The following is a 71274-nucleotide window of genomic DNA, read 5'->3' as shown; positions in this document are numbered from 1 at the left end:
CCTGTCCCCGAGCACTATAATCCACTGCTCACCTGATCACTGTCTCCAGGGTTTCCTGATCTCGTTTACACAGGTTTTACAACACACTAACTCCATTGGCATAACTACCAAAACACTCTGGTCATGGGTGGCACGTGACCCGCAGGCTGGGGGAGGCTAAGCTCCCCAACTCCGAAGTGCCAGGAGGGCGGGCGGTGCGGCCCCAGCCTGAGCCGGGGACACTGCACAGGGGGTGTTAAGACTGATTCCCCATTCTGGCACTTCAAGTGCAGGTGGTGGGGGCCCACGAGGATTTTAAAAATTAATACTGGCCACTCCAGGCTTGTATTAAACTCCCAAGGTCACAGCTTCACTCTGACCTTGGATGTGTAGATGCTGCCACAACCCAAATGCAAAACCCCTTGGAACCCAGGAAGGCACACTTGGAAATTCCTTCCTGTGGGAGTGCCCTCAAGTCCTTTCACCCCCTGCCCACTCCAGGGAAGAGCTGAGAAAGGAAAACAAAGAAATCAGCTGTTATCACCAGCTAATTAAAAAACATGGCACAAACCTCTTAAGACACAAACATTCAAATCCTGCTCTTAAAAAAAAAGTAAATTTTATTAAAAACAAAAAGAAAGAAAATGCATCTGAAAACTCAGGCTATTGCTAGATTTCTTTAAAAGAGTAATTCCAAAAATTAAGCACCCAAAATAGTTTTCAGGGGGTTCAGCTTAAAGGTTACAAGCAACAAAAGCCTCTGGGGTTAAGCACAGAGGGGTCCACAAGCCAATAAGAAATAAACAGAAATAAACCTAATGCATCTTTCTAAACATTCCTGATCTACTTACATATCTGGGTTGTTAAATAAGTAGTTCTAGATATGATCTGAGGATTTTCCTATCTGGCCTTCAGCTTCTTACAGCTTAACTGCTGCCCTGTTCCCCCCTTTCCCAGAGGACAACAACAGCACACAAAGGGAAAGCTCCCCCCCCCCCCGCCCCCCAGTTTTAAAAAGTTCTAGCCTTTCCATTGGCTTTTTTGGTCAGGTGCCCACACCCTTTCTTTACCTGTGGACTTTTTTAACCCTTTACAGGTAAAGCAAGCATAGAACAGCCACCAGGAAGGACTTTACAGCTAACTGGTTGTCTGGGTGTCCATAAAAGGGAGCTACCCCCCACCCCTTCATTTATCACAGGGGGACTGGAGCTGCGCACTGGAAGGAGGGAGGCTGGGGGCGGAGCCTGGGTGGGGCCATGCCAAGCTATCTGGGGAGGTACAGCCTCCCCCAGCCTACGGTACCCGCCGCCCATGTCACTGGTGTACACAAGCTCAGACTCACTGATTAATGGTGGCTGTTGGGAAGGCATTAAAGCTGGTTGGGAAATGAAATCACACACCAAAAAAGTCAAAATGACATTGCATCTTCAGTTTCTGGTGCAGAGTGTTTAGTGTGTGACACTAAACTGGGAGGAGTGGTAGATATGCTGGAGGGTAGGGATAGGATACAGAGGGACCTAGACAAATTGGAGGATTGTGCCAAAAGAAATCTGATGAGGTTCAACAAGGACAAGTGCAGAGTCCTGCACTTAGGACGGAAGAATCCAATGCACCGCTACAGACTAGGGACTGAATGGCTCGGCAGCAGTTCTGCAGGAAAGGACCTAGGGGTGACAGTGGACGAGAAGCTGGATATGAGTCAACAGTGTGCCCTTGTTGCCAAGAAGGCCAATGGCATTTTGGGATGTATAAGTAGGGGCATTGCCAGCAGATCGAGGGACGTGATCGTACCCCTCTATTTGACATTGGTGAGGCCTCATCTGGAGTACTGTGTCCAGTTTTGGGCCCCATACTACAAGAAGGATGTGGAAAAATTGGAAAGAGTCCAGCGGAGGGCAACAAAAATGATTAGGGGACTGGAACACATGACTTATGAGGAGAGGCTGAGGGAACTGGGGATGTTTAGTCTTCAGAAGAGAAGAATGAGGGGGGATTTGATAGCTGCTTTCAACTACCTGAAAGGGGGTTCCAAAGAGGATGGCTCTAGACTGTTCTCAGTGGTAGCAGATGACAGAACAAGGAGTAATGGTCTCAAGTTGCAGTGGGGGAGATTTAGGTTGGATATTAGGAAAAGCTTTTTCACTAGGAGGGTGGTGAAACACTGGAATGCGTTACCTAGGGAGGTGGTGGAATCTCCTTCCCTGGAAGTTTTTAAGGTCAGGCTTGACAAAGCCCTGGCTGGGATGATTTAGTTGGTGTTGGTCCTGCTTTGAGCAGGGGGTTGGACTAGATGACCTCCTGAGGTCCCTTCCAACCCTGATATTCTATGATTCAAATGGCAAAGTCCACATTCTCCCTTTTGCTGGGATTGCAGGACATAACTGGACACCTAAACTTACTTTTGATGTTATTTTTGTATTTTGAGGATTTCCTGATGATTTATTGGTGTGACCTCTAGCTGAATTCTAAGATATTGACCTTCAGGGGGACTAATCAAATCTTTAAAGTTAAGTACACGCTTAACTGTCCTGTTGAATCACAGCCCAGAGATGAAAGAAACCACAAACTCTTCCACTGCTATTCCACTGTTGTGTAGCAGGTGGCAGCACCTTCTCCACTGTACGGCAACATGGTCAATTCTCAACTGAGACACACGTACACCTCCAGATGAGCATACTGTGATTGCTTCATTGCTCTTTCCAATTATATACCCAGTTTCGTTCCTTATATGGTTTTCTTTGTTAAGGACGGAGCTTGCTTTTCTACTGCTTACAGGTGAGGTAAGAGTAGAGTTGTTTACCCTTATCATGGAAAGAGGTCTTCCATATTTCGAAAATCAACATCTTACTATGCTGGAGACTGCTATTATAGTTAATGTTGAAATGTCATTACTCTGGAAGTAGTTTCCTGGTTAACTACCATGTAAGTAGATCTCCAGTTGTATCACTGTGTTCATACACTATCTGGTACAAAACACTTATGACCTGGTTCTCCTTTACACTTAAGGCATGTCAACACTGCAGTCAGGTGGCATGAACGAAAAAGTTTGGGGACCACTGTCTTAAAGAGAGATCTCCTTATTAGGCACATGGGTTACACAGACAGCTCAGTAGGTGAATGCTACCTTAGTGTGCGTGCAGCTCAGGCATGAAAATTTCAACAGGAGCCCATGACCCAGGCAGACCAAGACATAAAGTTTAGGTGTAGAATCACCATGGCCAGAATGAAAAACATGTCCCCGCCCACTGACAGCAATTCACATTGCAATATCCATTCCTGATCATAACCATTCCATAGAAAACCAGACATGCCACATGGAAGTTATATTATCAGTAATCCCCTCCATCTCAGAGCAGCTTTGCCAGCAAGATTTTAAAACAGAGATCCTTGTAACTTTTGGTTTATTTAGTGGGTCTCTAGCTGTCTTTAGGTATCTTGTCATGTTATTTATCAACCCCCTTTTGCTAAATGTGTTACTGTTCTCTCTGATTAAACGTATGCTGTCTACGTCATGGGTTGTATTTGGCTCTGAATTCTCTCTTTTCCTATTGTACCTTGGGAAATGTTTCAGGAAATGACGTAATGAGCTCTCTGGGCCTGATTCTCCTCTCACTTTCACCAATGTCAATCAGAAATAATTCTGCAAATCAATGGAATTATACCTCCGTGAAACTGGTGTAATGGGCATCAGAGTTGGCCTTGTAGGAATTGAATTTCTAGAACCTTTTTTAGTTGTCTTTGATCAGTTTAGACAGTCATCCCCTAACGAGGAATGTGAGTCAGAAAAATTGTCAAAATCCATTTCACTCTATGTAATCAGCAGTGAGTATTTACTGTTGCTTGTGTGCAGCAAAGTATTCTGACTGTGTTCTCGGTGTGTTCTGTGTGGCAAAGTCTGTGCTCTTTATACATAAAATGTACCACAATTCCCTGTGCTTTGATGTTTGTCTAAAGCTCTAAACTTTCTTCTGTACCTCCAGTAGAATGCACGAAGAATGAATGTGTTGTCACTGAGTTTGGAACATTTCACATGAGCACAAGAATCTCTCATTCCCAGATTATGTAACCATGCGTGAGTTGTCTACATAGCGTTCAGATCAATCTGCTCATTAGAGATTATGAAGTAACAAGCCAAGATTTCAATCCTGTTCAGAGAACATGACATGAGTCAGATCCTAGGCTCCAGTGCAAATTGGTGTTGCTCCAGTGAAGTCAGTTGAGGCACACTGATTCCAGCCAAGGATCTTGCTCATTGTATTTAATCGAAGTTTTAAGACTTACAAAGAGTCTAGTCTCTTTAGGTTTGTATGCTACATCCATCAGGATGGTAGGAGAGTGCCTGAGGCCCACTGTTATATGAGTTAAAAGTTGACTGCAACTAGGGTTATTCTGAAAATAAATTGGAAATAGAATATCAAAGATGGAAGGGACCTCAGGAGGTCACCTAGTCCAACCCGCTGCTCAAAGCACCGATCCCCAATTTTTGCCCTAGATCCCTAAATGGCCCCCCTCAAGGTTTGAACTCACAACCCTGGGTTTAGTAGGCCAATACTCAAACCACTGAGCTATCCTTCCCTGCAAAAGCTTGTGTCCAAATATGATTGGTTGGTTATGTCACTTGGAAATCCTGTGCGCACTGATTCAGAATCTCAAGTCAGATCAAAGGAAGAGCTCCAGGGTGTGGGAGTAACTTTATTTTGTGCTTGAACGGATAAAAACAAATTGGCAGCACCACAGAGAGCTGAAGTGGCTTGAGATTAAGTTGATAAGAACTAACTTGAGCAGCAGAGAAATACATCAAATCATATAGAACCTAGGAGATGGTTTAAGTAGGTGAAGAATATTTTTCAAGAAGGAAGAAGGGATACTTGACTCAGAAGGAAGATCTCCTTAAAGTCTGGAATATGAAGCACGTCATTACTAGCTGTCTTCTGGACTACATTTATGGTGCATAAGAACATATGAACATAACGGCCATACTGGGTCAGACCAAAAGTCCATCTAGCCCAGTATCCTGTCTTCCGAGAGTGGCCAATGCCAGGTGCCCCCAAGGGAATGAACAGAACAGGTCATCGTCAAGTGATCCATCCCCTGTTGCCCATTCCCAGCACCCTCCAGCCCCACCCCCAGCTGCAGCTCCAGTCCCAGCCTCGACTCTGGCTCCAGCCCCCGGCTCCAGCAGGGGCCTAGACTGGTAGTCTCTCTACTTTTTGACACGCTGGGATGAGCAGTAAAATAATGAACAATGCTAGTATTTCAAGTTTCACAGGTGGTGTCTGCGTAAGCACCTGTTGTAATTAACAAGGCCGTTCACACCTCTGAGTTGTTGTTTCAGGCTCTCTGCAAATATAAATTGGCATCACAACATCGGTTAAAACTCAGGGCTTGTCTTCACATACAGTGCTGCCCCAGGTCCAGCTGTGCCGCTGTAACTCTTTAGTGACGACGCTACTAAGCCAAGGGGAGGGCTTTGCCTATTGGTGTCATTAATCCACCTCCCCAAGGGCTGGCAGCTGTGTCAATGAGAGAAGCTCTCCCGCCAGCCTAGTGCTGCCCATGCTGGGGGTGAGGTCAGTCTAACTACATCACTCCAAGGGTGGATTTTTCACATCCCAGAGCAACGTATTTATACCTATGCCTGGCCTCCGATATGTTTTTAAAGCAAACCTTGAAAACTTTTTATTTTAAATGAAACCACACACTTTGGAGAAAAATTCAGAGGCTGGTGTGCATCCTTGCCCCCAGTTCCCTCCACTCTGGGCAATCATCCATGCCTCTCCTCACGACATAGGGACCATTGCAGAATTAACTTGAGTTATCTACATGCAAGAAAAGGAGGACTTTTGGCACCTTAGAGACTAACAAATTTATTTGAGCATAAGCTTTTGTGAGCTTATGCTCAAATAAATTTGTTAGTCTCTAAGGCGCCACAAGTCCTCCTTTTCTTTTTGCGGATACAGACTAACATGGCTGCTACTCTGAAATCTACATTCAAGTTCCTCCTCTCTCATTAGCCTCGTTGGGGGTGAGAGCAGCTACGCTGTGAAATACGACTCAAGCTGCTGTATCCACATGGATGTTGCACTCTTTTGTGTGTGGCACTATCCTTTTGCCCCTGGAAATCTTAAACTACATTTTTAGAGCAGCGCAGTTTCCTGAATGGAGATCTTGCAATATTCTTCTGTCTGTTTCTCCTCATTATTATACTAATGCCATCCCCGTCGTGTGTTCACAGAGATCATTTCCCCCACATCCAACTCTGGTACGATGCACCCACCTGTTCTCTTCTCCCTCCAGCAGCGTCTTGTATATGGCGATCTTAATATCCAGGGCCAGCTGGACATGCCGCAGCTCCTGGTAATCACGCAGCATACTTGCCAGCTCATCCTTGGCCTGCTGTAGGGCATGCTGCAGTTCAACATATTTCTCCTGGCCATCTTTAAGGGCACAGTCACCCTGTTGCTCAGCATCACAAATGGCTGATTGCAGACTGGCAACCTGTCACGGGAGAAAACCGAATGCGTCACTTTCTTTTTCTCTGTACCTTTATCTAGCTTCTTAGCAATAAGAAATAAAAAATTCTCCGAAAGCCCCAAACTAAGAAATATGGACTCAGCCTAAACAAAAACAAAACAAAACCCATGTCTCCTCCCAGGTCATTAACTAACTCTCTGGTATTATGGGGATGGTGGTTGCCCTTCCATAGTTTAAGGCGGAGATTAGGGTTTTTTTTCCCCCCGCAAAGAGGCTTCAGGCCTTGTCTACATGTACAGCACTGAAGCGGCACAACTGCCCTGAGAGAGCTTCTCCAGTCGGCGTGTCTACACCTAGGGTTAGGTCAGTATTACTCACATCTGTGTAACTAACTACAGCACTCCGGGGTGGGGTTTTCCACAACCCTGCGTGATGTCGGTAGACTGATGTAAGTTTGTAATGTACACAGGGGTGAAAGTAAGGCAGTCTACAGTCAACTGGTAAAAAGTGGCCCCCAGTACCGGACTGTACCCAGGTGACTTTAAAGCACCGCCGCGGCAAAGAACCCTGCTTAAAGCACTGCCATGGCAACACTTTAACGTCGTTGCCCCTTCCTCCCCACTGCCGAAGTGGAGGGCAAAAGGAGCAGCTGCCCCGGGGCTGGCAATTTAAAAGGGCCCAGGGCAGCACGGGCTAGGCAGCGTGGTAAGGTTGGCTGGGGGACGCTGACCCCCCCAGGCCCGCCCCTTCCACCTGTGGCCCTGCCCCCTTCTGGGGGTCGGAGCTGGCCCCCATACCGGTAAGTCTTTGGCGTTACTTTCATCCCTGAGCGTACACCTGGCCATAGCCTCCTGGTGATTATAGGTGGTGTTGGTAGCAACACCTAGGGTTAAGCTTGCTTAACACTTCGCCTTATAAGAAAAATGAAGGATTCAGGGAGTCCTCCCAAATCACTTAGGGTTTGTCTACACAGCAACACAGTCTGGACTAAGGGGATGCAAGTTGTAGAGCACTCTAATGAGTTGCACAGTGAGTTGCTCTGTGTAGATCCGGCTAAGGAGCTGTGCAGACAAGTTCTTACTCTATGAAAGCAGAATTATAAATGGATCATAGTTCTGGGATACTGTGTGTTTAACTTTTCTCAAAAGCTTAATGTGTTATTCACTGCCAGAGGTTTGTTGGACCAGTTATTTCATCTCCTATGGTTAATCCAATGGCCTGATGTCCATTGGCCACTGTCGGAAGACAGGATACTGGGATAGACGGACCTTGGGTCTGACCCAGTGTGGCTGTTCATATGCTAGGCTGCCGATAACTCTTCAAAGAATGTTAGCAGGATTTTTTTTTTTTTTGGTCCCTTAGGCAATTAACTTTGAAAAGGAAAACTATCTGGTCAGATTTAGTGAAGCCACAGATATGGAACCACCGTGACATTCAAAAGAAGAGAGCATGGTTCAGTCATATCGCTTCTGATTTCAATGCTATATACACAAAATAAATCCAGTCACTGGGGGTGGGGAGGAGGGAGGCGCCAAATGGTCTGTCGTACCGGTTTCTTCACATTTTCAGAGTCACTTTGCAATCTCTGGATCAGCCGTCTCAGCTCTGCAATCTCATGCCGGTTGCATTTTAGATCATTACCCTTGGCCTCCTGAAGTTCCTGGAACTGATAGCAAGAAAAGAAAAGAAAAGAAAAGAAAAGAAAAGAAAAGAACAACCTTGAAAAGTTAATATCAAGTAGGATATTCAAAAGTCCCGAAGTGATTTAGGAGCCTAAGTCCCATTTTCAAAGGGCCATATTTTTTGTAGTTAATTAAGTGCCTAAACATGCAGATAGGCACCTAGTGGGATTTTTCAAAAGCACCTAGGTACCCAGTATCAATGGAAATCCCAAAATGAGATGCTTAAACGGGATCTTATTTTCAAAGTATGGGTGTACAGAACTGTGTGAAAATCAGGGACCTATAAGTTTTCTCCAACTGGGCACTCAAAACCCAAAATCACTAGTCTTTGAATATCTTAGCCAAGTCAGATTTTCTGAGTCCTTAAGGATGCTCAACTGGTATGGACTTTAACTGGGGTTGTTACTGTCCAGCACTTCTAAAACCCATTCCCAAAGGGACTGATGCTCCAGTCCCTTGCACTATTTTTAACCTAGTGTTGCACCATTGGCTTTGATGGAGTTTTATATTGCCATGGAACCAGTGTAACAGAGGGCAGAATTAAGCCCACATTGTTCTCACTGATATACTGTGTATCACTGAAAAGGCATTGTATTCTGTGCTTATGTTTTCGTGCAAGCATTACAGATACATCTCCATACACAATAGCTGTGTGATTACTCACTCTAGCAAGGTGCAAAGCCTCATCTTCTGCTTTGCTTCCTTGAGCAATCTCCTCATACCAGCATCCAACACTTTTGATGATACCACTGATGTCCAGATCTCGGCGGTTGTCCATTTTCACAACTATGGCGGTCTCACAGAGTTTTCCTTCTATCTGAGCAATTTCCTACATGCAACATAAAGTCTTATTCAGCTGCCAGGTGCTTTCCTCTCCAGATTCCTTCTTTCATACTCCAGGATATGCTGTCTCTCTAGAAACACATTGCTAATTGCTTTGATCAAACTATGAGCTTGGAAGTAAATCCCATATCAAAAGGAGCTTTGCCTTGGGCAATATGGGGCTTAAAGGTTCTTGGAAAACACATATTTCTCTTCCTTAACTGAGAAAAGAAAAACATGGGCACATGATCTACATTTAGCTACTGCAGAATAATGAGAGAAGGTCAAATTGGGGCCTGCTCTTCCTCTCTTGACTCAGATGTCTATTGAATCAACAATTCAAAACCAAATGAAAAATAGTCATTTACTTTTTGGAAACAGCAACGTTTTGATTTTCCATTTCGGTTTGGATATTTGGGGGAGGGCTTACTCCCCTTTTTCTCAGTCCCCACCCCCAAAAGAACTTTAAAAAAAAGTCAGACAAACTGTATGTGTTGGGGGAGGGGAGCTTTTTCACAGTTTTGAAAATGTTTTTTTCCCAAATTTGCAAAGAGTTTTGGCACCCCAAAAAATGCATTTTTCGACAAATTTCTACTCGCCATAAAAATGTGACCCGCCTTGAGATGCAGATACTCATTGCAGTGTAGACGTAACCATAGGAAGAAATTTGAACTGGTTTCCATCCTGCCAGTTGTTCTGCACTGGTGGACCCCACGTACCCTCATGGACTTGGAATGGGTTGCAGGATTGGGACATAAGATGCTTCTAGGAGAAGTTAGTGTTATTTCCTAGAGGACTAGACTGAAAAAAAAAAAAAAAAAAAAAAAAGATTCTTACCCCAGCGTACACACACCTCAGGAATTCTGTCTCCTGCTTCAGTCTTTCCACCTTTGCTTCCAGTTCCATCTTGGCCATATAGACACAATCCACATCCTGAAAAAAGGTCACAGATACTCTGGAATGATTTATATTCCAACTCTGAGTAAATGGTGACTGTGGGGAAAACCTACAATCAGCTTCAGTCTGGTTTTTTTTGGAGCAGAATCTCTCGGATTACGAGGTTTTGTTGAGAAGTTCAGATACCACCCAGAGCAAAACTGTATAATCCTCCAATTATAGGACAAGGTATGTTAAATATATATACACACAATATTGGCCATCCTTAGCATTAAAAAATTTGGAGTCATTCCCAAAAATCATGAGACCGGTTTTAAAATCATAAATTTTTTAAAGAGTAATAAATGCTGGGTTTTTGTTTCTGGGCCTAGGTCACATTTTCAAGCTTTTCTCCACTGCCACACTGGCTAGAAACTTATTCTCACATAATCTGCAACTGACACCAAGGTAGGAGGGGTTGCAATCACTTGGGAGGGCCAGATTAGAATTCAAAACAATCTTAACAAGTTGGAGAATTGGTTTCAGTAAAAACAAGTACTTCACATAGGAAGGAAAAAAAAAATCAAATCACAACTGCAAAATGGGTAGGCCGTAGTACTGCTGAAAAGGACCTGGGGTTATAGAGGATGAAAAATTGAATGAGAATCAACAATTCTCACCAGCAGTGGTGAAAAAGGCTAATATCATTCTGGGGTGTATTAACAGGAGTGTCATATGGAAACCACGGGAGGGAGTGGTCCCACTCTGCTCAGCACTGGTGAGGCCTCAGCTGGAGACTGTCTCTAATTCTGGGCACCACACTTTAGGCAAGATGTGGACAAATCAGAGAGTCCAGAGATGAGCAACAAAAAATGATCAAAAGTTTAGACACCCTGGCCTGTGAGGAAAGGTTAAAAACACGGGGCATGTTTAAGTCTTGAGAAAAGAAGACTGAGGGGGGACAGCATAACAGTCTTCAAATACGTTAAGGACTGGTATTAAAAAAGAGCACAGGGATCAATTGTTCTGCATGTCCACTGATGGAAGGACAAGAAGTAATGGGCTTAATCTGCAGCAAAGGAGATTTAGGTTGGATATTGGGGGGTGGCGGGGGGATGGACATTCTAACTATAAGGGTAGTTAGCCTGTTCCAGAGCTTTTCTATAGAGGTCATGGAATCTTTGTCTGTGGCTCACACTTGGCTCTAATGACAGGTTTCAGAGTAGCAGCCGTGTTAGTCTGTATCCGCAAAAAGAAAAGGAGGACTTGTGGCACCTTAGAGACTAGCAAATTTATTTGAGCATAATGAAAGCTTATGCTCAAATAAATTTGTTAGTCTCTAAAGTGCCACAAGTCCTCCTTTTCTTTTTACTTGGCTCTAAGGGGTTAATAGAGCCCTAGGGGAGACTGCGCAGGAGACAGCCAATCAGAGAAGGGCTGAAGGGAGCAGCCAATCAGGACCAGGCAGGCCCATATAGAAAAGGAAGTGGCATGGCAGAGGAGGGCAGTTTTCTGCTGGGAGCCCAGGGAAGTAGAACTATCGCGGGAGTGCTGAGAGAACCGCCAGCACCCTGGACAGAGCTGTCTACTAGCAGGGACCGGGGGGGATCGAGAGACAACCTCTTTGGATATTTGGAACTTTGGAAAAATCAGATACAATCCTCTTTGGAACCCCCCCCCGCTTCAGATAGTTGAAGGCTGCTATCAAATCCCCCCTCACTCTTCTCGTCTACAGACTAAATAAGCCCAGTTCGCTCAGCCTCTCTTCGTACGTCATGTGCCCCAGCCCCCTAATCATTTTTGTTGCCAGGCTAAAGCTATGTCTGCAGCGCACTTGGAGGTGTGACCACAGCCCGAGCTGGGTAGGCAGGCCGGAGACTCTGGCTGTGCGCGTGCATGGCTAGCCTGTGCCCTTGCTATTTGGAGCTGGTGTGAGCCTGCCAGCCCATACTGCAGTCCCACAGCCGGCTGCGGTGGAGACATACCCTAAGAGGGACGATGATCAATCACAAACCCTCCACCCACTCTCGGGCTCACCAGGACACAGAGTAAGTGTGTGGTGTGAGCTGAGAATCAGCGAGTCAGAAGAGCTTCTGCACGGTGCTAATGAGGTGCTTGGCTCCGTTTTCTCCTCTGTGGACTCATCCCTGCCACGATGCAAGAGTAACTTGGTGGCTGTGCAGCCCCCGTCTCATTAATGCAGGTCACTCTCCCAGTCAAGTGCGTCTATTTTTTTTAAATCTTGCACAGTGCAGTGATGCTAAGACTGTGGCTGTAAATGCGTCTCCTGCAGCACACGACATTGAACCATTGATTTAATTAACAACCAATCAGGAGGATTTTATTAGATTATTAACCAATTAAGTTATCAATTTCCACTAAGTTCATAGACTCTCAGGGTTGGAAGGGACCTCAGGAGGTCATCTAGTCCAACCCCCTGCTCAAAGCAGGACCCATCCCCAACTAAATCATCCCAGCCAGGGCTTTGTCAAGCCTGACCTTAAAAACCTCTAAGGAAAGAGAGACAAGTTCACTTGTTTGCTGTGAGGAGATAGATATATCTCAACATTTTCCCTGTCATACTGTTTAAATATGGCTAGTACTATAGTAAATGAAACAAAGAATTCACATGACTGTGGTTCTTTTGGGTAAGGTTGATCGCTAGTTTGGCTCCTGAACCACAGAGGTCTGAGTATCTTCGTGCAAAAAGATCAGGTCTGCATAGGGTCAAACATGGCTAATCCCTATATTCTTTTCAGACACTAGTAAAAACGCAAAGCCTTGGACAACCAGTGACTAGGACACTGGACTAAAAATCAGGACTTCTGTGGTGAAATCCCAGCTCCATGGAAATCAGTGGAAGTTTTGCAACTGATTTCAATGGGGCACAAGTTCCCCCGGGGATTCTATTCCTAGCTGTGCCACTGGTTTTCTGTGAGACTACATTGATGCTCTGCGCCTCAGTTTCCCCATCTGTCAAATTGAGGTAATAATGCATCCCCTTCCTTTGTAAAGCCCATCGAGAACTGTAGAAGAAAAATGTTAAACACCAAGGACCGAATATTATTGTTAAATCTGGATGGTTAAATTATATATTCAGTCCAAATTGTGTGTGTTTCAAAAAGACAACAATAAAGGAGACAAAAAATACAGAGTGTATCGTCTGACTATGGTTCCGATTTTCAAAGGCAAAAAGAGCAACTAAGCACCCAATGCACACTGCAAGCTAATTGCCTCTGGTGGCTCCCTTAAACAGCCAAAAAAAAAAATTGTCAATTTCTGAAATTTGAAAAAGTCAAGAAAAATGTCAGTGCAATTTCTACCTCTAGAATTTTGGCATTTAAAATGTTCAGAAAAGGAGGGAAATTTGATTAAATGTTTGAGAGATTCTCCCCCCACCCTTTTTTTAAAAAAAAAAAACAGCTCTAGCAAAAAAGATAATATCAACCACAATGCTGTAAAGCAATATACCTGTCTTGTCTGCTATCTGGTCTCTAATAGCGATCAATGCCAAACATTTCAGAAGATATGTAACCCCCTAAAGACCTCTCAATAAGCCAATCCTCTCCAGTGGGAACATTACTTCCAAAAAACAACAAAAAACTAATTTACAGGGTGAAGAAGGAAGATCAAGGATTAGCGTAATTGCAGGTTCCTGACAGCGCTACCAGTCATGCCCACACGGAGCAGAAGCAGGAGCGAATGAATTCCTAGCTGTTTTAGGGCCCTGCTTGGACTCAGCCATAACTAATGCAGTTCCAAACCTGAACAACTAGAACAACTGGATTGGATTCTGGCATGGGGGACAATCCCCCTGCAGCGAGTCTGGAGCGAGGTGTTTTCTTTCTCATATAACTTAACATGGGTGTGGACAGAAGGAGCAAACATCTCTTCTCTCTCCAATGATGCAACAGACACAGAGATTGGCATTTTTGACATATCACGTTAATATGAAAACATTCTATGGGGATCTCTCTAAAAACTTGCATGGGAAGAATCCATGGCTCTGTGCCCAAAAAGTAGAAGACAACTGGACTGCAATGCAAAGCTGCTTGAACATGCTGTGTGTTGGGTTGAGAAAAAGAGCTATATTCTGATCTCAGTTGTCTTTGTCAATCCAGAGTAACGTCAGAGATTTCTGTAGGCTTCAGCCTTGCCAATTCTTGTGGTTTTTAACTGTGAGTCTTGAGAGCGGATGTTTTTCCTAAAGCCCCAGCTCCTGGTGTCATGTGAGTCTGTGTTTCTCATATTATATATATATATATATATAATATATATATTATATTTTTGTACATTTCTAGCCTTTGTAATTGTAGAGTAAACCTTGAAAACATCACACACACACCCCCTAAATGCTCACAGTCCAGAAGATAAATAAAGGTTTATTCCCCACCTCAAATGAGCTGAGTGTTCCTTAGCCTCGGCTAACAACCGGTGCCAGTTCTTCAACGACACTAGGACATCCTTGTCCTGAAGCCAGCAGATCCAGATCCTTGTGTGGAGCAATCCCAGCAAGTCCTAACTCACATCCACCCTGGCTGCCAGATCAGGGGGCATGGCTGGGGAAAATTACACTCAGTTACAGTGGTGAAGGAGGCCATGAAAGAAAGGTGTGGCCAGGCAATTTCTATGCCTCGATTCACACCAGCTGCCCAAATGGCTCCTTGGAGCCACAAGCTGACAATACAACCCTCAGGCAGCTCTTAATTGTTCTGTGGTAGGTGTGGGCGCCCGGCTTGGCACAGTTGAGTCCATAGATTAGGGGATCATGAAGGATGATCCGTTCTGGCCTTAAATGCTATGGCATCTTGGCATGACTTCCCCCTCCTAAGAGCTGTCCAGATTCTTTTCATGTGTTGTTTAATATTGGGGATGGTTTCACTAGCATTAAAATATCTATTTGGATTCAGATGATGGAGTGTTTTGTTTACATGCCTGAGCAAGCTCTCCTTTTTTTATTATTATTTATTGTTCTGGCTGCAAAGATAATCTCTGCTAAATTCTTCCCTGTCAGGAGTTTTGGAAAGAGGCCCAGGAGAAAGGGGGAGGGCACGCAAGGGAATCATTTTCATCTGTGTTCCTTTGGAAGGTGAAGAGCACTCAAGCATCTCCAGATCTTGGGAGCACTCGTGACCAGAGATGAAATCAGTTCCGTTTTTGCCACTACTGCACAAGTTCCTTTCTTCCACCAGGTGGTGCTCGCTGATGCACCTCTGAATCTTTTAGTAGGGATGGGAATCCACTTTGTTTGTGTTGTCATCAATTTGCTAGCAACAAAACCAGTCGTCTCCAGTTAGTGGTGCGCTTGCATGCAGTTAGTGGTGCCTCCAGCACTTGTGAGGATGGGTGCTCCTGGGCTGACACCCTGCCTCTGAGTGCAATTTCACTGCATGGAACGGCATATCTTACTCAACTCTAAGTAACCCAGTGAACCAGCCACAGTCCATTCAGCAAGAGCCAGCTCAAAGCACTAGATGGCGAAGTTTATTTAGAGGCAGTGGAACAAAACAAATGAATCATTGAAGCTAACAAAGCAAATCCTCAAGCAAAGAACACAGGAGAGCGCTTGGCTCCTCAACCCTGGTTAGACCTGGTCGCCCCATCTCTAAAAGGACATATTGGAATCGGAAAAGGTTCGGAAAAGGGCAACAAACTTATTAGAGGTATGGAACGGTTGCTGTATGAGGAGAGATGAATAAGACTGGGATTCACGTGTGGGAGTGGGGCGGCCCCTGGCCCTACCCTGGAGGCTGGGTGGTTTCCAACCATGGCTTCCAAGGGCCAGTCCTGAGCATTAGCCCTCCTTACCCCCTAGGTTCTTGTATGAGACTGAACACACATCAGGGCCACGACCCCACTGCAGTCCCAGCCCTGCAAGCCTTGGGAAGGGGTGGAATTTGCCTCACACACATGGCTTCATTGGCCTGGCTGGAGGGTCACTGCCCACCCCAAATATGGAAGTCAAACTACACCTATGCCTGAAAGCCTCCTTCTGCTACAGGCTAATACTCTAACCACAAGAGCACCCTTCTTTCTTGTAAAAGCAGGAGAGTATAGCTTTGGCACGGCTATTTGAGGTTGATGTGTGGTATTGGAGTAGAAGGCTATGCAGGGACAATATCATTCCTTTTGTACCTATTCTATAATAAAGCTGCTCCCTCTGACCCGGAAACACCAAGGGAACAGAGTGGCTGTGAACCCCACCTACCTGCAGTGCGCCTATGACAGCTTCACGCTCGGCAAGCAGCGGGCACTAATGTCATATCCACCATCCCCATAGAGGAAGCCAGCGATAGGACACTTGTTCTTCAAATCCAACCATTGCACAGGCTTCAAATAGCTGAGCCTAGCATTTAGCCTCTCTGTGGGAAGAGCCACTAGATGGCGCCATGACTCACTCCACCGCTTCTACCCACATTATTAAATGCAGTATTGCAGCAATGGTACCACTCAGAGCAGCACCCCAGTGTGCTAGGTGCTGTACAAATACAAAGCAAAAAGACAAATAGGGGTCTTAAACAGTAGGAGTAGAGTGTATTCGGCACTGGTTGCGATCACTGCAAAATTACTGGGTCCAGTTCCGGTTCCCACAGCTCAAGGAGGATGGTGATAAAGTGGAGGGGGTTCAGAGAAGAGCTGGAAGAATGATTAAACAGTTGGAACACGTGCCTTACGATGATAGGCTCAAGGGAGTCAAATTTATTTAGCTTAACAAGGAGAAGGTTAAGGTGTGACTTGATCACAGTTTATCAGTGAGCTTGGCAGAATTCGATTGTTATCATTGTGACGGATAGTACCCATGTTTAGTTTTAAGCATTTAAAATGATATCTATTTACATTTTCCCAGTTGTGGAAAATTATGAGGGGGAGGGGTTCAGAGAATGGTAAGGGGGTCAGCCACTAATTTAATGATGGTAGATGTTGAGATTGAAGAAGTTAAAGCTTAAGGTTAAGATTCTTTTGCCCTGAACCTCATGTGTTTATTTACACAGTGCATGGGTGCTGGAACAATTCTATAGTGGGGGTGCTGCAAGCCATTGAACCAAACTGTAAACCCTGGATATGATGGAAACCACTTCAAGCCAGGGGTGCAGCAGCACCCCCATCACCCACAGTTCCAGCACCTATGCACCAGTGTACAGCGTGTTGAAGACACTCCCAAATAAGGGAGGGAAGATTTCACACCAAGTTTGCATTTAATTTTCACCGGCATAAGTGACTACACAAGATGTAAGCTAACAGAGAACCGGACTGTAATGGTCATAATGTGATTTGCGCCCATGTCAAACTGGAGTCAATCCACCAAGCTAAGTGGAGTCACTGTCAATGATGCCCCTGAGATCTAAACTGCAGCAATGCTGGTGGTGTTGCAATTTCTCCTCCTCCCAGCCCCGCATCGATAACCAGTTCCCAGTCTCACCCTGTCCGTGAAGGAGGCAAATTTGTTGGAGCAGATCAAGACCCTCAACCTCTCCTGCACTTGCATTCCCTGGACCTCTGTGTCCATCGCCACATTTCATAGGGCAAGGAAGTTCTTCCGGATGGTTGCTTTATGGATACCACCAAGACTGCCGTCTGGAACTCGACCACCAAACCCTCCAACACCCCAGCCACTGGTGCCAAAACTTAAACCATCACCGGCGGCGCTGCCCAGAGTGGCACTACGGCCAACACCTCCAGCAAAGTTGCCGATCGCTGCACCGTAGCTGACGCCCCCACCACTCCCAACGCTTCCGCTACCACAATCTCCACCACGACGTTACCTAGGCCGGCAGAGTAAGGGGTTTCTGCTGTCCTAGTTATAAAGACTGTTGCTGCCCAAGGGCAGCAGAACCCAAACTGCTGGCCCGTCTTAATTCCCCCTCCCCCACCAGCAGTAGGGTAACCAGAGATACCCCTTCTCCTACCCACTGACACGGATCTGAAACTCAATGGCCAGATCATTGTGGCTTCTTGGAGAAAGAAAGGTTAAACAACAACAGTTGCAGGAGATCAGAGGGGACCAACAGCCCCCTGTGGTGGGAGAGCAGGAGATGCTCCCGATATGAATTTGAGGAGCAAAGGCCTTGGTTGCTATGAAAGTGAGAACATTACTACAGAAGATTTGTGAGTGGAGCTTACCTGGGAGTAACGAGTTCTCTTGTAGTTATTCAGCACTTTCAATCTATCAGGCCACTTTGAAGGGTCAAAACTGCTTGGCTTGCAGCCTTCACCCGCCGGGTGCTGTTTTATGGAACATGCTGTGTTTTGCACAGCGGGGCTGGGTTACAGGATCCAAAGCAGCTGTTCCGCGGTACAAGCAGGGAGCTGCTTTCCTGTCTTTCCCATCAGTATATTTTTTAAAGCATTGTGCTAGGGCACATCAACTGTAGCCCCATTTCTTCCACAAAGTCAGGACACTCTGAGACCTTTCTTGCTTGTGAACACCAGCATGTAGTTAATTTACAGTGTCTCAGTCCCGCCACTAATGCATTTTGGTGCTTCCCCACCTTTGCGCTGTTTTCCAGCTTTCTGGCCCCTTCTCCAAAGAGGGGGTGGGGAGTGAGTGGGCCCTACTCAGAGGGCTCCCCTAGCTGGCTTTCCCCTCCTTCTGTCTTTCTCCCCCTTTCTTTTCAAAGACTGCCTTCCTGTGCACTTTTTAAGCCCCTTGACTGGTAATGGGCTAATTAGCTCATTTGCTTCCTAACCCAGGTGTGGCCTGGTAACCATGCACACTCCTGATCAACTAGGCCTTCTTCCAGGAAATCTAATTAGTGCTAATGGAGATGAGACTGCTGACTCAAGCTCCATCTCTAAGAACTCCGTCACAAGGGTCTAAATCAGGGGTGGGCAAACTTTTTGGCCCGAGGGTCACATCGGGGTTCTGAAACTGTATGGAGGGCCGGGTAGGGAAGGCTGGGCCTCCCAAAATAGCCTGGCCCTGCCCCCTATCCGCCCCCTCCCACTTCCCACTCCCTGACTGCCCCCCTCAGAACTCCCCACCCATCCAACGCCCCCACTCTTTGTTCCCTGACCGCCCCTCCCCGGGACCCCCGACCCCTAACCGCCCCCCGGGACCCCACCCCCTATCCAACCCCCCCTGCTCCCTGTCCCCTGACTGCCCTGAGCCTTATCCACATCCCCGTCCCCTGACAGGCCCCCCGGGACTCCCACGCCTATCCAACCGCCCCGTTCCCCGTCCCCTGACTGCCCCGACCCCTATCCACACGCCCACCCCCAACCACGCCCCGGGACCCCACCACTTATCCAACCCCCCCCACATTCCCTGTCCCCTGACTTCCCCCTGGAACCCTCTGCCCCTTATCCAACCCCCCCCCCCCACTCCCCACCCCCTTACCATCCTGCTCAGAGCCCCAGGACTGGCAGCCGTGCCACCCGACCAGAGCCAGCCATGCCACCGCACAGGGGCAGGCCCGCGGCTCTCGCAGCCGCATTGCCAGTCAGGAGCTCACAGCCCCGCCGCCCAGAGCGCTGGTGGCACGGCGAGCTGAGGATGCAGGGGAGGAGGGACAGCAAGGGAGGGGCCGGGGGTGAGCCTCCCCGGCCAGGAGCTCAGGGGCTGGGCAGGACGGTCCCGCAGGCCAGATGTGGCCCGTGGGCCATAGTTTGCCCACCTCTGGTCTAAATGCAATGCCCTCTAGCAGGAGATGCTTTGCACAGCTGAGCTGACAAAGCAGAAATTTGGACTAGTTCCTCTATAGCAGAGGTCCCCAAACCGTGGAGCATGCCCCCCCCCCCGGAGGGCACAGAGGAACGTTCAGCGGGGCGCAGCTGGAGCCTGGGCCAGACCCCATGGGGGGTGGGGAGGAAGCACCACCTAGCTCCTCTCCTGCCCCTGGGCTCTTCTCCCTGCCCCGCACCTGAACCCCGGGGGTGGGGGAGGGGCAGGGGTACAGGGATAAGGGGGGCCATGACCCTGAAAAGTTTGGGGACCACAGCTCTACAGGCAGAAGGGTGGGTTTCCTGACACAAGTTTTCACAGCTGAGAGGCATAAAGAAGATGAGCATGTCAGGGTTCAAATGGAGAGTCAAACAGCCACCTGAATCACCAGCCATTGCTCAGGCTGGCTCCATGGTGTTGATAATGTCTTCTATTGAAAATCAATGGGAGTTCAGCACCGAACTCACTTAATCACTGTAGTAAATCCCGCTAGAGGCCTGGCTGCCCCTTAAGGCACCTAACTACCTTTGGGAATCTGCTCTTCAGGAGCTTAAGTCTCATGGAAAGTCAGTGGGATGGAGGTGCCTACGTTACTTTTGAACTTAAGCTTTTTGAACTTAAGCTACAAAGTTCACCCAGGTGCTTTTGAGCCCCGTGTCTATTGGATGCCGCGTTTCGAAGAGTCAAAGAACTGCACAAGAGCCAGGTATTAAGCATGGTCACAATCCCCCGCCCCTGTTAATGCTGCCGGCTGCCAGTTTTGTGGCATGCCTCTGCCCAAAGCACCGGCCCCAATTTGACCCAGAGTGGGGGATCCGTTCTAAAGATTAACTTGTAGGAGTTTTGCAGTTACCAGGGCCGATCTTGCAGGGGTCTATAAAGCACAGAAGCAGAAGCATTGTGGATTTGGTACCCTCCCCCAACACACACACACACAACAGTGCAAGGAGTCCATGTGAAACTTCAGCTTGTACAGAATTCCCACTCACTGCAAGCATACCTGATCCCCAGGGAGGGGCAGCAGATTTGTATAATTTTTGGTGGTGCCCAGAACGGGTTCAAGTCCCCACCCCCACACCTGCCCTAAGGCTCTGGGAGCAGGTTTGGGTGTGGGAGGGGTGTGGGCTATGGGAGTGAGTTTGGGTGCTGGGTGCGGGCTCTGGGCTGGGGTGCAGGAAGGGGGTGTGGGCTCTGGGAGGGGCTTTGGGGTGCAGGATCTGGGATGGAGTTTGGGGGCAGGAGGGGGGCGTTGGCTCTGGGAGGCAGTTTGGGTGTGGGGTGCAGGCTCTGGGCAGGGGGTTGGGGTGTAGGAGCGAGTTTGGGGTGCAGACTCTGGGAGGAAGTTTGGATGCGGAAGGGGGTTTGGGGTGCAGACTGTTGGCGGGAGTTTAGGTGCAGGAGGGGGTGAGGGGTGCAGGCTCTGGGAGGGAGTTTGAGTGTGAGGTTTGGGCTCTGGGCTGGGGCAGAGGGCTGGAGTGCGGGGGGAGGGGGTTCAGCACTTACCTCGGGCGGCTCTTGAAAGTGACCAGCACCCCCCTCTGGCAGCGGCTCCAAGGCAGGGGGCCGGGGGTCTCCACGCGCCACCACCCACAGGCACCGCCCCCGCAGCTCCCATTGGCTGCAGTTCCAAAGGCAGGGTCGGCGCTTCGGGCTGGGGCAGCATGTGGAGACATACCTCCCAGGGGCCGCAGGGACATGCCGGCCGCTTCTGGGAGTGGCGTGCTGCGCCGAGCGACGGTGGGCAGGAAGCCACTTTAGCCTCACTGCACTGACGGTAGTGGTGGCGGGGGCCACTGGGTCCTTTTAAAGCCTACACCCCTCACCCCCTCCTGCACCTAAACTCCCTCCAACAGTCTGCACCCCAAACCCCCTTCCGCACCCAAACTTCCCCCCAGAGTCTGAACCCCAAACCCGCTCCTACACCCCAACCCCCTGCCCAGAGCCTGCACCCCAAACCCTCTTCTGCACCCAAACTTCCTCCCAGAGTCTGAACCCCAAACCCGCTCCTACACCCCAACCCCCTGCCCAGAGCCTGCACCCCAAACCCCCTTCCGCACCCAAACTTCCTCCCAGAGTCTGAACCCCAAACCCGCTCCTACACCCCAACCCCCTGCCCAGAGCCTGCACCCCAAACCCTCTTCCGCACCCAAACTTCCTCCCAGAGTCTGAACCCCAAACCCGCTCCTACACCCCAACCCCCTGCCCAGAGCCTGCACCCCAAACCCCCTTCTGCACCCAAACTTCCTCCCAGAGTCTGAACCCCAAACCCACTCCTACACCCCAACCCCCCACCCAGAGCCTGCACCCCGCACCCAAACTCCCTCCCAGAGCCCGCACCCCCTCCTGCACCCCAACCCCCAGCCCAGAGCCCATACCCAGCGACGTGTGGAGACCCCCGGCCCCCTGCCTAGGAGCCACTGCCAGAGGGGGGTGCGAGACACTCTGTGGGAGGTGTTTAGGGGCTGCAGATGGGGCCACGGGAGAGACCTGGCCCCTAACATTGGTGGAGCCGGGGCCCTGTGCTCTGAATATTCCTGGAGCACGGGCACCACGGGCCCATACAACTTGCTGCTCCTGTCCCCAGGAATCCCATAGAGAGACATGGGGTAGAAAAGATGGTTTTGACCACGGACAATTTCTATTATTCCATGTCCCAAAGCCATCTCTTATGCAGCATCAATTTTGCTACTTTGTCTCCTGCACGCTAGCACAAATAAGTGTGGATACGCATCTGGGGCAGCAGATTCTTAACGGGTATAAATCAGCGTAGCGCCATTAATGCCAGAGAAGCTATGCTGATTTATGCCAGCTGACGATCTCTAGCCCATAGCTGTTCACTTGGCAGGAAGTCTGGGGTTCTGAGGCTTAAGAGATGAGCTGTGCAAATAACGGACTTTTATCGGGCAGTTCCGTAAAAAAATATTAAAATTGCTTTGGCTGGAACCAAGAATGATCATTTTTTGGGACATTTTTGGCAAATTAAACCCTGGGGGGAAGCAAATCATTTCAAAACCAAAACATTTTAGCTCTATATGTTTCATTTCCGTTTTGACCCTTTGTAAACATTTTTGATTTTTAGCCAATAAACTTTTGAAGTGACAAGCCATTTGGGACCAAAAACATCAGCAGGTTTTGTTTCCAAAATGGCAAAAGGAAACATTTTTATTTTTACCAAAACAATTTGGTGAAACCAACACAAATTTGCAAAATGTTTCAGTGTCACCAAATCGTCATTTTTCACCGGGAAAAAAATATAGGACAATTTTTTCCCAGCTGTAGTTAACAATCTATTAACAATTTTTCGATGCAACAAATCCTGCATCTTGGCAGGGCGTTAGACGAGATGACCCTGGCGAGCCCTTCTGATCCTATGATTCTTTATTGTCATCTATCTTCATATGTTTTTAGTGGATATGGAAGCCAAAAATAATACCTGCAAAGTCCAATGGAAGTTCGGCAAAGACTGAGTAACCTAGTACATCAAGGGTGTGAGCCTAATTCTCAGTTACCGCAGTCCCGCAACAAAAGACGAACCCAACCAGGAGTTTAAGGCAAGAGCCTAGTTTAAAAACTCAGCCATGTGACGTTAATGACACAATGCAGTTTATTGGTGATGCACAGAGTGAAAAGCAGCCGGTCCTTTAACAAGAATGAGGCATTTTATGAACATCACACAGGAGTGGGCCCGCGGAAAGGAAATAGGAGGGACACGTTGACTCAGGGCCTCTATTAACGTTCACGATGCTAAATGGGTGGGATTCATGCCCTCTGCGGAAAGCCAGGACAATTCACCGTATTCCTTGTCCTGACCAAGCCCTGAAACACATATGAGCTGATGCAGTGAAATTCAGGAGAAAGTGGCGGAGTGGAAAAACCCAGGGTTACTTCATGAGTGTGGAAATAACCTTGGACATCCACAGCAACCAGAACGCTGAAAACGTAGGGCCTGATTCTGATTTCACTTACACTGGCGTAAGTCAGGAGTTCGTCAACGGGCCTGATTCTCTGCTATCCTGCGCAGTTATTTATGGGGAGTCTCACACACACATTGCACCACGGCAGGGCAACGGAGAATCGGACTTGATGGAATTACACCAGTGCAGGACAAACATAAGGGAGAGGAGAATCAGGCCCCTGGGCACTACACTGGACTAAAATTGGTGCAATTGACTACAGAGACAAGTCCTGAATGAGGCAAAGCTATAGGAAAGTATATCCGCGCTGCTACAGTTCTCTCAGTTTCCCAATGAGCAATGGGTCAGATGCCATCTCTACTCTCTCAGTTACTCCCATTCAGACCTATTGACTTCAGTGCAACTGAGGGCAAAATTTTGTCCCAAGATGAGGGGTTTTTTCCCCATGAATGTTGAAAGGTGGGGTGGGAGTTCCCATCGCCAAGCAGCAAAAACCGGGGTTAATTCAAAGGTCCCTGAGTTGAGTTTTTACGCTCTATCTAGTTAATTTTTTGCTTGATGAAGAGGATGTCGAGATATATTTTACGCTAGAGCTGCTTCCCCCTCCCGAAGTGACCCCCCCTCCATAGCCAAAACCGCTTCCTCCTAAACCAATCCCACTTCCGCCAACACTGATCCCACTTTTGCCACCAATTCCAAAACCACTCCCACTGCCAATTCCAAGGCCGAAACTGCCTCCTCCACCACCAAGACTGAGGCCACTTCCACGACCTCCACCTCCTCCACCAAGGACATATCTGCTTCCAACTCCGCCACCGCTGCCAGCTACGCTCGTGGTGCTGTTGACCACAGCTGCAAGAAAAAGATCCCTCTGGTTATTCAGAAAGCAGCTTGTGATTTCCAAAGAGAGACAAATTCTGGTGTTACATCTAACTAAGCTGGCTGGAAATTTTCTACCACTGTTTTATGAAGGAAATTTGGGGTTTTGACCAAATGAAATTTTTCCTTGGAAAATTGCAATTTTTCTTTGAAAAACCAAATGCCTGAAAACCTAAGTATTTCAATTCAGAAATGCTAATGAAGTGCCTCATGGGAGTTGTAATTCGGACATGTGCCTCATGTCCCCATTCCCCTCTATGGGCCAAGCTCCACAGCTGGGCAACCGTTCCCATAATGCATCATGGCCAAGGACATAATGCACAGCCTCTGTTCATCAAGAGGGGAGACCATGGTGCATCATGGGAAATGTAGTCTGACTAGGGACCCCCGCCTATACAAGAGAGTGGATGTATGAGACACCCAAACTACAACTCCCCGAGGCACTGTGGTGGCATTTCTGAATTGAATTTCTTCAGGTTTTGGCTGAAATATTTTGGTTTTTGCTATTTTGGCCAAATATCAAAAATACGCACACTGCTTCATTTTCAGACCAGCTCTAATTCTGACAAATGAAAGTGAATCCTTGAGATACTTACAGATGCTCACAGGATCAGCATATTCTCCAGACATCCTGTCGGGGAAAGAAAAGTAATTAATGTAAATCACCCCATAAATCACTATAATACAATTACTAAACTTTGAAATATAGAGGGCGTAAATGCTTCCCAAAAGGACAAGGGGTCTGATTCTCATTCACACTAATTATGACAAAATTTGCAAAAGATCTCAGGGGCAGATTTTCAAGGGCTCTGCACCCAAAATTTTCATACGAACCCAACATCTCATGATCAGTGGAACTAGAATCAAAGGGCCAACGTTCCCCGCCTGGACTTTTATTGGGAAGACACCAGGGGAACAGAGAATGTGGGGAGTTAGTCTGGAAGCAACCCAGCCTCATGGGCAGAAACTTTGTTGATTTATTCCAGCTGAGGATCCGGCCCCATAATTACCACACACTATTTGTGTATTGCATCTACCTGCATTCTTCTCCCTCCAGCAGTTTCCTGTAGGTGGCAATCTCAATATCCAGGGCCAGCTTGACGTTCATCAGCTCCTGATAATCATGCAGCAAACGAGCCAGTTCATCCTTGGTGGTCTGAAGGGCGTTCTGAAGATCAGCAAGCTTACCCCGGGCATCTTTGAGGGCCAGCTCCCCACGTTGCTCAGCATCGGCAATGGCCGTTTGCAGCCCTGCAATCTGTAAGGGACAAATCATGAGATTCTAGTACTGGGAATTGTGATAAGGCTCATTCATGTCTGCGGAATGAGTCTGGAGATGATACTTATGCTGACTCACTCTACCCTTTGTTTGGATTTGAGTTGTTTCTTTTATAAGCTTGCTTAAGTGATATTTTGAAGGTTGCTCTGTGGGTGATGTTTTGACCATAGGATGTGCCTAAACTGGGCCACAATGGCTATAAAATATGTGCTGCCAAGGGGCAGTCAGAGAAAAACAGGAGAAAGTCCATGGTATTGAGTAAAGAGGATAGTAACCTGTGTACGTGTGCATGATCAGCGTGCGATCAGTGGTAACGAACCACCTGGAAAAGAGCAATAATCAAATGAAAACAGTGTGGGCGGCAAAAGTCCTGCAAACAGAAGCTTGCACAGGCATCCTGCATGTGTTGCATAAAACATGTAATACTGTACTGGATGGTGATGGAAAGAGAACTGATGGATTTGTAATTTGGATGTGTCTAAAATGTGGTAGACTGTAAGGGGTAGTCGGAGGTACATAGAAGAAATCCAGCAGGACCCCCTACGCCACAAGAGAAGGCAACTGGCCATTGTCTTTTTCCTGTATATCTGTCATTCGTCGCTTTAGTAGTAATTGAAATCACAAGGCATGCTTTTGGGTCAAGTCAAGGTTTGAATTAATAAACCTAAGGGTATGTGCCGCTGTAGCACTTCAGAGCCGAAGCAACCTATGCTACCGGGAGGGGTTCTCCTGTCGCTGTAGTTAATCCGCCTCTCTGAGAGGCGGTAACTAGGGCGATGAAAGAATTCTTCCGTCAATCCAGTGCTGTCTACACTAGTGGTTAGGTCAGAATAGCTATGTCTCTCAAAGGGTTGGATTTTTCACACCTCCGGAGAGATGTAATTATACCGATGTAAAATCCTAGTGTAGATCAGGCCTGAGTGTCCAGTAGCCAGTGTCACCCAAAGGGCAAGCTATGTAGTTCGTGGATTTCTAGCCCCTTAGATTTCTTTCTCTCTTTGCAAGATAGAAGGAAGAACATGGGCACTCAACTCTTAAACCATTTTCGTCCCTGATTTCTCAGCCTTCTATGAAATATCTCTAAGGTCCTGACAGAGAAACACCTGCAAACAGAAGGCTTACGACTGGGAGTAGTTCCATTGAAATTCTTAGGGCAGGTCTACACTATGGAGTTAAGTCGACCTAAGTTACGCAACTCCAGCTATGTGAATAATTGTGGTGTCTATATCGCGGTGTCTACATCGCGTTGGGTCGACGGGAGAAACTCTCCCGTCAACTTACTTTACACTTCCTGTTTCAGTGGAGTACTGGAGTCGATGGGAGAGCAATCTGTGGTCAATTTCGCAGGTCTTCACTAGACCTGCTAAATCGACCCCCAGTGGATTGATTGCCGCAGCGTTGATCCATGGTAAGTGTAGACATACCCTTAGGGTAGAAAGTACTATGGATAAAATTCTCAAAAGTATCTGATTTAGTAGCCTAAGTCCCATTTTCAAAAGGAATGTAGGCCCAGATCCAAAAAGGTACATACACTCCTAACTTCCAGTTTCAATAAGGGTTAGGCGCCTGGGCTCATTTGATAATGCCTCTTTAAGTGCCTAAGCCACTTTTGAAAATGAGATTTAAATTTCTAACTTACTTAGACACTTTGGAAATTTTTGCCTTTAGGTGCTTTTGACAGGTTTACCCTACATTCCTTACTGTTGTAAGGGTCAGATCCTGCATATATAACTGACTGAATTAAGCAGTTTCCAGGAGTTCTGATATTTATTATTGGTTTTAATGGTGACATACCAATCCGGGTCATGGAGGAGAGCGTGTTTTATTCCATACCAAATGACATTCCTTTCAGAATGCCAGACAGCACTGTTTGAGATACCTGTGACTATTCCAAGATGCCTTGAAATGTCAGAATAGTTTTGCACTTAAATATAATTGGCCATATCCTCAGCTGGTATAAATCACTGCAGCTCGATTGATTTCAATGAGTCAAAAAAATCACAGAAATATAGGGCTGTAAGAAACCTTAAGAGGTCATCTAGTCCAGCCCTCTGCACTGAGGCAGGACCCAAGTATACCTAGCTACGTGAGGATTTGGCCTAGAGAGCTTAAACAGAATCCTTTGACTTACATACCAGCTCCTTACATATCAGAAATCCAGTATTTCTAACCCCAACCATTCAAAAATCCACAAAATCATAAGACTGGCTTTAAAATCATACGTTTTTGTGTGTGTCCAGGTTTTTGAACCTTTATGACACGATGGAGACTCATTTCCAAGCTTTACTCTGCAACCATGAGAGCTAGAAACTTAATTAAAAAACAAAATAAGTAAATAAATAAATATAAGTTGAGATTCTCAACAAATAATTAGACTTAAAGAGCCGGGGCTTTAAGAAAAACACCAGCTATCACAAGAGTTGGCAACACAGAGAGTAGGTATCTCTCACAAGGTCACAGAGCTCATTAAAATAGTATGTAATAAACACCATAAATCATGTCAATTCCATATTAAGATCTTTCCCACCTGTTTTTTCACACTATCTAATTCAGCTTTCAGCCTCTGGATCATCCGGCTCACTTCAGAGATCTCATTCCTGGTGACCTTCAGGTCTTCACCATGTGTCGTGGCTGTGACCTGAAGCTCTTGATACTGAAAGACACAAGCCATAAGGTCATTAGAAAAGATTTTCATAACTGGAGTTGAAGACATGTTTCAAATTTCCAATTTCCCAATTTCAAATTGGGAAAAAATTGAATGCAATTTTCCCTCCTTTTTTCTACCACTTGGATGATTTTTTTTTACGCTGTTGAAAATTATCCTAATTTTAACATTTTTCAAAAAAAATTCATATTTAAAATAAATAAATAAATAAATTGGAGGAGGAACTAGATCGGGAGATGGAAAAAACTGCTGTCCAACCAGCTATCAGCATAATATCAAAGGAAATGTTTACCAATGCATGTGAGATATTCAGATCATAGAGTCATAGATTCTACAGCCAGTAGGGACCACTGTGATCATCTAGTCTGACCTCTTCTATAGCACAGGTCACAGAACTTCCCCCAAATAATTCCTAGAGCAGATCTTTCAGAAAAACATGCAATCTTGATTTTAAAATGGTCAGTGATGGAGAATCCACCACGACTCTGGGTAAATTGTATCAATAGTTAATTACACTCACCATTAAAAATTTACACCTTTACATTTACACATTTACATTTAGCCACATTAAAACACATGTGTTTGCTTGCGCTCAGTTTACCAAGCCATCTGAATCAGTGACCTCTCCTCTTCATTATTTACCACTCTGCCAGTTTGTGTCATCTGCAAACTTTATCAGTGATCATTGAAAGTTTTAAAAATTTTATCCTCTGTCTTTATTACCATTGGGCAGTGGATGGAAGCTTCATTTCATGAAAGAATTGAGGTTTCAAAATTTGTAATTCTCCGTGAAGGCAAATTCAAAAAAAATATTGTTTGGGGATGATTGAAACATTTGTTTTTGAACAATCCAAACATTTCATTTTGATTTCCAACTGTTTCTTTTGTAATATATTATCTCATTTTAAAAATTGAAATGAAAAGCCCTTTCTCCAGGAAAAAATAATTGAAATGTTTCATTCTGAACATACTCAAACTTTTTTCCCCTCGGTTTTCTTACGAAACGAAATTCGGGTGAACTTGACCTGATTTTGTGAAGTGTTTTGATTTTGGCTGGATGGCTTAGTCCAAAGGACTATGGCTCCATCAGAATTTCTCCAGCCAGTCTTTAAGTTTGTTTCATAATGCATTGAGCACACTTTTAGGCCCACGTGAACAAATACTTTAATAACAGTTACTAAGCAGTGATATAACTGACATTAGAAAATCCATATGGGTCCCCTCACTTATCCATAGGTATCATGTAAGGATATTCCAAGGGAATCATATTTTGACCCCAGAAAATGAGAGCACAACTGTGGAAGTTGAGGCTGATGGGATTAGGATGGCTTGATATGCCGAGGAGCACCATGGGTAACCTCCCCTGGAAAACCTGACTTGTGGTCACAGTGTACTAGACTGACAGAGCTATTGTCATTGAGAACATAAGAGACTGGCTGAGAACTTGGTTCTCTGAAGTGGTGATAAGAAGCCGGCATTCTTTTGCCAAGTGCTTTGAGTGCTATGGCTTCAAAGCACTAGGTCACAGCGACCTCTGAGGAGAATTCTCAGTCTACTCTTATACGCTCCTTAGCGGCATGATGACTCACCCTACTTTGGTACCAAGCCTCCGCCTCAGCCCGGCTCCTGTTAGCAATGTCTTCATACTGAGCTTTGACCTCAGCAATGATGCTGTTCAGGTCCAAATCTCGGTTGTTGTCCATTTGCAGGATGACGCTGGTGTCTCTGATCTGTCCTTGCACCTGAGCTAGTTCCTGTAGGTAACACAACACTGGACATAGTATTCCCCTCATGACCTGAATCATTCCAGGAGTTGCATCATGCAGAGAAAAATGTGACAGGTCTTTCGATTACAACATTGTCATTGGGGACAGAGCAATGTGGTCCCATGGGAAGGAGCCTCTGAATAGGAGCCTTACCGCTTCATAGACAGCTCGCAGGAAGTTTATCTCATCAATGAGGGAATCCACCTTTGCTTGAAGCTCCACTTTTTTCGTGTAGGCAGCATCCACTTCCTAAAAAAACACGCCAAATGTTGGGACAATGCTACCAAGGACAAGAGCTATTGGGTATGATTCTGATCCTGTTTATACTCAGGGTTTGTCTTCACTGCAAAAGTTATCGCGAGTTACTCCACTCGAATTACAAGCTCCAGCCACACTGGAAACAACACTGAACCAACCCAGAGCTGTAGCCTGTAGCTGAGCCCCCTGCATTACTAGCTTGAGCATCGACAACACTTTAGCCTCAAACCCCTCCTCCCACTGACGGGCCACATAGGTCACGTTGAAAACGCTGCTCAACTTGAGCGAGAGATTTGTGTGTGTGGACAGGAATTGGGTTGGGGCCACACTCAAGACATACCTAGGGCTAACACTGCAGTGAAGGCATAACCTAAAGCTGCTTTACATCAGTCTGGCCCGCCAAAGCAGTCTGGCCCGCCAAAGCAGTGTAAAGGGGCCTTTGTGCAAATGGCCCAGGCGTGGGAGTTATATTACCTTCGAGTTTGGTACCAAAACACCTTGGAGGATCTGGGTCTTAGTTACTGCAGATTCAAGCTGATGTAACTGAGAGCTGAATTTGGCCTTTTAAATGTTTTGGCTGCATTTTCTAAGGTTCTGTTTATAAATGGTTAACGGGTGTTATAAGCGTATTACAGACATGTATTGGTGGCAGTTATCACCAGTTTGGTTGATGGTGTTATAAGCAACCTACTGGTCTGTTGGACTCCATAACAAATGACAATAATCTATTTTTTTAAAACTATTAACTAATACATGTTTTAAAAGAGACCTTAATATAAAGCATGGCCAATTTTTCTTTGTCATTTCTTTCAAGAAAAATACACCTGTCCCCCCAGAAATGACAATGCAATAAGTAAGACACTTAATGCAACAACTGTGACTCTCAATACAGGATGGATTTGTCCTGGATTTTAACAGAAATTATAATACATAGGAATTTTTCTTTGCAGTATTATCGTTTTGTTTCTTGTTCAGTGTCTACAGTTCTAGACTTCTGCAACAGCCTGCTGCCTTATCCTCAGATAGCTACAGAGTAATGAGAGAGAGAGAGCGCGCGCGATGCATTGCCCACCTTTTTGAGCACCACAAATTCATTTTCTGCAGATGTGCGCCTGTGGATTTCCTCTTCAAATCTGTTGGGTAAAGAGATATGTTTGAAATCTAGCTTCTCAACTACGAGGCAAAAGTAGTAAGCAGTAGTGCAAGGCATGTGTCTGCCAGGTTCTCACATACAATGCTAATCTCTGGCAACTTCATTTGGATGATGACTGCTAACTTTGCAGCCTCCAAAGTAACACTTTGTTGCAGTGGATCAGAGACATTATTCAACACATTACACTCTTCATTCAGTACACCAGTACACCAGTAGTTTGGACCTGGAGCGTTGCTGTGTTTTTCTGAACAGTATAATAGTTTTGTTGTTATATCATGAGTGTGTCCCCTTTATCATCTTTGAGACAAGATTATGTTTATCTTGGTGTTTATGGCTGAGATTTCCAAGAGAGTTTACATGGAGTTAAGCACCCAAATTGTACGAAAAGATACTACAGTGATGAGCATGTTAGACGGATAAGATAAGATAAGATGATATAAAATAAATATGTCATTGGTTAGATTAGATAGATAGATAGATAGATAGATAGATAGATAGATAGATAGATAGATAGATAGATAGATCAAGGGGGTGCATGGGGATAGATAGATAGATAAATAGATAGATAGATAATTTCATATGCTATAAAAATATTTTTTTCTGAGATTGATGAGCATACCATAAAATCTGTATACAGTTCAAGGCAAACAGATTGCTTATTATGTTAGTTATGGCTCTGAGAATTGTCCTGAAAGCAGAGCAGATTTGATTATCCTGTAACTACACGATTTAAAAGCTCTTGTTATTTTAATAGGAACAAAAATAGCTCCTGCATGAACCACAACCAGAAATCCATGCCAAGGAAAGGCAACAAAACCATTACATTTCCCAGGTTGGTCTTTCTGACTTACTTCTTTCTAAAATCTTCCACAGGATCCTGCACGACCCTCAGCTCTCCATCTAGCCGACCTCTGTCAGTTACTAGGCTATCTAGGTGCCGCCTCAGGCTGTTGATATATGCCTCAAAAAGGGGGTCGATAGGGATCTTAGTGATTGTGGTGTCCTGCTGCTGCAAGAGGTCCCATTTGGTCTCCAGCACCTTATTCTGCTGCTCCAGGAATCGAACCTGAAACCCAACAGGCAAGAGGATATAATTGCTGGACAATATCCCCATGGCATTGGGCCAGACTCTGCTGTCAGTTACACAGGTGTAAATCAGGCTCAGCTTCATTGAAGTTGATGGAATTACTCCCACTAAGAGAGATGAAGCAGAAATTCTTCTTGGTTCTTCTTTTAGAATCAAGACGAGAGGGGAAGCTATCACATCAGAACATTGATGGACCAGCTCCTCAGCTGGTGTGAATCCACTTAGCTCCGTTGAAGGCTTTGGAGATATACTGATTAATGCCAGCTGAAGCTTTGGCCCTATTGATGGGAGCCAGTTTACAATAGCTGCTGATTTATGACAGTTAAGAATCTGGCCCTATATAAGTGCTAAGCAGAGAGGCAGAATATTCCACTGTGACATTTTCAAGGAAAAATTAAGATAAGGCATAATAAAAGGAAGTTGGTTATCCCCAAACAGCTGCATAAAAAATAAAAAATATTAATAATAAGTAATAATAATAATAATTAGATAGATAGAGGGGGTGGATGGAGATAGATAGATAGAGGGGGTGGATGGAGATAGATAGATAGATAGATAGATAGATAGATAGATAGATAGATAGATAGATAGATAGATAGATAGATAACTTTATTAAACCATATAGTAAGTACATTGAAGTCACTTTGGACCGGATTCACTCATGTGAGAAGTCCCATTGAAATCCACGGGCTGACTCACACGCTTGATGCATCATAGTGCAATTGCGCCCATATTTAAGTATCTTGTCAAATCCAGTCTGTTACAGCTGAGATTCAAATCAGCTGCTGTGTTGCGGAGGCACAAATGTGTGACATACAGCCATGGAGACAGAGGGAGACACATGGGTGGGGGCATGGAGAGGAGAAAGAGAGAGATTACGTTTCATTTGTACCATTATAAACACCTGAAAAAAATGTGCTTGGCAATAGCATTGCCAATAACGCCTCGTTACTGCATGTCGTTTTGCGCATTCATGTCCAACCCGAACCCAGGGCCCTGACTTGACTTTTCAGTCAGTCCTTACTTGATACCAATAATAGGTTGCATGAGTAAGGAATGAATAAAAATGGAATAAGAACCTAACTCCTAACCAGGATGCTGCCTCGAGATGTGGTCTTCAAGGCCAACATCCAAAAGGGCTATTAACTCCTTCTTCTTCTGCGGGACACGGATGTCTCCCGTGCTGTTGGATTCCTCGTGCCTGGGATGCTGAATTGTTGGTCTCACCTTGTCGATGAACGATGCAAATTCGTTGTTGAGGGTCTTGATCTGCTCCCTTTCCTGCACTTTCACTTTCTGGACCTCCGGGTCAATTTCGATGTTGAGGGGCGCCAGGAGGTTGGGGTTGACGGTGACTTGCTGGATGCCGCCAGGAGACAAAACAGGGCCTCCTCTGCCTCCACCACTGAGCCCGCTGCCACCGTATCCCCCACCAACCCCGTATCCTCCACTGACATACCCACTAGAGACAAATCCACTACTGCCACCAAATCCACCACGACCACCACAACCAGCACCACCGAATCCAAGCCCCACGCTCCGGAAGCCTCCACCCCCTATGCGGATGGAAGTGCTTTTGTTTCCGCCCAGGCTATGGAGGCTTCTGCTGCCAAAACCACCACCGTACCCTCCGCTTCTTCTCCCAACGCGAGACAAAGAAGCCGAACTGAAACCCGCTCTGTTGCCACTGGAAATGATGGTGGTGGTCGCAGCGTGTCCACTGAAACCCCTAGCCCCGCTCCCAGACTTAGAACTGAGCTTCCTGTTCATGGTGACCTGTCGGAGAGAAGAAACCAAAGAGTGTGACTCAGGATGAGAGCAGAGAGAGAGAGAGAGAGAAAACGAGACTGAGCCCCCTCTGAGATGGAAGCTGTGGCTTCTCCTTATATACTGTTGAAGGGCTGGGCTTGGTTGGAGCTAGTTAATTCATTAAGATTGTTTTCGGGCTTGGTTTTGCCTTGCAGCAACTCACCCTTTTCAACCCCCTTATACATTCACCTTTGAAGTGGATAAAAACACAGAAATCGCTTGTCGGCGTTCATGGCATGAAATTATGTATGTTACACAATGATTGTCTCACCTTGCTTGTCTTTTTTTCCCCGCACAGAACACGTTAATGCAAAATAATTAAAAGGAATCTACAAGGTTTTTAATTATTAGTGTGAATGCTCTGCAACATTTTACTTCAAAGCTGCATGCTTGGGACATCTCCTTCTCTCCGTTAGCAACTAGAAGTTTTATGGCCACATTCAGCTCCCACTTAAATTGGTTTTATATTACAACTTTAAGGGGCTTAGGCCCGGATTCCCGAAGGTGTTTAGGGTACAATGTAAAGAAGGCGATTAGTAATATCTATCTATCTATTCTAAGTGACATAGGCACTTAGGAGCCTAAGTGTCATTGAAAATCAGTGGATCTTAAATCATGTAGGTGCTCTTGAAAATTTCACCCAGCTCCTCAAATAGTGGATATCGGTGCAGCTGCTGGATCTGGCTCTATGAATTCCTTGAAGTTCACTCTCACTTTACTCAGATTTCATCCCCGCCAGAGGCTGCTGTCGTATTGTGACCAGTGCCTATCGCCAAGATTGTCTCACTGTTTCCTTACACTCCCCCATCTGTCCGTACCCATCTGTTGTCTCTCGTCTTATACTTCAATTGTAAGTTCCGTGGGGCAGGGACTGTCTTTTTGTTAAGTGCTTGTACAGCACCTAACACAATAGGGTTCTGTTCCGTGACTGGGGCTCGTACGCATTACACTAAGACAAATAAATAATAATACACTGGCCAACCAACCTGCACTGCTAGTTACCCATTTTCTACCAGCTCTGGACCTATCCCAGCACTCCTGACTGATAGGTAAAGTCCAATTTCTGTTCACTGGGAATGTTGCCTGTGCTACCAGTGAACCACTGAGCCTCTCTTCTGCAAAGAGCAGGGTCTACTGAGCATCCACAGCTCCAGCCAAAAGCAACGGGAGCTCCAATTGCTCAGCATTTCCGAAAGCTACGTCAATATGGTACATTTCACAAGCACTGTGTTTTCCTGCTATAAATAAAGACGGCCCCCTTCTGGTGTTTTGTCAGGAGCCTTATACTTAGGAAACTAATAATGAGCTTTGGCCTCCGTGAAGCATTTTCTTCCTTGCAAGAGCGCGTGTCATGGCAAGAGGGTATTAAGGCTCTTGAGTATGACTGAACGATATTGATGTTTATTTATAATACATCGCACAGCTAATATTACATTTCCTCTTCCCCCAGAGCACAAACGTTTGTTGGGTCAGATCCCCCACTGATGTAAATCAACATCGCTTCACTGATGTAAATGGAGACACGCTCATTTACACCAGCTGAGGCGCTGTTTGAAAGTGAGGCTGGAACAAGGGCCTGATTCTGATCTCAATTACCCCACAGCAAATCTGCAGTAACCCAAGTGAATTCATTTAAGCCTAATTGTCCAGTGCCTTGCACGCTGCATCGTCAGTTTCACCTGTGCACACTAAGTGAGCATAAAGTCCGTGTCAGATCTCTCCCGTTTTGATATAGTGCATGTGAAAATGACTGCACAAGGGGCAAAGGTGGTGGGGAATCCGACACTGTTACTTTACAGAGCCCACACATTTCCACGTACGAAAGGCCAAAGGCATGACTGTTCTCCCATGTAAACTGACGTGAGTTTCACCAATGACTCCAGTGGATGCATGTTTGGCTGCCAAGCCCTGAGTGAAGCCACCGGGAGTTTTGCCAGTGGTTAAATGAGAGCTGGGATTTGGCACAAACCCTGGGAATGGCGAGGAAAGTGCAAGGGGCTGACCTAACTTGCGCTTTCATGCAAGAGCTTGGTTCAAAACTCAAGAGAGCAATAGGAATTGCAACAATGCTGTTTCCCAGCAACAGGCAGCGTCGAGCTGTTTGCAAAAACAGGTAGCATGGTTATTTTATATGCACATCAGAACAGCATTTTTGGAGCCTAGCCAACCAGTCACAGGTGTTGCATTTAGTGCTGGACATCTTCCTGGCCACTGACACTAGCAGATTTTGCATGGCTATACGACAAGGCTCAGGAAGCTGTCCCACAGGTGTGAGCATCTTCCATGCTTGCAGCATGCTCAACCTGGCAATGTACCTGCCATTCTACTGTACTGTACTCCTAGGTGTATGGCTCAGCAACATGGTATTTCTTATGCCTGCTTGCTTCCTTGTGTGGCGTTGGAGTGATGGGTGCCAGTAGCAACTTGCATGTTCCTTGACATTCATGTGTCACCCTGTCCATGGAGCATGGACCCCTGAATATCTGTCCAGATTAGGCTCTCATCAAGTCCAAGTTGCCAAGTACATACCACAGCAGTAGTATAATGGTGTGGACTTTACAGACCCCCCATTGACAAGCCTGATGCTTTAATCAGCCAGGCGGCCCCTAGAGGGAGAGTTTAGAATGCTAGCGGTCCTGGGTTCAAATCCCAGGCCAGACCTAGCAGAAATAGAATTGCTTTCCCTGTAGTTCTCCTGGTAGCAGCTTGGGCTGCTGCTGCTTCAAAGCTCAGCTTATGATGGGGGTATGGTCGTTGCAACTCTGTATAGCAGTGTTTCTAGTATGGGTGGCAGGAAGGCGGCATGAAATTCTCCGCCTTGTGTTATACTCAAGATCAGATTAGAAGTTATTAACAGTCCCTTCTGGCTTTTAAAAGCTATTAAAATAGACATGGCTGTGTAGCAGACCGTGGACTCACCAGTGCAGCACCACCTGCTGGTCAGTCCAAGAATTAGCTCTTTCCAGCCTCAGAGCGCCTCCTGCTGGCTGGTTTCTCCCTGTTGGTACCTGCTTCCTCATCTCCACCACCTCTGGCCCCGTGTCCATCCCAGACCCCGGTGCCCCTTTCCTTGGGGCACTGCTCACAACAATGCCCCCGCATTCTGGGTCTCCCCTCCCAGGGGAACCCCCAATCCCTATGCCCACATTGCCTCAGCAGCTATTGCCAGTCATTGTCTAGCCCCCCTCCTCTGGGGGGAACTGTAGTCTGTAATGGCAACTCATCATTTGCAAGGGGGTTGGACCTGCTGCCTTCTAGCCCAGCTGTCTCCCTGCAGTCCCAGCACCTCCTTAGGCCTTCCTACCAGGTCTCAGCCTGAGGGGTAGCCAGGCCTGGGCTCCTCAGCTCAGCCTACCCCTTCCCCAGCACTCCTCTGCCGAAGCTACCCTGTCTCTCTCAGGCAGCTAGGTCCTTCTCACTCCGGCCCTGGAGTGAAACTCTCTCAGCTCCTTACTCACAGCCCTCTTATCAGGGCCAGCTGTGCCCTGATTGAACTGGCCACACCTGTGGCCAGCCTCCCTCAGCTGCTCTCACTCCTCCTATCCCAGGAGCGGGGTAGCCACCCTGCTACAGGCTGTTAGTACAATCCAAATCCTGGGACTGGGACTCTGACTGCGGCCAGCCTTCCGAGGCTAAAACTGTCTCAGGCCCTTCTTCTCGCTAGCAGGCAAAATGCAGCAGGCCCCTTACCCCTTGATAAAGAAATGTCAGGAAATTAATCTTAGCACCCAGCAGCTCCCACCCTGGCCTTGCAGTGGTGTTTTGTTAACGTAGGCAGCAACTGCACCCTTGTAGGAGCACGGGCAGACGCACAGCAAAAGGAAAATCGAGCAACGCCGCGTAGCTGAAAATGGCCGTCGGCTAGCTACAAGCCTGGACAGCAGCGTTTTAGGTCTTGCTGGCTGATGTTCTCTCCTGACCAGAGGTAATAAACAAACAGGAGCTTTAATTAAAGTCATTAGTCCAAGCGGCGGGGTGGGGGACATCTTGTTAGTGTATAGGCTTGTTTGTCAGCCTGAGACAGAATTTGGGGTTAGACTTTTTGATACTCTTATATCTCATGCTAATATGTGTGAAGAACAATGAACAAAGACACTGTGTGCTGCATTTCCTACAACCAGAGGGGGCTTTTAGTACAACAGGAAGAGATAAGGGAGAGAGCAGTGAAAGTGTTACAGGGTATGGTGGGAGAGTAATATATGAGCATACACTGGAATGCCGCCTGGCTCTTCTCTCAAGCCAAGATCAGGAACCAGTTGGAAGGGGAAGGGGGCTGGGGGGAAGGCATAAGATACACTAAAAACCAAAGAAAGGCCTGTCTTTGTCCAGAACATAATCTCAGCCCTCCCATAAAAATACAAAAAAGTGTGGGAGGGGGAACGAAGACCCCAGACCCATGACCCTCCAAAACAGAACATGACCATAAGTCGTAAGGCGTGCGACCAAGGGCATGCGTTGCTGGTATATTTGGGCCTGTTAAGGAGGAGGAGGTGGGAAATGGGGAGGGGGAAATAGGGACACAGGCAACGCTCTGCAGCATCAGAGCTGGGAACGAAAAACTGGGGAACAGACTCTGCCGGCATGTAGAGCTATGAATATGCTTGCTCGGAACTAATCCCAATAAACATCACATTGCCCGCCCTTCAGACTTCTGGTCTTCTGCTTTCGGTCTGCATGACAAGAACCAGGGGTGGGGGTGAAGGGAAATCCCTCTAACACATCTCTCTGTTTTAGGTTTGATTCTCCTCTCATTGTCAGCTGTTTTATACAATTCCTCCTCCACTGGGCCCTGTGATGCTTGTCCAGCCATGTAAAGTGGCATTAAAGCAGGCAGATCCAGCCCAGCTGAAAACCCACTCTTGCTAGGGGCCTCCCCATCCGGTTAAGCTCTACAGTTTTTCCTGCTCTCATCTTCCACTGTGTATCTAAAGCACACTGTGCTATGGTCATTATTTCCTTTCCAAGATCCCTGGAAACCAGAGAGTAAGTTAAAGCTTGAAAAATGTGACCCACCTGTATCTTCCAACACTGAAAGGCACGGGAGGGGGAAAAAATATGGAGGGTTTTTTTTGTTTGAAATCTCGTGATCTTTGAATGATTGGAGTTTGTAGAGCTCCAATGCCATCAAAAGAGCTAAAGCTGATTAGCACCGCATGTAATTGGGCTGATTTCTTTCGCAGCCGTGTACAACTGATATAAAGCCAGTAACCATATGGGTCAGATCCTCAGTGTACACCTGCTGAGGGTTTGGCCTCAGATGACCCACCCACTCAAGCTCTCTCACGCTCTGAACCCTGACTGACAGCTGCAGTTTATTGGAGATACACCAGGAAGCATGGACTGTTCAACAGTGCACATCAGCACGGAGGTGACCCTTGCCACCCAGTACGCACACAACATACAGAAACCACATACAGACAGAGTGCATCCTCCTGGCTGGTTTGTCCAGTGAGGACCTTTCCTGAAGCCAGAGGATTTTCTTGAGCTCCCTTTGAATCAAAGACACTTTGGGGGCGTGGAATATGAAGATAAACATACAGAAGTTCTCTTGCTAGAAATTAAGAGCCGAAAACTTTTGCAAAGGCCACGGCTATAGCTGGAGTGCACTAGCAGAATAAGAGTATCCGTATACTACGCTCGCAAAGCTGTGCTTTTTGTATAATGTATTCCACCCTCCCTAAGCAAAACAATTTTGCAAGTGTAAATGTGTCTACAATAGGGGATCCTGGTGGCAAAGTGGTACTGCTCAGGGATCACGCCTTGGAGACCAACACAGCTATGTTGGCAGAAGGCTATAGTGTAGACAAGGCCCGAGTCCTTAGAATCATAGAATCATAGAATATCAGGGTTGGAAGGGACCCCAGAAGGTCATCTAGTCCAACCTCCTGCTCGAAGCAGGACCAATTCCCAGTTAAATTATTCAAGCGAGACTCCTATTGACTTCCCTGGGAGTTTTAAGGCCTGGTATACACAGAGATTGTGTACTAAGAACTATTTCAGTTGGGGGGGTGTTTTTGCCAAAATAGTTATGCTGGTACAACCCATAATGTGGACAGTCATATAAGAGTGCTTCTACCATATAGTATCAGGGGGTAGCCGTGTTAGTCTGTATCCACAAAAACAACAAGGAGTCCGGTGGCACCTCAAAGACTAACAAAAATTTGTACTCATTGTTTTTTTACCAGTATAACTTATTGCTCTGCCTGTACAGGAATAAGCTATATTGGCATAAACTGTTTTTTTAATAGTATAACCGCATCCACACTATAGCACTAAGTGTACCAGTGAAGTGAAAGTGGTACAACTTTTGAGTGGCGTCCAGGCCAACAGATGAGTTGGAACTTCCGAGATTTGTCCCTAAGAAAGGAATGCATCTTGTTTATTAGCTGTAATGTTTCATACCTCTCTCAGAGCAAGGAGTACAAGGGGTTACCCTGCTGAGCCAGAGAGTGCGCCAAATTCTCCTCTTTGTTACACCTAAAGCTAGGTGAAAATTTTTAGGTGAATCCTTTTTTCGCTGAAAAATTGGGTTGATCAAAACTATTTGTGAATTTGGGTCATTTTCAGCAAATAGCTTCAGCTGAAAAAGAAAAAGAGTTGGAATTGCCGAAATGAAATGTTTTGACTTTCCGTTTAGGAACGACGTTTCGCTCAGTGATTAACGTAACTGTAAATTGGAAAAAAAAGAACATTTAGCTATGTTGAAAACCCCATGAAAATGAAACAAAATGCAACTCAAAACTGAATATGTTTTTGTTTCAGATTGAATGAAACTTTATTCAGTACGAAACTGGTTTTTTTCCAAATTTTTCAGTTGACACCCAAACCGAAAAATCGATTATTTGCCCCGCCCTAGTTATTCCTTCATTTTCAATGGACCCGCACCAGAATTTTGGCCCATTGGGATTAAGGTATCCAATGCAAGGAAACTCAGAGAAGGTTATGGGACTAACTCTGTGACTTTCAAAGGATCCTAAAGATGTACACACTGCCATAGAAAGTCAATGGGAGTCAGATGCCTGAGTCCTTTAGCCCCATTTGAAGGCCCTGGCTTAGAAGAACAGCACAGAAAATGTATCTTTCATAGCTACAACAAGAACAGTGGGAACACACAATGCAGAGAGCAAGCTACAATCCATGATAGCATCCAGACTGCAGAAATGAATGGGATTTTTCTAGTGTAGTATACAGGAAGTTGGATACAAAGCGCAGTAGAGATGGTGGGTGGGAAATGAATTATCTTCAGGCTCAAGATCTTTTTGGTAAAATTTTGCTGGGAGGGAAATTCACAAGAAACAAAATCTCTGGTCACGTCAGTTGCGTTACTGTGATGTTGCCAGTCACTTTTTCAGTGATAGTGTTGGGTGTGAGCATGTGGATATTTGTTCTCAACAATAATAATACCTACCTCATATACAGTGTTTTTCATCAGTGGATCTCAAAGCGCTTTACAGAAGAGGTCAGTATCATTATCCCTACGTTACAGATGGGGAAAGTGAGGCACAGAGCCCTGTCCAAGGTCACTCAGGGAAGAAGTGGGAGAGCTGGGAATAGAACCATGATCTTCTGAGTCCCAGTCCAGTGCTCTGCCCACTACGTCACAGTAAAGGAAATCTGTCACTCAGGTGATAGTGACTACAATTCCTAGGCTTTAGCATATGGTGGTTCTTTTGCTTGAAGAGGTCGTCGATATGATTTTCACACAGGAACCAGCTCCCCTGCCTCCATAGCTGTATCCTCCAATGCCTCTTCTGCTTCCAGAGCTGGAGCCGCCTCCTCCGACACTGATCCCGCCTCCTCTGACACTGAGCCTGCCTCCTCCTCCTCCCCAGCTTATCCCACTCCCGCCTCCGGAGCTGCTGCTGACTACCGCTGCAAAAGACCGAGATGTTCAAGTTATTCCAGCTGCAGCGTGTCACGAACTAGCTTAGTGGGTCATGATCCACACTCTACCCCCTTTTTGGTGGCTTCCTGGGATGACCAGGGAGCCTGGCTCATGAAACACCTGTCCTCCAACACCCATGAGGTGTCCCAACAGTATTTCCAAATCAAGGTATAGTGGGGTTCAAATTTTTGCCAAAAAAAAAAAAATTTCCATGGGGAGGAAAAAAAACATTTTCCAAACAGCTCTAGTTAGGGCCTCTATGCATCACTCAGGTAGTGCAAAGGGTCTATAATCCGGGTGCAAACGCACAAGTGAGAAGTCTTGCGTTTGCGTTGATACCACTGCTCATCCCCTGCGTGGCATGAGAAGCATGTCAGGGGAGGGAAGGCGGCATATTGGCTGTAAAAGGGGGCGTGGTAGAGTATAGTTCGATGCTGCCAACCCTCCACTGGCACTGGGCTTATTAAGAACCGTACACTAATGGTGCAACTTAGAGCAGCTACTGGGCTGCTCTAAGCATCATTAGAGCCAGGGCTAGTGATAACCACCAGGAAGCCGGTTCCCACTCTGTCTTGTGCTGAGTGGTGGTCGGGGGGAGGAGAACAGAGGCCTCCAGTTTGCCTGTTCCTATCTTTAGTAAACAGATGCTCGGGTTACTTACAGATGTTCACGGCACTGCCACACTCTCCAGACATCCTGTTGTGGAAAGAAACACCATTTAGGTCATTGATTTAGCCTGGCTGCTAGAAGTTAGGACACACCCTGAAACCTGAAGTCAAGGGGAGCCAAGTGGCTGCAGAATTTCCTTCCCAATAGTAGACAAGGCATGTGCTTTCAAAAGGGTGCAGTGTAGCTCCTAGCTCTACATTTCAGTGAGGTCAGACGGTCCTTAAAGCTGGTGAGGAGCAAGTTTTGGGTGCCTCCCAGAAGGTTTGGACACCTCTTATATACCAGCAAGCACAGCTCACTGCAGATTACCAGGGTGTGGTCACACGGCGGGAGAGCAGTGGTTGGAAGAGGGTTATTCAGCCCTCCAAGCTCAGAGTTTCCCCAGCCACTGGATCGCCATCTAATCACCTGTAGGATAGAGCTGGTCAAAATTCAGAATTTCCATCTCGTGGGAGATTCTAAAATTTGGATTCATCCCAAAAGGGACGAAAAGTCAAAACCTCTGGATTTTTGGTTAAATGAAACATTCTGCAGACAGTGTTGAACCTACTGAAATGTGTTTCGACTTTATCATTTCAAATACGTTAAAGTCGAAACAAAATGTTGCGATTATTTCCTGTGAAAATGTCGATGAAACTGATAGAACCCTGTGAAATATTTCAGTTTTGTGGAATCAGCCAGCAGAAACCTGCGAGCACGCTTATTTGTGGGCAAAAAAAGTGTACACCAACAATAACAGAGGCTGCTTTGCAAAAGTCAGGACCCATAGATATATTGCACCCACCTGCATTCTTCTCCCTCCAACAGTGTCTTGTACGTGGCAATCTCAATATCCAGGGCCAGCTTGATATTCAAGAGCTCCTGATAATCACGCAGCGAACGAGCCATCTCCTCCTTAGCTTTCTGCAGGGCCATTTCCAATTCAACCAGCTTTTCCCTAGCGTCCTTGAGGGTAAGCTCCCCATGTGCCTCTGTCTCAGCAAAAGCCGACTGCAGTTTGGCACACTGCAAAGAAAAGAAGAAAGCAAGCTAACCATGTGGTCATCCATTCTCAACGCCTCATCTGGAGCCCCATGGCCATTAATGAGCATCTTCCCATTGACTTCAGCAGACTTTTTAACCAGGCCTTAAGACGTTTAAATGAGCTCTTTATCATCAGGCCTTTGGATCATCTCTACTCCATGTAGACCAGAACTAGTACCTAGATACTATGGTGAACGACACACTATAAATGTGATAGATAGATGGACGGAAGGAAAGAGGCATTAGATGGAAAGAGAAATGAACTCGGTGGATGAGAAAGAAAGAAAGAAAGAAAGAAAGAAAGAAAGAAAGAAAGAAAGAAAGAAAGAAAGAAAGAAAGAAAGAAAGAAAGAAAGAAAGAAAGAAAGAAAGAAAGAAAGAAAGAAAGAAAGAAAGAAATTTCATTCCTTCTTGGTCTTTATGGTAACTGAATTAGATCAAGGCAATTGTGTATAATGCCTCACAATATCATATACAGATGTTAAATTCCGTAGGCACTTTTTTACTATTCTTCTGGGAAATCATGAAATATGTGGATGAGACTTGATTTGCCCTGGGATTAACTCCTTTCTTTCACATTGTAGGGCCTCTCCTGTCATCTTTGGCATCACTATGGGCACCATGGCAGTATTCAGGACAAGAAGAGCACATCTGTCACTTTTTACTAGCGGCCAGGGTTCATAGCAGAGATGTGTGGATGAAAGATATTTTGGTTACAAAAAAATAGAGAAGAAATGGTTTTGTGTTGAACCAAAAACAAAATGTATCAAATTTTTCAGCAAATCAGAAAAGTCAAAGATAAAACTTCACTTTAGATCACATTTCGGTTCTCCACATTGAAACATTTTGTGTCGATGTTGACTGAATTTTGGATGACATTTTTCCCCCAGCTTTAGTTCAGGGTGAACACGTTTGTTTTACATTAAGCAGAAACAACCTCCTTGTTTTTAGCATCATTGCAGGCACCGTGGCGGTATTCAGGACGAGAAAAGCACATCTGGCAGTCTGCCACGGTTGCCCTAGTGTCCAGGGTCCATAGTTTTCTATTTATCAGATGTGCTCTACCTGGTTTTTCACATTTTCAAGTTCAGCCTGCAGTCTGTGGATCAGCCGGGTCAGCTCCGAGATCTCCAGCTTGGAGTTTTTCAGATCATTGTCCTGTTTCCCAGCAGTGACCTGAAGCTCCTGAAACTGATGGCCAGAAAAAAAAATAACTGTAATAGACTGTATTTTCCGAAGGCAGATCTAACCTGATCAGGGCTAATTCTGAGAAGCAAATAGGAGCTACATCTGCTCCACACCTGCTTTATCATGATTTTGGGGGATTAACCAATCAATGGGAGATGGATATATTTCCCAGCATCCTTAATTAAAGTGACAGGTACCTCTCTGATTCGTGCGTTATATTCTTTATTCCTTAGCTCGGTGGTTAGGGTGCTATCCTGGGACTGGAGAAACCATAGCTCAATTCCATGGTTTACCACAGACTTTGAGAGACCTTGGGCAAGTCACTCTGTGCCTAAGTTTTCCCATCTGTACAATGGGAATAATACCTGCTGCACAGGGGTGTGGTGAGGATAAATACATGAGGCATTCAGATACTATGCTGGTGGGGGCCATAGGTAGATTTTCAGATGTTACTAAGAAGTCAGAAGAATCAATGTGACAAGATATCACTACTATAAACACTGTATTAATTATATTTAGTTCACATATGTGGCGCTGAATTGGAAAACTCTATTTTATCCACAGAATAGATGCACAGAAGATCTGGTTGACTCTTTTCCATGTGGCAAAGCATTGTATGGCTCCATACCTTGAAGCCACACAAGGACTCACCTTGCCTTGGTACATGGAGTTGGCTTCAGCTCGGCTCCTGTTAGCCATGTCTTCATAGTGAGCCTTCACCTCAGCAATGATTCCATCCAGGTCCAGGGCTCGGTTGTTGTCCATAGACAAGATAATGCTGGTGTCACTGATCTGTCTTTGCATTTGTGCCAATTCCTGAAAATCATACAAAGACCCCATCAGTGAGTGGCCCTTTCTCTCTAGATGCCAGATGCTGATTAAATTGCAGTAAGGGCAGTTTAGGTTGGACGTTAGGAAAAACTTCCTAATTGTCAGGGTGGTTAAGCAATTGCCCAGGGAGGTTGTGGAATCTCCATCATTGGAGATTTTTAAAAGCAGGATAGTCGGGGATGGTCTACATAATACTTAGTCTTGCCGTGAGTGCAGGGGACTGGACTAGATGACCTCTCGAGGTCCCTTCCAGTCCTACAATTCTATGATTCTCTCTAGAAACCTGTTGCTCTCGTCTATTATCATTCTCTATGTATTTCTTCCCCCAACTCTTATCGCTGTCTTTCTAGCTAGCTCGCGATCCCATACGTACGTACTTCATAGACTATCAGGGATGGAAGGGACCTCAGGAGGTCATCTAGTCCAACCCCCAACTTATTTAACTAGCTACTGAAAATAAAAATGAGGGGAAATGACTCATATGGTTAGATGTTGTACTGAGCCACAAGGAATGACCTCACCGCCCTTACCCTCCTTTACTCATGTCTTATTCAAACGCCCACTGACATTAATGGTTGTTCTGCCCGAATAAGAACTTGTAGTTTTGTCCCAGAGTTTACCCATCAGACTAACTCTATGCAGAATTTTCATGGGTGTATATTTTTTATAGGTAGTTGGTCTCCAAAAGCCCACATCTACCAGGCTGGTCACTTGTACCTGTCATTATTTCCTTGCATATATCATCTAGCCTGCAGGGTATTATTCTCAGGTATGTCTTACCGTTACAAGCAACCTCTTGACCAACATCAGGGAATGAATCGATGACCTCTGGAGCTTTAAGTATGAACAGCTACAACTTGAGCTATAGCTGCAGAGTAGGGAAGGGGCTGTAACAGCTCATATTCTCTGGGAATTAGGGGGACTTGTAACACACACTCACCACTGGGTTACATTGGGAACATAGGAATTGCCAGACTGGACCGGATGCAAGGTCCATCTAATCCAGCATCCTGTTTCGGACAGTGGTCAACACCAGCTGCCCTGGAGGAAAGTGCAAGAACACTACAATAGGCAGGGCCGGCTCTACCGGTGTTGCCACCCCAAGCAGCACGCCGAATTGCCGCCACCTCGAGCAGCTGACAAGATGGGCGCTGCCACCGGATTGCTGCCACTGCGGAAACGCCCTAACGGCACACGGACTGCTGCCCCTTGCAGATTGCCGCCCCAAGCATCTGCTTGGAATGCTGGTGCTTGGAGCCGGCCCTGACAATAGGCAGGCGAGGGAGAGTCTGCTCTCCATGATGGTCTCAGCCTGATTCTTAACAGGGATTGCTCTGAAGCATGGATTTTTAGCTCTTCCAAAACTCTTATGTCTTATCTAAAGGACTATAGAACCTCTGCAGTGATGTTCTTCCTGAGGGAGCCCCACCCTGAAGTTCTTCCACCAGTGGAATTCTCTTTGTACTCTGTATGAGTTTTACCTGGGTGCGTACCGAGAGTCTAACCCTGACATCAACTGGAGTTTTGTCACTGACATCAGTGGGAACAGAGTCGTGTTCTTGCTAAGAATATCAGGATCAGATTCTCAGTTTTGTCCTGGCACCTTGCATCATAGGTGTTGGAATTAGGGGTGCTGCCTAGTGGTTTCCATTATATACAGGGTTTACAGTTTGGTTCCATGACTCTCAGCATCCCCACTATAAAAATTGTTCCAGCACCCCTTGCCTCATTCACACCAGCGTAGTGAGGGTAAAATAGATGTAGATTTCTGCCTTTTAGATTCAGTATCATTTGCTCTCATTTTTGCACTGGTGTATATACAAGATGCAGGTCAGTGGAGAATGTGGCATTGAGTGTTGGATCTTTGGGCAACTATTCTATTGTCCTCCAACTTCTCCTGCTATTTAGACCTTTCCGTTCCTTAGCGTTGGGCCATCCTGCCATGTTTGTAAGTTTTCTGGAAGCACTCAGGAGCTTGCTTAGAAATTCCATCCCTGCAATGTTTCTGGTGACAGGTGTAAGACATATGTAAACATTTAAGATGTCCTAGAAAAGTGCTAAATATGATGTGGGGCATCTCTGTGTGAATTAGGAAGAACAGAGAACATCCTCACCGCCTCATACAGGGCTCTCAGAAAGTTGATTTCATCTGTCATGGCAGCCACCTTGGCCTCCATCTCCACCTTTTTCATGTAGGCAGCATCCAAGTCCTGAAAAATGGCAATGGAGATCATTCTTTCAAGCTCAGGGGACAGTTTCGAGAACAGGAAGGCCTGATTTCCCTTTGCCTTGCTCCTGGTGTGGTAATTTCCACTAGTACAAAGTAAATGGAAAGTGGATGCAAAACACCAACAGGTCAGAACAACAGAGTTTCACGCGGGCCTTGCACAGTAGGCAAGATACTTCGGGGCCAGGGCATAGGCAGCCAGGTCTAGTGGTTGGAGCAGGAGACAGAGTCAAGCCAAGAGTCAGCACTGGAGTCACAGACCAGGAGGGCAGTAACCAGGAACAGGTCAGGAAAGCATGGTTAAGGAGTCAGGCAAGAAGGCAGGATCCAGTGTAGCAGTCAGGCAGAGCCCAGTTTTGCAGACAACTTCCTGCACCTCTCTTTGGGTTTAAATAGCAAGCCCTGACCAATCAGAGTGTGCGGTGTTCCTCCAGTCAGGCCCAGGGAAGCCCTCCCTGATGTAACTTCAGGTTTCATCATCTCTCCAGCTCAGTTGTTTCATAGGGACACAGCAGGTAGGAACAGCGAGGTGACAGTCAGCTGTGTCCCCTGGGGGCCCAGCTTTGATACAAGGACACAGGACTGGAAAGGACCTCCCAGGTCATTGAGGCCAATCTCCTATGATTGCAGGTCACCCTAGTCATTATAATATATGAATTATATCTAATTCATCTAAAAATTAGTTAGACTGTTTCCTCCACTACTCCTACTGGGAGGCTGTTCCAGAACTCCCTCTTCTCATGGTTAGAAACATCTTCTAATTTCCAGCCTCAATTTATTCCTGACCACTTTACACCCATTTTTTCTTGTGCCAACATTGTCCATTAGCTTAAATAGCTCTTCTCCCGCCCTGGTGTTTAGGTCTCTGGTGCATTTATAGAGAGCAATCATACCCCCTGGTACTATAAAGTGCCATGTGGAGAGAATCTTCCCCAGTGTCGGTCAGACTGGGAAATGTATTCCATATTCTAGATAGGTTGACTTTGCTGCATCCAAAACACCTGTTGCTTGTGTGTCAACCGATACCGAGTAACTCTGCGCTTTCAGGGCCAGAAAGCGTTGGAATAGCCCAGTGCAAAGCAGCTATCAGCTCCATTAGCCAGTTAATCCAGATTTGTGGCCACTTTGCATTATCAGAGCAATGTGCAAAGCAGCCAGAGGATAGAGATTAGGACTGGCCAAAACTTTTTTGCCCAAACTGCGTTTTGATTGAACATCGTGTTTTTGGCTAAACTAAATTTTTCATGAAAAGTGTCTGCTTTCCACAGAAAATATTGATAATTTTGTCACAGTACCCAATGGCTGAAAATTGAAATATTTTTGACTGAACCCAAAATATTTCAATTCACACTGGGAGTCGTAGCTCAAGTGCCTTACCCTTCCATACCCGGCTCCATGCGTCTCCTGGGAAGTGGCCGGCATGTCCCTCCAGCTCCTAGGCGTAGGGATGGCCACAGGGGCTCCGCACGCTGCCTCCGTTCCAAGCATTGGCTCCACAGCTCCCACTGGCCAGGAACTGAGGCCAATGGGAGCTGTGGGGTGGTGAGCAGAACCCCGTGGCCCCTCCACCTAGGAGCCGAAGGGACATGCTGGTCGTTTTCCAGGAGTTACCTGAGGTAAGCGCCGCCCGGAGCCTGCAGTCCTCACCCCCTCCCGTGCCCCAACCCCCTGCCCCAGACCTGAGCTCCCTCCTATACCCCAAACCCCTCATCCCCTGCCCCACCCCAGAACCCGCACTCCCAGCCGGAGCCCTCACCCGCTCCAGCACCCCAATCCCCTGCCCCAGCCTGGTGAAAATGAGCAAGGGAGTGAGGGTGAGGGAGAGCGAGCAACCAAGGGAGGGGGGATGGAGTGAGCGAGGGGCAGGGCCTCAGGGAATGGAAGGGGCAGGGGCCGGGGCAAGGGTGTTCGGTTTTCGGCAGTTAGAAAGTTGGCAACCCTACCCACAGAAGAGGAGAAAGTGAGCATAAGGCACCTGAACGACATCTCCAATGTGACCCCATAGCACCATTTTGAATCAAATTATTTTGCTTTTTTAGCCAAAAGATTCCAGTTTTCAATATTTTGCCAAAAAGTAGCAATTTTCCATGGGAAAAAATACCTAGTTTCTAACCCACTCTAGTATAGATGCATCTGGCCCTAACGCTGAAATACATAATGTTGTATTCCAGTGTTGCCTTCCAGTTGTATGCTAGCTGAAATTTAACAACTCAGTCCTTTCCAGCTGTGTGACTATCTGTATATAATCGTCACCTGTCTGTCTATTTGCACATATACCTGCATTCCTATAGACTTGCCTGGGAATCCCACTCTTAGAAATACAAACAGTTTAAATAAAATCAAACCAGGATTCTATTGTGTATTTTATACATTTCTGAAGTCTCTCACCCAAAATTTATAAACATGTATTAAATAAATTTCATGACCTTCTGTCCCAGTTAGGTAGGTCAGTATTGTCTGCCTCTTACAAATGGGGAAACTGAGGCACACAGCAGGAAAGCAACTTGCCCAAAGTTACTCAGCATGCCAGTGGCATTCAGATGCCCTGGCTCCCAGTCTCTTGCTTTAACCACTAGACTGCATTGCCTTCAACTTATGCCAATGGCCAAGCCTTTTCCTAATAGCATATCTTTAAAGCCACTTCCCTTCTTACAAACAGTCCAAGGTTTCCTTTGTTTTATTTGTTCTTATTTTTGTACTATCTCCTCTTCCCCATGCATGCCCCGTGCCAACATTATTGTTATGTTCATGGCATACACACAGAGAAGTTAGATAAAGAACATAAAACACCTTTTCTGGAAGGTTGCACTACTTTGTTTCTTAGAATCCAGAATCCTAACACACAAGAACCAAAGACAAAGAGAGACAAATCCAGCTGCTCCCTAACAAGGAGAGGCCTGGGTCACCTTGCTGAAGGCTGATTCTTTGCAGAATGATTGCTCAAAGCCCAGATCGCACGCTTTCCTACAAAGCCCCCTAGCCTGCAAGCAGGATCAGGAAATCCATCACACTTAAAGGGATAGCATGTCATTTTAACACAGTTTTCAACACATCACAAATTATCCTGCTGAATCAGGACCCCATCGTGCTAGGTGCCAAACAAACACCTAGTGAGACAGTGTCCCTGCCCCTGGTAGCTTGCAAACTAAATAGACAAGACAGACACAGGAGAGGAAACAGAGGCAGAAAATGACTCGCCCAAGGTCACAGCCAGGAGGAGAACCCAGGTATTCTGAATCCTAGCCCAGAGCCCTAACTACTGGACCAAGGCATATGCTCCAATTAGCACCCATCAGAGTGGAGCAGAGACAACCATCCCTTAATCTCTGATAAGGTGATGCTCACCTTCTTCAGCAACACAAACTCATTCTCCGCTGCCATGCGTCTGTTGATTTCCTCTTTGTATCTATCAGGACAGAAGACAATATGCAGCACTGGTACTGACATGTCCCAGATAACACAAAAGTCACAAAAATACCACAACCAGGTAAGCTACAATGTAAAATAAAATTCAGAATGAAAACTTTCGGATACAAATCTTTTTGTTTCAATATTTTCCCCTGTAGGGGAATTTTTGTCAACATTTTGATACAATTTCACATACACAACACACGCAAAATTAGTTTGGTCAATTTTCCTGTTTCGATGATGTTTTTCCAATCAGCACTGCTTGCAGTTCCTGCGCTCTCCCTGCCTTGGTAGACGTGCTGGGTGGGACTTCCGAAATCATTCGTTGCTGGCGTAACAGTGCTCCCATTTTCCCAGCAATGTCAATGGGAGTAGAGATAGGCCAATGCTCAGGGCTTCCCAAAATCCCACCCGGCACCCTTTTGCACTCGCTCAGGTTAAAAATCTCTCATCCAGCATTCGCAGCATTGTTAAATGCTGCACCGTGTCCAGGGACTTCCTGCAAAGCACCAGCCCAGAATTAATATTAGGCCTGGCAGAATTCAATGCTTATGGTTTTATCGTTTCGACGGATAACATTGATGTTTATTTTTAACCTTTTTTTCCAATTTTGTTATCAATTTAAATGTTATAAATTCTCAAGCAGCAGTTTTCTTATTTTGCCTGTCAATATATTCTGATTAACAACGGTTGAAATTTTTTTCATTGGCTTGTGCGTATACAGTGAAATCAACGTGTACCAACATTGGCAGACAAAAATCTAATCCTTCCCAGCCTAATTGTTATGCAGAATAAAAGGACCAGAGTTTTAAAGGTGTTTAGGAATCGAAAGCTGTAGACAGACACGAACAGGGTATACTGGCCCTTAAATATATAAGGGGCCAGAAGACCCCATTCCAGAAAGCGGGAATGAATAAAAACACTGGAAATGGCCTTGCCGTGGAAAAGTAGTAATGGTCCCAGGCAGTGTTTCCCAAACTTGGGACACCATTTGTTCAGGGAAAGCCCCTGGCGGGCTGGGCCGGTTTGTTTACCTGCCGCGTCTGTAGGTTCGGCCGATCATGGCTCCTACTGGTTGCGGTTTGCTGTGCCCAGCCAATGGGGGCTGCGGGCGGCTGAACCTGCGGACGCAGCAGGTAAACAAACTGGCCCGGCCCGCAAGGGGCTTTCCCTGAACAAGCAGTGTCCCAAGTTTGGGAAACACTGGTCCCAGGAAATTAGCAGTTGGATGGGGGAGGAGGGGAACAGGACACGGTCCCTTTAAGGACCCAGGACCAGGAGCCCTGCAGTCTAGGATGAGCCAGGGCTCTCCTCTCTTCCAGCCAATCAAGAGGATTTCTCTGGAGGAGGCCAGTATATAGACAGTCTTCTCCCTCAGAACAGGGGAGAGGCCGGTAGGAGAAGGAAGCTAGATCCAGAAGGCTGAGCTCCAGCTAGAAACAGCTACGAGTGGCAACCCTGCGAAGACCAGATGCTGGCAGGAGAAGAGCTCCACAGTGGTGGGCAGAAAAGCCAGAGATTGGAGTGAACCCCTAGGGTTGCAATGCTGGATTTTATTTTTGAGACACTAAGGACTATGTGGAACCGTCTGCAATCATTAAACCAGCCCCAAGTAGAGGTTGCTACTACTCACAAGAGAGACTGTGTGGAGCTCATCAGGGGTCCCGAAGACGGACAGTAGAGAGACTGTGCTGCAGGGGGACCTCTGGCCATGAGGGGGCGCTCAGTGGCAGCTCTGTCACAAACACCTAGTGGAATTTTCAAAAGCATGTCGGGAACTGGGCACCTAGGTGCTTTTGAAAATCCCACTCGGTGCCTTTCTGCATCTTCAGGAGGCTAAATACCACTAAAAACCTGGCCCTTAGTCCATGGAGAACATGAATGTGACCCAGTGCTTTCTTCACATACTTGTGCTTCAAGTCGTCCACCAGATCCTGCATGTTCTTCAGTTCTGAGTCCTGTCTTCCCCTCTCTCCCACCAGACCATCAAGCTGCTTCTTTAGGCTGCCAACATAGGCCTCAAAGACGGGCTCCAGGTTGTTCCCAGCATTTGACGTGGGCTGCTGCCGCAGCAGGTTCCATTTGGTCTCCAGAACTTTATTCTGTTGCTCCAAGAATCGGACCTGAGGTCCAAACAGAGAAAAGAGGTGCCAGACGTTGGAGACGATACTCCGGAGCACTGGCAGGTCAGTTACCCTAGCAACCTGCTCATCTCCCATTCCAGCATCAGGGAAATCTTGGTTAGCCTTAAACAGGATTTGGTCATTTTCTATTTTCAATGCAACGGAAAGAAAAAAGATCAGATCTGTTTATTTATCAATCTACCCCCTACACACTCCACTATTGATCAACCAATTGATGGATCTGTGTATCCCCCTACACACCTCTCTAGCTGTCCTTAGAAGCGGAATAACGATGATGATTATTTCAGCGGGACTTGGGCACATGCTTAAATTTAGGCCCAGGCTAAAGTGTTATCACGACTATGGATGCTTTGCTGAATCTGCGCTGATGATGACGGCTATTAAAATAATTAATAAACGACCGGGCCCACCTTGTCGATGAAGGAGGCAAACTTGTTGTTGAGGGTCTTAATCTGCTCCTTCTCCTGCACTCGCACTTTCTGGATCTCCGGGTCGATCTCCAAGTTGAGTGGCACCAGTAGGTTCTGGTTGATGGTCACCTCTTGGATGCCACCAGGAGGACAAAAGGGGAACCCAGGGTTACTCCTCCCACCAAGTCCTCCACCGAACAACCCACCACCACCAAAGCCACCAGCCCCACCACTAGTGCCAAATCCACCACCAAAGCCACCGCCGAGCCTCCAGCCTCCACCAATCAAGCTATTGGAAATGCTTTTAATCCCGCCGAGATTGTAGAGACTTCTGCTGCCAAAGACACAGTGTCTACTTCGTCCTCGGCTCAGAGAGGTGCAGCTGGATCTGCCCCCACTGGAAACAATCGCAGAGACACTGCCGAAGCCCCTGCTGCAACCTCCCACTCTGGCGTTCAGTTGCCGACTCATGGTGGCTTGTTCCAAGAGGACTCTGCAGCACTATGAACAAAGCTGCAGCATGAGAACAGAGCTGGGACAGGAGTAGGAGCCCTTCTGACACGACAGCTGCTCCATCCTCCTTTATATGTCTTTGAGCTGGGGTTGGAAGAGCAGGTGTAAAGAAAACAATCTCAGCTATTCATGGGCTTGGTTTGCCTGGCAGGAAGCCCATTCTTTATTCCAACCCGCTAAACACTTAACTTCAGCTAAACACACCCCCGGCACAAAAATGATTTTCTTTCCAGGGTGGATGGGTGTTTTGATGGTAAAATAAGCACTGTGTGACAGTCCCCAGGTTGGCCAACACACTGGGGTTGGACCAGCGACAGCCAGAGCTAAAATCGTGAGCGACTGCCTCTTTCACTAAATGATGCGCATTAAACAAGTAGAAGCTTTTCTGGGATTTGAGGAAGGATGGTCCAGTGGTTAGGGCATTCACCTGCCATTTGGAAGACCTGGGCTCAAGTCCCAGCTCTACCACAGAATTCCCATGTGACCGGGGCAAGTCATTGACCCTCCTTCTGAGCCTCATCTATGCAATGCAGATAATAGCACCTCATACCTCATAGGGGCGTGTGAGGATAAATACATTAAAGATTGAGAGGTGCTCAGATACTACTGTAAGGGGCGGGGCAACATAATTATCTAAGATAGACCTGATGTGAACCTCTGATGCTTCCTTTGTACCCAGAAAATAACCCATTGATGAGTGCATGTTCCAGACCCTACTTTGTGTCCAATCCACAGAGGATATGAGTCTGTTACTACCCCTGTCTAAGGAGCTGGAGCAGCTCATGCTTTTAGCTCTGGAGGTCCCCCATTCAATCCCTGATGTGTCAATCAAGAAGGCAGCCTTCAGACAGAGGCTATGTCTAGGCTACAGGCATAAAGCTATGGCACTGTGGTTGTGTCACGGTAGTGTAGACACTTCCTGCATCAACGGAAGGGGTTTTTCCATTGATGTAGGTAATCCACCTCTCCGAGAGATGGTAGCTTGGTTGACCGAAGAATTCTACAGCATCTACAGATAACATCTACAACATCTACAGTCAACCTAGCTACATAAAACAGGGTGCAAAATATTTCACATCCCGAATCCATGTAGTTGGGCAGATCTAATATTTTGGTGTAGGCAGGCCTAAGTCAGATGCCAATGATGATGTTGCAAAGTTAACATTGTTAAGTTTTTCACTGTCGTCAACGCACATAGGAAAGGAGAGGAAAGCTCGGATTATGAAGCTCTACCCCAGCTTTCCACAAAGTGACTAATTGGCAGGGCATGGAAATTGTATCAGTTAGGGCAGGTAAGACACATGGAAGGGCTGCAGGTGGAATCGCAACTAGTGTCATTATCATGAAAGACGGCTCAGCTTTCAGAAGTTTGGGGAATACTTTCCTAAGATATTCAGTATGGTCAGTTGAAAAATTTTTCCCACATGAAAATATGGTTCTGTCTAAATTTCCTATTTTCCACTGGAAATTTTCCAATTGCAAAAATGCAAAACCACTCAGCGAGTGTGAATTTTTTTGCACTGTCTCTCACTTTTTCTAGTGAAAAAAATGGAGAAAAAAGGGGGTAGGGGAAAGTACAAACCCAGGGTTGTGAGTTCAATCCTTGAGGGGGCCATTTAGGGATCTGGGGCAAAAATTGGGGATTGGTCCTGCTTTGAGCAGGGGGTTGGACTAGATGACCTCCTGAGGTCCCTTCCAACCCGGATATTCTATGAAATCCTACAGAACTGCAAATGGAAATCTGAAATTGTCATTTCTACAAACCAAAATGACATTTTACGTTTGAACAAAATGAAATTTTTCATTTAATTTCAAATCAACATTTTTAAATCACATGAAAGTTTATGTTGTGTTTTGATAGATCCTACAGAAACTGGGAGAGGGGGGAGATTTTGAAGGAAAATGTTGGTTTTCCAAACAGTTTTGGAAAATATTCTATGTAAACATAGGTTGTTACTATTATTATTATGGTAGCAGCTCAGAGCCCCAGTCATGCAGCAGGACCCCAGTGTGCTAGGCACTGTACAAATACAGAACAAAATGATGGTCAATTTCCCAAAAAGTTTACAGTCTAAGTAATGCTGGATTTTTTATTATTATTTAATAGATCTTATGTTTAATACATCTTGCATTTTGAGCTGGATGGGAACCAGATTTTCTTTTCACTATGATATTCCTTGATTTCCAATTTTTTTTCCTCAGGACTGAAATGGAACAAAAATTTGAAACTTCTCATGAAACAAAATTCTGAAAAACAAACTCATCAACACACTTTGCTTCAAGAAAATCAAGATGTTTTGTTCCAATTTCAACCTTTTTTAAATCCTTATGAATGTTTTATAATATAAAAGAACATTTGAAATGAAAAATAGAAATGTTGCGGTCCAATAATGTCGAAATGGAACAAGCTTATTTAAAGGCTTTCTTTCATTTATTTCCCACTTTCTGCAAAAGGTGTCACTTTAGATGAATCAGGATTTTCCAACAGAAAAACCTTACACTGGAAAATTTCTGAGAAGCTTTACTTACATTTGTTCTTTAATAGCACGGACTCTGATGCACCTCATCACTGAAAGTGAACAATGGAAATAATTTGCCTTATTCTCCTGGTAAGGAAGCTATTTTAGGAGCTGTCACAGTATGAACAAACGTACAGCTCTAATGACTTTCTCTACATGCAATTGTCAGTCTTTGATCTTGTCATATCACCTACGTGCAGAATGCTCTGCACTGCGGTCACCCTGCGTGTCTTAAAGATGATCATCTTTTTCTGCCAGAGGCATGGGAATTCTAGTCATATCAAATCAGTATCAGGAACTGGTGAGGGAACACAGCTGTTTGTGCTAATCTTATTAAAAACCCAGTTTGGCAATTCTCCAATTTATCACTAAAGCATGATTGAGAGGTACGTGACAATGATAGTCTTGTAAAAAAAAATTAATTGATTGCAAACATACGTGAAAGATTTGGGCCAGAATCTCTCCTCCTGTTTTGGCCACTTTTCACCACTTAGCTGGCAGAATCTGCACCTAACTGAATATCCCTCTCACTTGGCTGGGCTTCTTCCCTGCTTCAAAATATACACTGCCACGCTCAGCCTTCTGCAAGGAGATTGTTTTTCTCTTTGTTTGCTAGCTTCTGTTAAGAAAATCAGTCTTTTAAGTCAGTCCTTACTTTCAGTTTTCAGCTCTGCAGCAGCTTCCCAGTTGGGCTTCTTCTCTGGGGCAGCAGTCCCAGGGCTGTCTCTCTGACCACCTGACCCCCCTTGCTCCAGGGACCCCCCACAGGAGTTAGCACCATTCAGCTGTGATTTTCCCTCCCCAGGCATAGCGTGTCTCCATCAATCCCTCCTCCACTTGCCCACTCATCACCCTTTATATGGCCCAGGTGTAGTCCAGTCCTGGATCAGACTCAGCAGCTCTGGGCCAGGGGAGTTGGGCCTAGTCAATCCACAGGGACCAGTTACCCTGTGACAATCCCCCAAATAGGAAGCTCTTAGCTGGGGTAAAATGGCATATCTGACTTTGAACAAACTGCCCCTGCCCTAGCCTGATGTAGGGGAGATCTTTTGAGGGGGATGTCAAGAATGGGAGGGGACCTGTTCAGTGTGGGGTCAAACAAGTGCTCTGCCAGTTTTCAACCGACCTCTGCGGAACCACAGTCAACCGGTATAAGTGAGAGCAGCCCCAAGGCTGTTCTAACTTAGCATGGCCTGGAGCAGCTTGAGATACAGGAAGCTGTAACCAGCATTCTCACTGGCCTGTCCTCCATGCCAAGCTGACCTCATCACCGGAGAAAATCTTGGCTTTTATGACTCTGATTCTGAGTTGTGCCCCATGTAGAGTGAGGAGGAAGGGGTAAAGATGGCCGTAAGCCACCTTTGTGGCTCTCATTCTGGGGAAGCTCAGGAGGCAGTTCTGGTTATCTTGTCCCTGTGCTGAGGGATCGTCATATCAACTCTAACAGCTCACATGTTTAAAGTTCAGCGTACTCTAAAGGGCTTTGCCCTGTGCATTCAGCATCTTGTCGGATTGAGCCCTATAACTAGTCACTTATTTTTAATTCAAGGAATGTGACTGGTCAGCCTGTGTCACATGGTGTCATCTCTCCTCCCTGATTGGCTGACTGAAGTTTTTTAAACAGAAGCATAACAAATTTGCAACGAGTGTTGTTGTCGCTGTGTTGGTCCCAGGATATTAAGGAGACAAGGAGGGTGAGGTAATATCTTTTATTGGCAGAGCTGAAGAAATGCTCTGTGTATGCTCGAAAGCTTGTCTCTCTCACCAGCAGAAGATATTACCTCACCCGCCTTGTTTCTCTGAATTTTCAACTAATGATTAATACGGTTTCTGGTCCAAATATCTGGATGAACGATCATTTGTAAATCACGGTTCGTGGATGGTCAGCCTGAGTCACATAGTGTTGTTACAGTTGCAGCTAGCTGATTGGATAACTGAATATTTTTAAACAGGAGTTTAACAAACAACTGTTTCTGCTCTGCGTATTTGGTGGAATGACCATGCACGCTGAAATTTCTGATTTCTTGACATTTCAATGAATATGTTACAATTGTTCAAACACCCTTACAAACAGCAAAAAACGTGACCAACCCCATCAGAAAATACCAATCCAGAGCTGGCTGAAAATTTTAGATAGAAACATTTTTTAAATGAAAAAAAATGGCTTTTCAAACTAATCACAAATTTTGTGTGAAAATGTGGGCAACAGTTTTTGTTTTATTTCTTAATTTTTTTTTTGTTTGTTTGGTTTGTTCCATCAAAAAAACGGAAAGATTTGAAACGAAACAAAAGTTGCCTTGAATTTTCCAATTTTTTCATTTTCTTCCAACGTCATTTTTTTTAAAAAGCAAAAACTATAAAACTTGGAACGAAACACTTTTTTTCATTTTGTTTCAAAAGTCGTTGGCTTGCTTCTTTTCGTTAAAAATCCTTGAAAGAATAATGAAAATTTTCAAATGAAACCATTTTCCCTTTCTTTCAACATTTATATGGAAAATACTTACAACCAATTGTCCCCAAACCATTTTTGTTTTCATAATTGACCAGCGCTACCTGCTTCCGTTTCTTAAAGAATTCCAGGAAGGAAATGTGGGTACCCGGATAAATTCTCTTGATGGTTTTTTTTTTAATTATTTGCCTTTGAGGTATAATGTTCACATACTTTTAGCATACACTCCCAATTAAACAGGGAGTGACATATACCCTTGAGGATCAGTTTCATGTCAGCAGTGTGGGTGTTCTGAGCTTAATTAAACCATTTTAAATGGCAGTAAAGGTGGTAATTATGTATGTTGACGCTGGATCACCATTTAGTCACCCTTGTGTGAAGTTGTTCGCCACTGAGCTGTTGGCTGCAAAAGAAAAGTTGAACGAGTGTTGGAGCTTGCGAACTTGGCTATTGTTGCTGTTATCTTTCATAAATACTCCCTTGCTTGCCTGTTGAGGATGTTGACGGGAGAATTATTATTTGACGAGTGTTTTGAACATGTAAGGCACTATATGATTTATTAATTATGATTATTATTACAACATGCTTTTCTGTAGCACCCATTACCATAGTTTCAGAGGAACAGCCGTGTTAGTCTGTATTCGCAAAAAGAAAAGGAGTACTTGTGGTATCCACTCTCAAAGTTATCATAACTAGGACCTGATTGTGCAAGGTGCTGTACAAACACAGAACAACAAAACCGGGCTGTTTACCGCATACAGGGCCTGGAAGGGTTAAAATGGCTGAGTGGGCCAAAAAACTGTCCAGGCTACATCTGGAGAAGTGGACAGGGAGCAGAGATTTAAGTAGACCAGGCTCAGCTGGGCAGGAAGCTGGCAACAGAAAGGACTGCAGGGAGGTAGTCTGCAGTCACTCGCTGGGAGGAGCGAGGTGTGTTAAATCTAGAAAGGGTAGTGCACAGTTACTCCCTGGGAAAAGGGAGTTAGGAGGCTGGCAAACCCAGAGAGGGCAGAAGCCAGGAAGGTAGGAGCTGGATCAGGGGTAAAGCAGCCAGGAAGAGGATTGTAGACTTTGGATGCTGACCAGAGGGCCCCTGAACTGGAACCCAAAGTGGGTGGTCCCAGGTTCCCCAACCAGCCACTGGGGATGTGGCACCGACCAGGCAGAGGACAGTGGACTCCCTGATTTGTTCCAGAAAGAAATTTGTTGCATACCCCGGAACGGGGAACCATGTAGTGACCTGGCCGGAGAGCCAAGTCACGAAAAGGAGGCTATGGTTCCTGGATTGAGAGGAATCTGCAGGATGAAAGGACGGGGGGGAGACACTGCCAGAGGAGGGTGCAGTCACTGGCCAGTGCTAATCCTCTGAGCAACCAGGAGAAGGCGCCTCCTGTGGTGAGTGGACCCCGTGACAGGTCCCAATCCCAAAGAATTTACAAAAATAAGAATAATTAGATTAAATTCTCTTCCCAGTACTGCCAAAAGAGAGGCATCTGGTTCCCTGTTTGAACACTCCGAGGGTCCAAGATGTTTGGATCCAGGGTTTTGGTTCTGGGCCACTTCAAAAGACCTCACATAAGGTTTCACCCAGCTCTAATCCCCACAGCCCTGCTTAGCAAAATGTCACTTTAACCTGAATGAATTTCCACCGAAGATTGACAGCCCCAAACACGCTGTCTGGCCTATCAGATGCTCCCCTTTGAGCCTTCAAATTGCCGGTGGGGTGGGCAGAGTGTCAGCTCATTCCATTGAGTTGTTTGCACAGTGCGTATGATCCAAAAAAAGACCTTAATTGCCTCGGTAAAACCAGTTGGTCATTTCCTGTCACTTCAGAGAGCACGTCTGCCACCCCTAAAGGCATCGATTTAATTAATATCAGCCTCCCCTCGCTAGTTCCCACCCCACACAGGACAGGTGTCAGGAGCCAGAAGAGAAAGAACTTGGCTGAGTGCTATAATTGAGGACTGTAACAGCTCACATCCTGACAGGTTTCAGAGTAGCAGCCGTGTTAGTCTGTATTCGCAAAAAGAACAGGAGGACTTGTGGCACCTTCGAGACTAACCAATTTATTTGAGCATGAGCTTTCACGAGCTACATCCGATGAAGTGAGCTGTAGCTCACGAAAGCTTAGGCTCAAATAAATTGGTTAGTCTCGAAGGTGCCACAAGAACTCACATCCTGTAACACACAACCACAAGTGGGTTACAGAGACCCGCTACCAAAGGCAAAGTATTTAGCAGCAACAGCACTGTGCCTCTTGCTGCAACAGCCTTTCTCCGAAAATATCTTGCCCTTCTCTTCTAAACGCTGAATAAACACTTCAGCCAGAATTGCTGGTTCAGAATTCTCTTGCATTCTTCCCTATTATATATAGCTTATAGGTGTGTGTGTGTGGTGGTAAAAGAAGATTGCAGACCTGTGTTATTATAGTGATTGTCTCATAAATGTCCTGCAGTGTCTGTGACGCCTCTAAAGTATCCGTCAGTGACTTTTCAATTTGCCGGGCTATTAATTTCCCTTCCTTCCTGGGGTGTATTGAAAATGGCTTTAAAATTACAAGCTGTCCCTTTAAATGCTAAAGGGTTTTCTGGTCCTGCTTGCAGGCTAGGGGGCTCTGAGGGAAGCCTGCAATCTGGGTCCTCAGCAGTCAGCCTGCAAAAGAACAAGTCTGGAGCAAGGTGGGTGGAGTTGTGCCCTAGGCAAGCAGCTTGCTGTGTGTCTTTCTCTGCATTTTGTTGCTAGGTGCTAGATTTCGACCAGCCCTAATCAGAGCAGCATGAGACTTAGTGTCCCTATTTTACAGCTAGGGAAGCTGAGCAGCAGAGAAGGAAAGTGACTTTCCCGGGTACATTGATACCTCCCCCACCCCAGTTTACTACCGTTCTCACACTGTGACTCTGGCCACCGGGGCTTCTCATCCAATGAGTACGCTCATTCAAATGAGTGCAAGCAAACATGGAGGACAGGGCTATGGCCCTCCTTATTCAGGGCAGACCGTAAAGTCGATCACCAAGGGAATCGTTGTCAGGACCTGGGCCAGAACCTAGGTTGCTTGTGTTCAAGCGCCAGGCCCAACCCACTGGACGATTAACACAGACCGTCTAAGCCTGCTCGTTCATGTGCTGTAATCTGTCCTAAACTGCGTTGAACTCAGTGAGTATTGTGTCTTTATCCGCAGGCACGGTGCCTGCAGGCTGCAAACAGCTTCCAAATTTCTACTGCCGATCCTGGAATTCCAAGGGAATCTTATCCCCAATTAAGCCCCAGGCCCGGTACATATGAAAAGTTCACAGGCGTTACCTGCTTCTTCAACTTCTCAATTTCAGCTCGCGGGCTCTGGAAACACCTGATTAGCTGTTGGTTCTCTCGTTTGGTGTTGTGTAGGCTGTCCCCATTCCTTCTGCTGTGTTCTGCAGCACTTCATACTGATTGTCACAAACAACCACCGATTGTCACAAACAACCACCAATTGTCACAATCACCAATGGTGGCAAGTATGGCACACAGGGCTTGATATACTTGACGAGGATGTCAAAATGCATACTGACGTTGCTGAGGTGCAAAGAAGGATTGGTCAACCTGGGGATGGTTAAATCTTCCCCGAACAAGGGCAAGGTGTGGACCCGCACCCCCCCTCCAAAAACCACACACACAAACTCAATCTCCTGCTGGTAATAGCTTATCCAAAGTGACCACTCTCCCTACAATGTGCATGATAATCAAGGTGGGCCATTTCAAGCCATTTCCAGCATAGATCCAGGTCAGGTGAGAAAACCTGGATCTATGCTGGAAATGGCCCACCTTGATTATCATGCACATTGTAGGGAGAGTGGTCACTTTGGATAAGCTATTACCAGCAGGAGATTGAGTTTGTGTGTGTGGTTTTTGGAGGAGGGTGAGGGGGTGAGAGAACCTGGATTTGTGCAGGAAATGGCCCACCTTGATTATCATACACATTGTGAAGAGAGTGGTCACTTTGGATGGGCTATTACCAGCAGTGGGGGGGGGGGGGCGGAGGGTGAGAAAACCTGGATTTGTGCTGGAAATGGCCCAACTCAATGATCACTTTAGATAAGCTATTACCAGCAAGAGAGTGAGTTTGTATGGGGGTGGGGGGGTGAGAAAACCTGGATTTGTGCTGGAAATGGCTCACCTTGATTATCATGCACATTGTAGGGAGAGTGGTCACTTTTGATAAGCTATTACCAGCAGGAGAGTGAGTTTGTGTGTGTGTTTTTTTGGAGGGGGGTGAGGGAGTGATAGAACCTGGATTTGTGCTGGAAATGACCCACCTTGATTATCATACACATTGTGAAGAGAGTGGTCACTTTGGATGGGCTATTACCAGCAGGAGAGTGAGTTTGGGGGGGGGGGGGAAGCGGAGGGTGAGAAAACCTGGATTTGTGCTGGAAATGGCCCAACTTGATGATCACTTTAGATAAGCTATTACCAGCAGGACAGTCGGGTGGGAGGGGGTATTGTCTCATGGTCTCTGTGTGTATATAATGTCTACTGCAGTTTCCACAGTATGCATCCGATGAAGTGAGCTGTAGCTCACGAAAGCTCATGCTCAAATAAATTGGTTAGTCTCTAAGGTGCCACAAGTCCTCCTTTTCTTTTTGCTTTTTTTCAAAAGTTAAACTTTTCAGGACATAACTTCCTTTCCTTTGATGAAATCAGAAAACATGTTTTCATTTTCACCTATTATACGAAAAAGGGAGGGAAGGACTGGGGGTAGGAAATAAAGGAGGAATCTCCTGCAAAAATTGAGGGGGGAAATGAAAAATCAGCCTTTTCAAATAACTTCAAAATAGAATCAATTTTGAAATCTTGCAAAATTTTTAACAAAATTTCCTCTCATTTGTTTGACTAGCCCTAGTAATTCCACAGAATTTCAGCATTTCTGAGCAAGGCTACTTCAGTAAGCACTTTTAACTGCGAACCCAAGGATGAAATCCTGGCCCCATTCAAATCAATAGCAAAAGTCCCATTTACTTCATTAGGACCAGAATTTCACCCAATGTCTGTGAAGGGCTATAGTGTGCCAAGAATTCTTGAGGCCACTTGTGACAAGACAGGGAATAGAACTGACACCCTCCCAACCGCAGCATTGAGTTAAGTCCATTCTCCTGTGGCTAAAATGATCAAACATGGTTGCTTATAGTTGGGCATCTAAACCCATATTTAGACTCTAAATATTTGGGCTGATTTTCAAATGTGAGGAGCACCCATAACCGCTTTAGACTTCATTAGAAGTTCGGGTACTCAGCAGCTCTGAAAACCTAGCAGCCTAAATGTCACCTTAGGTGTCGTGGCATTTGGTTCAAAGGTTAGAAATGAGGTCTCTGAGATCTGTATGGAGTCCGGACTCTCTGGCACAAATGTTTGCAGAAGGAAAAAAATTCATCTTCATTTTCAAACAGCTCTAGCCGTCATCCAAAAGAAACGCAACCCTAGTATCTAATAAAATCAACCCCCTTTAGAAGGGACCCACATCACCAATTACCGACTGCTCAAGGGAAACGGAAGACTACTTACCTGCTTAAATATATATCTCAGGAAGTTGATTTCATCAGTCAGAGCTTGCACCCTTGTTTCCAACTCTACTTTAGCCATGTAGCACAATCCACATCCTGAAGGAAAGATCAGAGATACAGTGAATTGTTTAATCTCCCATTGGGTATCGTTGAGTATGGCAGAAATAGCACCCTGTGTTCCCTGTCAAGAAACAGCTGTTCTGCTGTTGGGGCTTCCAATGTAGAGCTCAGAAAGGTGTGGGGAAAACAGGACATTATTTTAATATCCATTGCAATAAAACCAAGGGGGACATGGCATAAAGTCATTCATTTGCACCACTATAAAGGTTAGAATGTTCTTTCTTTCTTTCTTTCTTTCTTTCTTTCTTTCTTTCTTTCTTTCTTTCTTTCTTTCCTCTACTGCTCTCCCTTTACCAAATATCCCTTTGGCAACTTTCAGGGACAGTAAGTTCAGAAGCTGAAAACGGGACTTTAAAGCACAAACATGTGGTAATTTTGGTGAGGCACTCAGATGCCACAGCGATGAGCATCACAGAAATACCTGTATAGATTGAGAGGTGGACATATATTTTTGGGGGCATTTTCTGGGGAGACTGCATGAGAGCACCAGAGGTAGTCCTGGGTGCAGCGTTGATTGCACACCAGGGGAAAGGTCTCTGTGCCGTCTGCATGAGGCACTCCAATAAAAGATCATGAAGGGGAAAGGCAAGCGGTGGGCTCGGGAAGAAACCACTGGATCTTTGCTTATGTGAGTCCAGCTGCTTCAGCAACCTGTGCAACTGATAAAGAGCAGGTTCCACACTGGCCTAACTGAGCCATGGACGGGGAAGAGACTTAATTAGGGGAAAGCTGCAAATGAGCACAGGAAGGGGTTCAAACCGCTGATGGGGGAGGAGAGGAAGGGAATGAACAAATAATGAATGAAAAACAAATCTAGGATGAGTTTTTTAAAAGGGAATAGAAAATAGTGATCATTAAAGCTGATCCAAATATACCAGTTAGGTTTTTGTTTGCAGGGTTGGTCCCAGGATATGAGAGACACAAGGTGCATAAGGTATTATCTTTTATTCGACCAACTTCTTTTGGCAAAAGAGACACGCTTTTGAGCATACATGGAGCTCTTCTTCAGGTCTTAAGAGCTCTGTGTAAGCTCGAAAGCGTGTCTCTTTCACCAACAAAGGTTGGTTCAATAAAAGATAATACCTCACCTAACTTGTCTAATTATTTTTGCATGACATTTTTTAAAACTTTAGGTATTTTTCCAAATTTCCTGCAAAAACTCTTGTTTTTTGACCAAAAACAAAAATTGTCATTGTTCAGAAACTGTATTCTGTAAAGCAAACAAACAAAAAAATCAGTTTTCGAAAAACAAATCTGAAACTTTTGGACAAAACCAGAATTTTTACCAACATTTTTTCAGTTTTCAGGTTTCATCAAAAAAAGTTTCAGAAATAATAATTGTAATAATAATTCCACCAGATCTACTGATAATGCAAACAACAAGGTAAGTCATATCATGGTAGATATAAGCAATGGACTAATGACAATGATAAGTCCAGCACTTAAGGGTTAAAAGAGAGGATTTTTTTTTAAATAAAAAAGGAAAATCAGAGTAAATATAACAATAAAAGGTGAAATGATTCTTTCTTCTTTTCCAATTTCTTTTGTCTGCATTTAGATGGTCAGATCTTTGAAACCCAGGTCTGTCTTGTTTTACGTCTGTAAAGCACCTTGCTTTGAGGCACAATGCATACAACGTAACTCACAGTGATGGTGACGTTAATTAATAGCATCTCTAATTCCAGCCGTTATGAAGAATCCTCCCAACTATGTGTCATTGCAGTCAAATTAGTTTTGACGCAATGGGATTCCCCTCAGTGGCATACCTATGAGTCACCGGGCCAAACTGACTGGAGTTATACCAGTACATTCCCGACTGTATATGTAATATCATTTATCTTTCCTAGGAGCATTTCCTGGTAACTAGCCAAGACTATCATCTGACGTCTTTGCATTCCTAGGATATTAGTCCTGGGTGCCAGTATAACAGCCTAGCTAGATATGTATATGTTGCTACCAGAAGCGGTTAGAAAATAGGATTTTAGACTCGCAAAAAACTGAATTTAAAAAAAAAAATCATCCCAAATTGGGGTGAACAGACAAAATTTTGAAACCATTTTGTGAAACAAAATTATGAAAAAGATTTCTTTTGGGTCAAGCGAAGTGTTTTGTCCTTTGAAATTTGAATATAAACTAAATGTAAGGGAACTGTTGGCGCCTTCCTAAAACTCAGTGGGGGTGTTTTGGTTGGCTAGCTCCCAGGCCCAAAAGAAAGGGGAAGGGTCAATGGGAAATCAGCACCCTGAGACTGACAGTCCCCAGGAACAATGGGGAGAGGACTATGCTCCAGGTCAGCCTGAATGACAGGGCGGGCAAGCTAAGTGAGGGAGTCAGGAGGCCAGGGGGTCCCGTCCTCTGTGTGAGCCAGAGTTACCTGGGTCAGACAGGGTGGGACCGAGCTAAGGAGAGAGCAGGGGCCCGAGCTAAGCTGGGAGCAGAGCCGAGCCAGCCAGAGGGGGCAGAGAAGCAGCCCAGGAAGCAGGGCAGTGCTGGGAGCAGAGTCACAGAAGCAGCCCAGGGAGCAGACCTGTGCTGGGAGCAGAGCTGCAGCCCCAGAGCCAGGGGGGCCAGAGAAGCAGCCCAGGGGGCTGGAGGCAGAGCAGCAGCAGCAGCCGTGCTGGGGCAGAGTGGAGCTGGAGCTGGGGCTGGAGCAGACCGGAGCCGGGTGCGGTGAGCAGCTGGGAAGAGCGAGGGGGACCCTGGGCAACGGGCCCAGTGCAGGGAGACGCCCCCAGCCAAGGGGCCTTGCAGGCCAGATGTGGAGGGGGATTGTAGCCCCGACGGGGTGGGGGCAACACTGGGAAGAAGGGTCCTGCCACCTACAGCCTGATAGCATGTGGCCATCGCCAGAGCAAGTGTCTGACCCGCAGCATCCCTACAGCTCAGCCGGGGCCTGGGCAGGGGCTGGGACTTGTGAGGAACAGACTGAACTGCCCTGATGTTCCAGAGACGCTGGGTGTGAGGTCCCCGTGCCACAGAGCAGGGTGACGGGTTTTCCTTTCACCTTTCCCATTTTTTCCTTATTTTTTTAAATTGGTTGCTGTTTAATAAATTGTATTTGCTTTGAACTGTGTGTGATGATCAGTGGGTCAGGGAAGCGTCCAGAGCAGTGAGAGCCCCCCAGAGCGGGGACACCCCATCCCCTGCCCTACGTGACCACGACAGGGTTGCGGGTCGAGCCTCCCAGGTTACGAGGACTCAGCCACACAGGAGAGTGGAAGGGGAGCCCTCGAGGTCAGGCAGGCCTCTGAGTAAAGGGAGTGGAAGCGAGGACTCAGATCCTTTCACCAGCCCATTTCACCGGGGTCATGTATCAGCTAGGAAAGTTCCCCACAATAGTGGAGCATTCCCCCGCTTACATAAAGTACATTTTGAAACAAAATTTGAAACAAAAAACAAGCACATTTTGTTTTGACATGAAAAATCGTAACTCTTAGGTCTGAGAATGTCAAAAGCCCCTTTTTGACATTTTCAGAATGTTTTATTTTTCCCCATTATTTCTTCCTAAACAAAAGCAATATGAGCAAAGATTGCTTTAAAGCATCTTTGTGCTCCCTCTCAATTTATCAAGGATTGTGGTGGATTCACCAACCACTGGCAAATTTTAAAGCAAGAACGGATGGTTTTTTTTATAAAAGTTGTGCTGTAATTCAAAGAGGAATTAATTTAGGGAAGTTCTAGGGCCTGTATTACCGGAGGAGGTCAGAGTAGATAATCACACAGAGGTCCCTCCTGGCCTTATAAATTATCAATCTATGAGTCCCCAACACTAATCCGGTGGCTTGACAGGGACCAAATCAGTACAAGTTAGAGAAGCCCTCGGGCTGCTCTATTTTGCATCCAGCTGCCTAAGGCCTCAAAGGACTGATCCAGCAGTTGGGGGTTACTGGGGAGTAGAGACACTTTTGCCAACACCCATAATGCCAGGAACAAGGAAGGTTGGGGTGTAGAGGCGCTTCGGCAGCTCTATGCCACATGGGGATTCCCCTCGGCAGGAGAACTCTTTACTAGCTGGTTACACTAGCATGGTGGTGGATTTGCACTGCTAGGCTACGCCCACACAGCAGCTGGGAGGGGCGATTCCCAGCTCGGGTAGCTGTACCCACGCTAGCTTTGCCTGAGTTAGCACCTAAAAATAGCAGTATGGCTGCGCCAACTCAGGTTAATTGCCTGAGTACAATCCTGGCTGAGCCCCAGGGCACGTCCTCGAATGACTAGCCCGAGCTGCTGCCCTTGCTGCCACCACCACACTCCTTTTTCTAGGTGCTAACTCGGTTGGAGCTAGTGCGCGTCGAGCTACCAAAGCGTCTGCTGGTGCCTGTGTAGCCATACGCTGGGAGAGACTGCGCAGTTGCTGTGATGGGGTTCAAGCTCTGGTCCTTTCTATGTCCGAGGGAGACGTTCGTTAACTACGTTTTGCTTCTTGGGATGTTGCAGTTCAAACGATCTTTGTAAAATACAAGAAGGTTCCAACCAGGGCCAGTCAGGATTTTTTTTTTATTTTGACAGCTAATGTGGGTTCTTCAGCACTGAAATTTTCCACGGAAACAATTTTTATTTTTGCCAAAATATTTCAGTTTTCCATTATAAAAATCGAACTGAAACACTTTGTTGCAGGTCAGTTTGGGCCTAATCAAAATGTTTCACTTTGTCAAACTGAAAAAAAAAAATTGTTTCAATTCAGTTTGACATTACCTTGAGCTACTGCTGTGCCTCGTGGGAGCTGCAGTTTGGATGCTTTATGCCCCCATCTTTCTCTCAGAGCCAGGCTTACTGACTGGACTACATCTCCCATGATGCACTCTACCGTTGGGGTGATTCTGTGCTCAAAAACTTCCATTCATTATAGCCCTTCACCAGTGACATTTACCAACCTACCCATCCTGCTGAGAGGTAGGCTGTCAGAAGCTCTGATTGATCCCCCGCAACCTGATGCCCTCAGACCACTGGACGAGTCCTCAGGCTACCAGGCTCTATGTCAGCTCAAGTGGGACACACAATAATATCAAACTGAGGCAAAACAAACCATCTCAATTTGGGAATCTCAAAACAAAACGTTATGAATCCAAAATTTTAAGAATTTCCCATTCTGCCAGAAAAATTTGATTTTTCAGCTTTTGGCACCAATGCAGGACTAAAATAAATTTTGAAATATCAGAATTTCCCACTGGATGAAAATTCCAATGTTCAACCAGTTCAAGTTACAACTAATCTGGGCTTTCTTTGGAAATTTGCCTATTTACTGCCCTTCGGAGCCCATAGAGGTTTAAGGCCAGAAGGGACCTCTTCTAATCTCCTGCATGACACAGGCCATAGGATTCCTGCATCATTCCCATAACTTCTGGCTGAGCTAGAGGGTACATTTTAGAAAGACTCCAAGTCTTGGTGTCCATGTGATGGCACATCCACCTCTTCCCAAGCTGTTCCATTGGTTAATTACCTTCTCTGTTAAAAACCTGCACTCAAGTTCCCATGCATCCAGCTTCAGTTTCCAGTCATCAGATGTTGTTATACAGTTATTCCAGTCGTCAGATGTTTGGGGGGAGGGATAGCTCAGTGGTTTGAGCATTGGCCTGCTAAACCCAGGGTTGTGAGTTCAATCCTTGAGGGGGCCATTTAGGGATCTGGGGCAAAAATTGGGGATTGGTCCTGCTTTGAGCAGGGGGTTGGACTAGATGACCTCCCGAGGTCCCTTCCAACCCTGATATTCGATTCTATACCTTTGCTAGACCAAGCTCCCACCTTACACAACGTGCTGGTGATCATTGTTCCACTGACACTTCCCTTTCTCTGCTCAAAGGACCACATGTCTCAGATTCAGTAGCATGTGGGTCTTGTCTGCTGTGACCACAGTAATGTAGAGACCGGGGTTTTCTTCACTACTTCATAACATGAAGTGTGACTCCCTTGATTTCAGTAGAGTCACACTGGCATAATACTAGCATAACGGAGAACCAGGCCTAGTTATTATTATTTCTTTCCAACTCCACAGTGACCTCCAAAAAAAACAAACAAAAAAACCAACCTTGCAGCAGATTCAAACTGCC

General features: G+C 46.0%; 2 protein-coding genes across 2 annotated transcripts; both read right to left on the bottom strand.

Moving 5' to 3' along the window:
* Window positions 1-23943: 23943 nt before the first annotated feature.
* On the bottom strand, window positions 23944-34265 carry LOC140901116 (keratin, type II cytoskeletal 75-like). Its single transcript, XM_073319377.1, has 9 exons — window positions 33723-34265; window positions 32260-32474; window positions 31328-31388; window positions 30151-30246; window positions 29821-29985; window positions 28094-28219; window positions 25325-25545; window positions 24884-24918; window positions 23944-24260 (listed from the first exon to the last, which is right to left on the bottom strand). The coding sequence occupies exons 1-9, from the start codon at window positions 34263-34265 to the stop codon at window positions 23944-23946; spliced, it is 1779 nt and encodes a 592-aa protein (XP_073175478.1).
* Window positions 34266-41955: 7690 nt separating this feature from the next.
* LOC140901041 (keratin, type II cytoskeletal 5-like) lies at window positions 41956-54560 on the bottom strand. The gene is made up of 9 exons (XM_073319209.1): window positions 54090-54560; window positions 53444-53658; window positions 51473-51533; window positions 48015-48110; window positions 45721-45885; window positions 44947-45072; window positions 43643-43863; window positions 42851-42885; window positions 41956-42176 (listed from the first exon to the last, which is right to left on the bottom strand). The coding sequence occupies exons 1-9, from the start codon at window positions 54558-54560 to the stop codon at window positions 41956-41958; spliced, it is 1611 nt and encodes a 536-aa protein (XP_073175310.1).
* Window positions 54561-71274: the final 16714 nt, after the last annotated feature.

Source organism: Lepidochelys kempii, chromosome 20, assembly GCF_965140265.1.
Source record: "Lepidochelys kempii isolate rLepKem1 chromosome 20, rLepKem1.hap2, whole genome shotgun sequence".
Taxonomy (NCBI): domain Eukaryota; kingdom Metazoa; phylum Chordata; order Testudines; family Cheloniidae; genus Lepidochelys; species Lepidochelys kempii.
This window is presented reverse-complemented; position numbering and strand designations above follow the sequence as displayed.

What these genes read in the sequence shown, in the direction of transcription:
- LOC140901116 (XM_073319377.1), bottom strand. Translation starts at nt 34,265, where the DNA reads ATGAACAGGAAGCTCAGTTCTAAGTCTGGGAGCGGGGCTAGGGGTTTC. An exon ending in AATTTGTGGTGCTCAAAAAG is followed by an intron (nt 30,247 to 31,327) that starts GTGGGCAATGCA and finishes GTGTTTTTTTAG; the next exon opens with GAAGTGGATGCTGCCTACAC. An exon ending in AGGCTTGGTACCAAAGTAGG is followed by an intron (nt 28,220 to 29,820) that starts GTGAGTCATCAT and finishes TGTGTCTTTCAG; the next exon opens with TATCAAGAGCTTCAGGTCAC.
- LOC140901041 (XM_073319209.1), bottom strand. Translation starts at nt 54,560, where the DNA reads ATGAGTCGGCAACTGAACGCCAGAGTGGGAGGTTGCAGCAGGGGCTTC. An exon ending in TTGCCTCCTTCATCGACAAG is followed by an intron (nt 53,659 to 54,089) that starts GTGGGCCCGGTC and finishes TTTGGACCTCAG; the next exon opens with GTCCGATTCTTGGAGCAACA. An exon ending in TGAGAGCCCTGTATGAGGCG is followed by an intron (nt 45,886 to 48,014) that starts GTGAGGATGTTC and finishes TATGATTTTCAG; the next exon opens with GAATTGGCACAAATGCAAAG.